This window comes from Sceloporus occidentalis, unplaced genomic scaffold (assembly GCF_023333645.1).
Source record: "Sceloporus occidentalis isolate IW3139 unplaced genomic scaffold, rSceOcc1.0.p SCAF_5, whole genome shotgun sequence".
Lineage (NCBI taxonomy): Eukaryota > Metazoa > Chordata > Lepidosauria > Squamata > Phrynosomatidae > Sceloporus > Sceloporus occidentalis.
The window spans coordinates 60826637-60898725 of NW_028316985.1; the positions used below are offsets into that span (position 1 = coordinate 60826637).

Consider the following 72089-nt stretch of genomic DNA (forward strand, 5'->3'; position numbering starts at 1 on the left):
ACCCGGAAATAATTAATTAATGATTTTTTTTCGTAACCCGAAAAATTCGTAACGCGGCGCGTTCGTATCCCGGGGGACGAGTGTAGTCAACTTCTGTCAGAGTTGTGCAGGACGATCTAGAGATTCCAAGGAAGAACATATTAATCAAAACCACAAATAATCAAATTCACAAAAGTCAAAACTGCAAATGTGGAGGGCCAACTGGATTAATGACCTTTCCTGTTTGTTGACATTCTTTCTTCCTGCGGTTCATCTGCAGTGAGTCTGTGTTTGTTATCCTCCATCTTGTAGTCTGCAATTTGTTCTCTCTCTTTTGCATGTTTGGAGAAGATGTTACAGAGCCTCTCATCATGAGCTGTTAGTCTTTAGAAAGAAGACTAATGTTAGGACAATATCACACTACATGGTTATAGTGCGATTATTTCACCTTAACTGCTATAATTGCCTCCCGTAGGATTCTGGGATTTGTAGTTTAGTGAGGTTTGAGAATGCAAAATGCCCCTCTGTAAACTGCAAATCCCAAGATTCCACAGGAGACAGCCACAGCAGTAAAAGTGATTAATTAGGCTATAACAATGTAGTGTGTTAAAGATTGCTTTATTTTCTGCTTTTTTCCTGCTACACTCTGTGAACTGGAGTTTATCACACGAGGGACGCCATTGTCCCATCCCTGTCCCATCCTTCCTGCCCAATGACAGGAAAGACTTTCACACTTGACCCACACTTGACCCAGCAGGGAAGTGCGAGTGAAAATGATTGTGCAAATCACTTTCACACTGCAGTGGGCTGAAAAATGCTTTCACTCGTCAGCTGAAACCACTTTCAGGTGTCATTTCCAGTCTTTTGTATTAAAACATAATACTTAACCCATTAATACCATGAGAGCTGAAAGTGCTTTCAGCTTTTGGCTGAAAGCGATTTTCAGCCGGCTCCAGTGTGGGGGCGATTTGTGCAATCACTTTCACCGGGTCATGGACAGCATAAGGACAGGGGAACATCCTGTCCCTATCTCACCCCCCTTCTGATAATCTCCTGGAGAGACTGGTAGTTACTCAGCTTATGTTTGCAAATAGTAATTACTGCGCTTGTAGGATACACTTCTGTGTCTCACATTCCTCAACACCTTCAAAAGAGTCAGCCCCATTCAATTCATTGAATTTGCTTAGGGTCACTTTGTATGTCCTGTTGATTTAAATGAACCGGTTAGATAAGTATTTGTAAGTATCTGTCAATATTTATTTTAGAGACAGCCAGTGGTGTTGTGGTTTGAATGTTGGACTAACTAGACTCTGGAGACCCCAGTTCAAATTCTCACTTAGCCATGGAAACCACCTCAGTGACTTTGGGCAAATGACACTCTCTCATCCTCAGAAGAAGGCAACAACCCCCTCTAAACAATTTTCTTCCAAGAAAACCCCATGTGTGTGTGATTTTAGTGTCTCCATAATCCAGAAATGATTTGAAAGCACACAACAACACATTTATTTTTTGGAAAGATTATGCTTACATTCTTCAATATGACTGACCTCAAAGCAATTTCAGAAGGTAGACCACTGCAATGGCCATTTGACTGATGGGAAACAGGAACTCAGAGAGACCAGCAGTCACCTTGGTTCTTATGTTATGTGGATCACCTGGCTCTAATACAATGGAAAACTTAATACTGTGTCCACTGTTCTCTAACAGCATGTACAAAATACTTGATGCCAACGTCTTTAGCCTGCACATCTCTCTCTGGTGGAGCATCTCAACTTCCTAATCAACACATCCTCATTGCAAATGCAGCAGCAGCAATTGCTAGCCAAATATATTCCACTTGCATTCTCTAGATCATTATTATGAGGAAGTAAATATTTCATTTTTGAACTCTCTAGGAGCTGAACAATGCAGTGGAAGTGTGCTTAATTTCTAATCTATTTTAACATTAGAGTTATGTAAATTTGATTAAAATGCAGATTTAAATAAAAATGGAAATGCATGCTGAAGTCACTTCAGACTTGGGTGTTTTCTCCCCCCTCATCCGCCTCATGACAAAGTCCTTTTCGATGATACACCAGCTCCCTCTGCTGTACAGTTGACTTTCTGGAGGATGCAAAGGCAGGAGTCAAATTTCTTCCTGAAACCATGAGGTAAGCCATGAGGAAAAGTGGTAGTTTAATGTTATATATAAAGCAATGAAATAGCAACTTGAGACATTAAACATTAATACACTGCTTTTCACTGTCCTTTTCTTTTGGCAGTTTAAGGGGGTGAATGCATTCTTCATTATGAGTGAAATACATTTTTATAGAGAGATATAAATAGCTGTTAGTGTATGACTTTAAGTCATTTCTGACTTATGGAGACCATAAGGTGAATCTCTCATTGAGGGTTTTTGTGTCGTTTTTTGGTGACATGTTTATTTGGAGGGGGTTACTGAGAAATTATGATGGTCAAGGTCACCCAGTGGCTGAGCAGGGATGAAAATCTGATTCCCCCCGAGTTCTAGTCCAACATTCAAATCTCAACACCACACTGACTCTAATATATACAAACCAGAATACTTTTCCAAACCATTGTTCAAGTGCTTTAAGCCATGCTTTCCCCTCTTTCCCCAGTGTTGTAGTAGTCCCAAAGTTCACAGGATTAAGAAGTCAGAATTCTTGGATTAACAGGGTTGATGACAACATTTGCAACCACTTTCAGGCTTCTTTGTTCTCTCTGGAACAAGATTTCGGAATAGCTTTCCTCAGCATCAATATATTGCTGCCAGATATCTTGCTGTAATAAAAACACTTCTTTGAGGCATCTTGATCTGAAATGTGTAATTAAGCCCATTTACAGTTATATATACAAAAGACATGTAAAAGGCATGTGGACACATACACACAGATCAACACAAATAGCTGCATTTTTCAACTTTCAGTGGGGCTGTTGTGGATCCTGGCACTCAGTGGATTGGGGCAGTGAATCTGCACTGGATTTTAGTTAAATTAATATTAAATGAAATACCCAAGGTGTTGGATATATTCTGGATATAGGATTTGGTACCTTGGATAGCAACTTCATACTATAACCTAGAGCTGATTCACTGACACATAAGCAACAAATTGCCATGGGTTTGGTTGTAATACGCTCCTGAATATCCAAATTTTTACTAGTCTCTCCATAATACAGGCAGAAGGCAGGCCATGAGCTGTGGAATCTATATAGCCAACTTCCAATCCAATCATGTTCTAAGAGACCAACATGGGATTCATCCTATTCCCACTGAGCACAGAAATGACAACAGTTGGCCCTCCACATCCACAGATTCTTTATCCACAGATTCAACTATCCAAGGTTAAATATGTTCCAAATATATATACATTAGAAATAGCAAACGTTGATTTTGCTATTTGATATAAGGGACACCATTTTACTATGGCATTGTATTTAATGAGATTTGGCCATCCACAGATTTTGATATCTACAGGAGGCCTCAGAACCAAACCTCAATGGGTGCCAAGGTCCTACTGTATTTGTAAAAGAAGGGTGACAAGAATATCTTATATATAACTGTAATTATTTAGATACAAATGCTTTTTTGTTGTCATGGTTAAGTCCTATGTAACTAAAGAAATGAGAAAGCAAAATTCTATACAAACCTACTACTGAATTATGCTCTAATGTCTAACCCACTGCCCAATTTTCCCCATTGGGATCTTTGTTTCTGGGTGGTTTTAGAATCATAGAGTTGGAAGAGACCACAAGGGCCATCCAGTCCAACCCCCCTGCCATGCAGGAAATCTCAATCAAAGCATCCCTGACAGATGGCCACCCAGCCTCATTCATTCTACTAGTATTTCCAGAGTCTCAGATTGTTTTTTAAGAGTTGTCCTCCTTTCTCATATCCCTTACATACAATTCTTTTTTTGTTCTTTCATAACTAGAATAAGGGGAATCTAATGTCTACTTTAAGTTTTGAATTGGTCCAATATTTCCAAGACTCAACCATTTTTAATATTCACTCAGTCTTCAGAATGAATTAATGTACTATTCTTTGACTTAATCTCATTTCTACTTTTCACCATATAATCTCTGACAGTGCATTTTAATTTTATCCTCTTTGACATTCTTCTTCATACATTTCTGTTCACTACTTTCATCTACCTTCTGTATCAGGTAGAATTTAGAGTTCTCCTGCTCATTTTCTGAGGATGTATCTATACTGTAGAAATAATTCAATTTGATACCACTTTAACTCCCATGGCTTCATCCTATAGAACCTTGGGAATTGTAGTTTTGTGGGGCACCAGCACTCTTTGACAGAGAAGGCTAAAGACCTTGTCAAACTACAAATCTCAGGATTCCATGTTATGGAGCTATAGCACTTAAAACAGTGTCAAACTGCATTATTTCTAAATTGTAGATTCTCCCTCAGTCTTCACTGTGTTTTCTCTGTGCTTTTTTAATGTTGCTCTTCTCTCTGCAGAGAGTATTGATGCAATCCTATGTACACCTGTAGCAGAATTCTGTACACATTAAGCCAAGGTTAAGTTTCACTGTATTCATGGGCACTTAACTCTCTTGTGTAGATAAGACAGTACCTTTTCTTGAAAGTAAGCCTTCCTTGACTACCAAGGAACTGACTTCCAAACAAAACTGAGTAAGATCAGGTTACAGTTTTCTTTTTAAACCTCATTTGTCATGCACAATTTCTTCACTTCATTTTTATTTCATAGTTATGGGAACACTTATAAATATTTCAGAGAAATATATAGAACAAATTACTGGTACCATTTAAAAGAACAGCTGTGCCAACAATTCTGTTTTCATTCTTATGTTCCTATTTTATATGCTTTGAATCTTGCTCCCATCTTCATACTGTTTTTCTTCCTTTATTTATTGGATCAATATCCACCATCACCCCACCCTTTCTCTCAGAAACGGGTCTTTGGTTGGCACACATTAATGTTTAATAAAGAGAATATAATTAAAACCCAAAGCCAGTGCAACAACTGATAAAGCAGAATTAAAGCAAAAGCAGAATTTTAAAACACAACCTAAAAACACTTCATTAAGAAAAGTATAGCTTCCAGCTGGTTATAAGCTTCATCTTCATCAGCCAGCCAATTACCAAAAATCAGCTTATTAATAGTTCTTTTGGATGTTATTCCCATCATCATCATCATCATCATCATCATCATCATCATCATCATCATCATCTATTAACAGTAGTAGTAGTAGTAGTAGTATCTTGGAATGATATTTGGCATGATATCCAACTTCCTACACTCTTAACCCTGATTCCTTTCTCTTGTGTGTTATGTTTATCATGTTGTACATATGCTGGTGCTGATAAGATGGCGTGGTTTAACTTTGGTGTAGCAATCAGCATAACATTAGGTGATTATAAGTGAATAATAATATATGTTTGTATCTTCATCCCATTCAAAACGTTTTGCCAAATTTCTACAGAATTTTATACATCAAGTTTTCACTCTTTTCTCTCATGAGATAGGACTAACGTGAACTACAGACTCACTGCATTTTAGCATTAGTCTCTTGAAATTGCACAATGATTCAAGAATGGCTCTTAAATGAACCATCATACAAAGAAATAGAAAGGGAAGTAATCATATATTACCATATAGACTCCTCTGGAATTTTGCGACATTGTGCTAAAATAAGACCCTATGATTTCAGTAGAAAATAATGCCATATCATGGCTGTGAACCAGACTTCCGCATTCACTTGCTGAACAAAGGCAATTCAAAGCTGCATGTATACCAGGGGTGTAACTACTGGGGCGGCGGGGTGGTGGTGGTTAAAGAAATAATAATAATAAATATCTGCTATCTACACAGACAGGCATACAGGCTGGATTCAGAGCCCTTACTATAAACCTATGCATCAGGATTGTGAACAGGCCACAGTGTGGGCATTTCCCCAATAGGAATTCTTCCACTGTCATGAAGTTTTCCCTCAGTCTCCAAATATCTCGCTTTACAGTAACTTAAAAGTTCAGATGAGCATTTAGAAATACATTTTAGGCATCCAAGGAAAGGGGGAAACAAAGTCGCCAATGAACAGCAAATTTAAGAGTTATAGGTTTGAACAATTTTCAGTCTTTCACTCTCTGTAATGTGAAAAAAATTGAGACTGAAGGAAAAATTTTCTTTGTGCTTTATTCACGGCTGCATTGCCACCCAGAAACCTTTCTCAGATTGAGATGTTGTCCTTGCATTCGAAAAAGTACCCCACATTTAATAACTATTCCTCCTTGGCACTGTCTTGTACAGCACCAGCTGAGTTTTCATTCCAAGCTATAGCAGCTTGCGTGTTGTGTCTGGGTGAAACTATGGTCGCTTGCATATCTAGTTGAATAAGAAAATCAGGGTGAAATTCCTTGACATAAATATAATAGCACTAGTAGCAGCGATTATGTTATACAGAGTGTCAGATGAAGGACAGATATTATATGCATGACTTTTATGTGCCTCCTGAAAATGCAGTCTCATGCAAAACATCATCAGAAATGGAGACCTAGAAAAAAAGCAAAGGTTAAAGGAATATTAACGAGCAAGATTATGCCATTGCAGGGCTAAGCTTATCTCCAGGGAATTTAGAAAATCAGAAGGTCAGCTAGATTATATCAAAGGAGGGAAATTTTAGAATTTAGTGTGCAATTTTCTCCATAGGTGTGGAAAGTATTTTTCTAACAGCTTTTGTTCTGATATCCAGTCACTTTACAGCCAACAGCTATGCAACAGTGGGTTGCTGATAAAATTACCTCTTGAAAACAAGATTAGAAATTTCTCCACATGAGATATTGGTGGAGGGAGAAGTGAAGCAATATATGGCAAAATAACTAAGATGAGGTAACTAACTCTATGCACCAGTGAATGACAAGATAAATGACCCTATGCACATTTACCTGGAGTAAGATCCATCGAATACAATAAGAGCTTTTTCAAACAGTCATACCTAGGATTGAGTTGCAAGATACTTCAACCCCTCAAAGTTTATGTCAACCTTAGATCTAGGCCCTAATTCACAACAAATTTTTAAAAAGAGTGCATTAACATGAGTTTACAAATTTCAGTTCAATCCACTTTCAAAAGGATCCCCTATCTAAACTAAGGCAGCAGCATTCTTACTTGCATATAGTCTTCAGAACAGAGTTCAAGGAAGGGTTTTTGTTTGTTTGTTTGTTTTTACTGAATCACACAGTCAGCATGGGCTGGGAAATTTGACAAGGAATGTTTCCAAATTCTGGTTCAAGATATGACCCTTCTTTATTCTTGAATTCTTTTTTATTTTACATAAGAATTACACTACAGTAAAGAAATTGCAGTAGGGAAGCAACATCAAGCAATTGCATTCCACCTAACTAACTTCTGCAGTGAGAATCAACCGATATTCTACCAGTCTGTTTTCAGGTGGAATTCAAAGTGCTAGTTATGACTTTTAGAAGCCCTACACAGCTTAGTCCGGACTATTTAATAGATACAAGCCAAGTTGAGTTTTAAGATCTCCAGGGGAAGTCTTTGTCTTAGTCCCACCACCATCATAGGCAAGGCTATTGAAAGCCACAGAGAGAGACTTCTCTGTGGCTACTCCCAAGCTGTGGAGGTTTGGCTGGCCGCTCTCTGCTCTTTCAACAAGCAGGCAAAGATCATTTTATTTAGGCAGTCCTTTGGTATTTAATTTATGAGGCAGTCAGGTGTTCTGAATGTGGTGAGCTGTAGTTTAATCTTTATCTTTTAATTATTGTATTTTATACTTTTAACTATTTGCTTTTAACTGTAATTCTTTGTTTAATAGATTTCAAAAATATTGTAAATATGATTTTGGGTTGACTATGTTTCGATTTTTATATTTCATTTTATTTTATTTTGGTAAGTTGCTTTGAGTCCATTGCTGGGGGAAAGATAGGGTATGATATATATAAACATATTTTCCATACTGCAGCACTACAAGTAAAGAATTCTGGCCTTTCTTTTGTATGATGGAGAATGCACATGTGCAGCAACTAGCAATTGTGGTTAAAGAGCAAAAATGTTGTTGAGGTTGTTCTGTACCTTCAAGTCATTTCCGATTTATGGTGAACTGTGCTCTTTTTGAAGACTTTCATGCAGCAAGAAAGAAAACTACTAAAATTACTTCCTTCAAAAATGAAACCAGAGAAGAATTACATACCTAGATCTTACAGGGCCTGTGATGCAGGCCCAAAGGATATATGATTGGTTGAGTAGTTCCATCTGAAATCTACTAATGTTGTAACATTGATATCAGAAGAAGTGAAAGGGAGATGCATTTGTGGGTGTGAAAGGGGGGTGCATTTGTGGATGGTTTGGGAACCAGGATGTCCAAAGCCCTTCCAGTCACTGACCACAGTGGTCAGGGATGGAATTTACACAAGGCCACTTCACAATGGGAGTGAAATTGTTTTCAAAATTAAAAAAAATCACAAAAAATGAATGGGAGTACTCCAAGGTGCAATGGGACTTTGGATATGGTAGATGCTCCAGCTTTGAACCACTTGAGACACTACTGGTAAGTCCACCCCCTCTTGACTTTTGTGTATGTGTGTGTGCTGCTACAGGCTTACTTCAATTATCAAATCCTCTGGCAAAAAAGCTCCTTTTTACGGTCTTTTAAAGCTTTTGATTCTCTCATGCTGATTCCCTTTCCTCTTCATCCTGTATCTAGTTGGAAGGATTTTTTTTAAATGCTACAGTCTATGTTATATCCTTCCCCCAACCCATCCCTGAATGCTCAAGAAACACAGATTTATAAATCTGGCCAGAAAATGGGAATCACAGTAAAAGAAGAGGCTGGTGAAAGAAAGAAAAAATCATCCCTCAATGCATTTTGGAAGAAGCCTTTAAGCGGTTTCTAGAAAGCTCGATGCGTTTTTTGTTTATTTATGCAAGGCCGACTTGACCTGATTTTTCATTTTACATGGGCATGTTGTTAATTTGTGATTAAAAACTGTTGAAACAAGTTGAATTGCTCTTCTGTTTTATGGTACAGGCACTTAGCCCTATTCTTTCTGTTATTTTTGCCTCTTGTACCATATTTTACATTAAAGAGTTATGCTCAAGAACAGCTCTACAGTACTTTGTTAACTGAGGTATACCTGTATTTGTTTTAGATTTCTGTGCTAGATTTTATTTCCAGCTGCTTTTTTTTATTGTTTTAATCTTGCTTTACATTTGATCCTGTGTGTCATTTAAAGAAATGTGTTTTATAAAGCAACTAACCAAAACCATGAATAAATTACTGAGCTGATTTGCACTGTAAACTTAAATATCAATGGACAGTGAAGGCATCTTATTTTCCCCAAAATGTTTCAATATATTTGTAATCAGTTTGCACTATGCCTTCAGTACAGGGCATGCTTAGTAATGGGAATGAATCTCTTCTTCCCACCGAGCCCCACAACAATTTAAGTTGTAATTTTCTTTAAATTGGGATTCTTTTTTTTGCACATGTGTTGTTCTGTAAAAGAACTATCTATACTGATAATACTTAACAGTCATACCAATTTGGGTGGCAACCCTATTCACACTTATGTGGGAATAAGTCCCACTGAATTCAGTGGGACTTACTTCTGGGTAGACATGCAAAGAACTGCATTGTTAGTTTTCCATGTATTTAATATGGAATGGTCATTGGAGACTGCAGATGTTTACAATGCAGGAGGAAAACTTTTCCAGTATTAGTTTCCCTAACCAGCAAGGTATCTGCACAAACATTACTCCATCAAGTTTTCTAGTACCGGTGTTTTTGATACAAGTGACTTTTTCAACCCATCAGATAGCTATGTGTACTAAATTTTTCACTAATTCTGCTGAATCCATGACTCCAGTTTGGATGTGTTTGTTGTGTGGTTTTGGTGTTAGCTGCCCTCAAGTTGACTTCAACTCATGGTGACCCTGGGTATGAGTCCATCCATCTAATATGCGGTCTTCCTCTCTTCTACCACCTTCCACCTTTCCTAGCATTGCTGGCTTTTCTAATGAGTCCTGTCTTCTCATAGAATCATAGAGTTGGAAGGGACCACAAGGGCCATCCAGTCCAACCCCATCATGATGTGGCTCAATTACAACAGCCTCAGTTTAGTTGTCTTAGGCATGGTACATACCTGGTTGAAGGTCCGGAGCGGCGGTGGCATTTTTTCCTCTGCAGAGAAAGCACAGCCGCCAAACCGCGCAGCTTCCCTGTGGAGGAAAAAGAACCCACAAAAAGCAGGTTCTTTTTCTGCCACGCCAGTTAAGTCAGAGTGCGCCAATGGTGCACTCATGACATAACTGGCAGAATATGACATGCGGATGCTATGCGTCCGTTATGTCATAATGGCGCCGCCAGTACGTGCTAGGGTTAGAGACCATGCAGTTGCTGCACGGTCCCATAACCCCAGCACGGCGTGAGCAGAGTGTTTTTGCATCATCTGTACCGCGCCTTAGTCTCTGAGGAAAGTTCAGGCTTTATCTGTACAAGGACCCAGTTATTATTGTGTGCCTCCAAGTAATTTCTTACTTGTGGAGACCCTAAGGCCATAACATGGGGTTTTCTTGGAAATATTTGTTCTGAGGAAGTTTGCCTTTTTGCCTTCCTCTGAGGCTGATTGTGACTTGCCCAAGAACATCCAGTGAGTTTCCATGGCTGAATGGGGGATTCAAACTCTGGTCTCCAGAGTCATAGTCCAACACTTAAACCATTACACCACATTGGTCTTCTTGTGTGTAATATGGCACAATAATTGTGAAGATCCTGAAATAAGCAGATTTTTTCCCAGAGAAAATGATCATCCGAATTCACATAGACACTCAACATTACTGGAATGTATCCATTATAACAGGGGTAGAAATCATATGTTGCTCTAAATGTTGGACTGCAACTTGCAGCATTCCTAAGCACTTACCATACTGGCTGTGGTTGGTGGGTGTTGCAGCCCAACAATGGTTGGAGTGTAACATGATTTCTCACCCTGTGCTATAGTTTGTTCCACTAGGGACATTAAAACAATTGAGGTTAAATAATCTCCTAGGTACTCTGCAATCTGGGCATCCCTCCCTGCCTGCCTTGCCCAATTAAAAGGTGGTCACCAGGATATCCAAGTACTGGCCCAATGTGTGACTCTCTTCAATGACTCAGGGTGCTAGCTGAAGTAAATGGCACAGGTTGGATGAGAAATTCAATGAGAAGAAGAAAAAAATCTGTTCTAGTTTCCATGTGGGAAGAAAACAATTCTGCATATTCCCCTCTATAGAACTGAAACAGGACTACAATGCCAATGGGATTCTGAGAAACTCGGCAAAAATGACTGACAGATTTTCACAGCCCTGTTTAGAAATAGACTTTCTCTGCTTTTCTTGCTTTCCTGGATGAAAAACACGAAACACATGGTTTCAGCCTTTTGCAATTTAAAAGTATGAGAGCGTACCATACCTAGTGTGGTACAGTAGGGCTCTCATGACATTATCCTTCTGTGGAATGCCCTTTTTCTACCATTTCCTGTTACTGTCATGGTGGTGTGATGAAAGGGATTATTTTAAACTTCCTTTTTTTTTTTAAAGCAACACCAGGAGCTCAGAGTTGTCATAGTATTTATCAGCATGGAAAAGACCAGTACTGATAATTCCTAGGATCAGACAGACAGGACAGGTGGCCACCTTTTAAAACCAGCAGCCTGTAGCTAATTGGGAAGGAAACGGAGCAAGTTACAATGCAGCTTTCTGCAGCCAGAGGGGACAAAAATGAAGTGTAGTTGACAGTGAATTATGCCAGAGGCTGCAGCTGAATACTGGCTGCTTGCAAACACTGCTGTGCTGATAGACAGCTGGCAGAACTGGTTGTAGGAGAGCATAGAGTGGCTACTATTTGTGTTCCTACTGTGAGCCCAGAATCTGAATCCCCATGAGCTTGAAATACAAGAAGTCAGCAATCCTGTCACTGCCCTGGCTTCACAGGGAGACACAACTTCATCGTACCTAAGCCCAGAGCAGATGAAAAGCCCTCCCTCCATCTCAACTGCCACTGCCCTAGCTGTGGAGGGAAAGAAAACAGGCAGTATCTACTGGATTTAATCCCCTTCCCCACTGCCATTCCCTTTTCTTTGTGGGTCTTTAAATTGTAAGCCTGTGGATAAAGAACTGTCAGTGTAACAATTTGTAAGCTACTCTGGAGAGTCTTTTTGGCTGAAGAGCAGGTAATACTCTAAATAAATTCTAAAGCACCTATTTTCAATTGATATATTGTGAACTTATTAGACATGTATGATACGCTCACACTTAAGCCTATAGAGTTGTATATACAGAGAGCTGATGTTTGCAGCTACAACTTTATACATCTCAGGGGCACAAGAATGCTATGGGCTTGTCAAAGAATATAATGCATATTTATCTAGAAAGATTCCTTTATGATCTTACCCATCAAGAGAAATAGGTAGAGAACAAAGCAGGACCCTCACTGAAGAAATTACAGTTCTAAAGTGAACCATGAATCGCCAATGCTATGCATGTTTACAGAGAAATCAGTCCTATTACATTCAAAACCTGTGCCTTAATAAATGGATGCAGAGTTACACCATAAAGCCTTACAATCCAAGACAGGTTTATCTCAAAATAAGGCCTATTATTGAGACTTCTGATTAAACATGCACAGGATTTAGATCTTCCAAACCTTACACTTATGTGTTACCTTTACATATGTCTCACCTTTAAAATATGTGTGTGCAGCTTGCAGTCTACAGAAGTGGAAACACGCAGCCTTCTAGATGTTGTTGAAGTGCATCTCCTAGGATTTCTCACCATTGACTGTGTTGGCTAGCATTGATTGGAGCTGCAGTTTAACAACAGCTGGAAAGCTGCAGGGTTCCATACTTGACCAAGAAATGAAATCCTCTTAGAACTAGCTCAGGTATCCACTGTTCAACTCCTAAACCTATTCATTTGCTCCTGTAGATATAACAGGTAGTCTCATATATCATGAGTTGTACAGGGAGCCTCAACACACTCCTGCGGCAATGCAGCCTGTCTGAAGGGCTCCCAGTACAAACATGATATAGATATGGTTTGAAACAAAAGGAACAGAAGATAATTTGTTTTCTTGAAGATTCTGACTCACTTTGTTCCACCACACAATTCTGTTACATAAAAAATATGTTGTCCAAATAGCCAACCAAGTATGCATTCATAGCTGTATCTTCCACATGCTCTGGGTCACTGCTCAAAACTACTTTGAACAACTCTGGTTTTAGCCTATTTTAAGTGTTTGTGTTTTTCATGTTTTAAATGCTTTTATCCATTATCCATGGTGTTCAGGGAACCTACTTGAAAGGCAATAAATAAATCTAATAATATGGGTCATATTGGCCAAGGCTGATATCAGCTTTAGTCCAAAACCACTGGAGAGCCCCAGACTAGGAAAGATTGGTATATATGTGTATGTTCATCTCTCTCTCTCTTTTTCTTTCATACATACACACTTAACAAAATGGTGTTTATTGAAACAAGGATGAAAACCAAATATTTGCAAAACTAATTTCCAGTAACAGATACATATACCTCTATGTGCTCATTGAAAAAAACAAAACACTGTTAGATCCATTCTTGTGCTGCATGAAAAATGAGCAGGGATTCAACAATGTGACTATTTCTTCTCCCTGGGCTCCAGTTATTTTCACGATTAATTTTTTGCAAAATTGTCCTCAAATGACAGTTCACAGGTGGGGACAAATATGCTCATCTATAAATTTCGGTAGTATCTGTCACGGTTCTGAAAATCTCTGTATGCATGTTTTGCATCAGATTTGCTGTGAGGCACTCTGCCAAAAGGTTCATGGTCATTGAAACAGGATTCAAAGACTTCATCCACAGCCTTCTCTGCCATTTCTTTGCTGAGTTTTCTAACAGCCAGGATGGAGCGAACAGCTCTGTCTCTAACGCAGGTCTGAGAAATGTAATAAAAACAAGATCATTAGACTATGAAGTCTAATCAACTAATGCATGTAAATTAGTGTGGGGGGGGGGGACTGTTTATATGAGAAACATTTTTAGCATTTGTAGGTGCACACGTTCTTACTAATTATATCCCTGTTGCAAGGAATTTAACCCATGGTCAACAGGACTGCTTCTATTGTGAAGATCTGTACACTTATACATGGAAAGAAAAACATTCACCATCTATCATTCAACAGTCAGAAGATGATAATGTGTATTTTACAGATATCCACTTAAACAAAAGGTATTTTAGGAGTGCAATCAGCTTCTATTACTGTTTATGCTTAGCCCATACTGATATATTTTGTACTTGCCCCCTTCCTTCTTTGTCTTTATAATCATATTTTAAAATTCATAAAAAGGAGCCTTGACTAATGTAGACACTAAATTGAATAAATTGACCTAAATGCAATACAATGCTTGAAGTAGAACTGAGAATTTGGTCTCTCCTCCTTGCACTCCTCTCTAGTGCTGATAATGGGTTCTGAAAAGTTTCTTAGAGGTTTAAGATACATGAGAGGGAAGGGAGGCACGTCAGAAGGGTGAAGTAAAGATGTGAAGGTATTGAGGAGGGGGACAAAAATTGGAAGGGGAAAATTGTTATGGAACATTTTCTTTTTTAATTATGAATAAAATATTTAAGATACAATGTTCCTATATTTATTATCACAGCATTATTTCTAAAAACTATGTAGGATGTAGACATTCATGTAAAACTAAGTACAATATCACAGGGTATCCTTGTCTGAGAGAATGTGACTTCTCAAACATCACCCAGCGGGTTTCCATGCTAAACTGGGATTTGAATCCTGGTCTCCACATTCATAGTCCAATGTTCAAACCACTACACTAAGTTGACTTTCTATCCAATACCTTACATCTGTAATTCCTGGGCTTGATTTCCTATTACTGTATCTGTTTTTTGTTTTGTTTTGCTTTGCTTTAATGGGAATGAGTACTTTATGACTGTTTGACACTACTGAGAAATAGAGGGGGTAAAGTTTCTTTATTTTACTAACATTGATGGCTTCTTCTGCAGTCCTACTCTTCATTAATTGTAAAAAGGAAAGTGGTTTGGAATATTTCAGTATCTTGTACCTCCATTTGTAACAACAGTATTTTAAAAAGTAAATTCAATGTGTAATTATTTCCTGAATAAACCGTAACTTTAATGTATCACACATGCTACTTTTATCCCAAGTCAAACCATAGAATCATAGAATTGGAAGAGGCCAAAAGGGCCATCCAGTCCAACCCCCTACCATGCAGGAACACAGAATCAAAACACCCCGAACAGATCGCCATCGAGCCTCTGTTTAAAGACCTCCAAAGGAGGAGACTCCACCACTCTCCAAGGGAGTGTGTTCCACTGTTGAACAGCTCATAATGTCAAGAAGTTCCTCTTAATGTTTAGGTGGAATCTCTTTTCCTGTAGCTTCCACCCATTGTTCCGTGTCCTATTCTCTGAAGCAGAAGAAATCAAGCCTGCTCTTTCCTCCATATTACACCCTTTCAAATACTTAAACAGGGCTATCATATCAGTTCTTAACCATCACTTCTCCAGGCTAAACATACCCAGCTCCCCAAGTCTCCTCTCATAAGGCATGGTTTCCAGACCCTTCACTATTTTGGTCACCCTCATCTGAACATGCTCCAGCTTGTCAACATCCTTTTTGAATTGTGGCGCCCAGAACTGGGCACAGTATTCCAGGTGAGGCCTGACTAAAGCAGAAAAGAGTGGCACTATTACATCCCTTGATCTAGACTATACTTCTATTGATGCAGCCTAGAATAGCATTGGCCTTTTTTGCTGCCGCATCATACTGTTGACTCATGTTCAACTTGTGGTCTTCTAGGACTACTAGATCCCTTTCACATGTAGTCTTGTTAAGCCTATAAATATACACAGTGCATTTTATATTCTTAAAGTAACAAAGTGATATTCAAAAAGGATGCTAATACTGCATTTCCCCCTCCCTCACCCCCAATAAAAAACCCAACCTTTTCCCATGGTTTTAAAGTTTCCAGAAATTTTACATCTCTAGGGAAGGGGAAGTGTCCCATTTCTCCTTCTACTAATGGAAACTCCTTCTGTGAGGGCAATGACTCTCCTGAATACTAGCCATAGTTTGTAAACCTCCCCCTTTTTATAGGTTACCATTAATTTACCTGATGATGCTGCTTCAATCCAAACTTAAATCGGGTCATTTCACTGAGAAGTGAGCAGTCTCCACTCAAATTGGCAGCTCTAATCTATGAGGTAAACACAAAACCACCCAAACTGAACAGAGTGCTCAGAGAAAGACAACATTCCTAACATAAAGTCAAGATTCCCAAGAGTTCTCTGGTTAAGATGCCAGTAGATAGACATTAGCAAACACTCCCTCAGTACTCCCTTTGTAATCTTTCATAAGTAATTTAAGAAAGATTTCTTAGCCAAGCAAACGAAGGGAAAATGTATGATTGAGTCCAACTGCTTTCTAAAGGTACAATTTCACCTATCACACCAAGAATTGTCTTCTTGATATCATCTATTAAAAACAGGTATTATTTTAACAAATGATCAGTCTGATGAATGTAGCATTCACGATTGTTCCCTCCTCTCTGCAGGAGAGAAGATCAACTAGCTGCATTTTCTCTTTTTACATAAAACCAATTTCTGTAAAATCAGAAGTTGTGGAATTTCAGAACTGTTAAAATGACCTTGCTTTACACTGTGTATATGGAACTTGCAGATGGTACCTGGGAGAACCAGATGCCTGTGGCTCTTGGTAGCAAAACTGAAGACTGAAGAAAAGCCAAAGAAGACATTCAAGTTCCCCAGTAGTATTATTAATTCACATGTGTATGAATTAATCATTTTAACTTACCTCTGAACAAGCTAAGTGTTTGACATTATTAAACCAGTCCACATGTGCTCGGCAATGATCAAAAGCATGGATAAGTTCATGAGTCACCACTCTGTTCATATGAGATTGATAATGAATATTGTTTTGGCACAGAACAATCTACCAAGGAAATAAAGGGGAAATAAAGAAAAACCTCATGAGAAAATTCAGATGTTATGTTTAGTTACACATTGTGTACATTTTTTTATAATTCCCCCCAAAAGCTTTGCTTTCAAGCTTTTCCTGTTCTCTACATAGTATTGCTCAACCATCCATAGGAAGAGGTGGGATATAAATAATAATAGTAATAGTAATAATCCAACTGAACTGACAAGTGAGTAATCTTGGAGACAGTCAGTATCTGGCTTCTACAACTCTAGGCCCTGTCTCTCCCAAATACAATCAGGCTCCTCATAAGAGGGAAGAGATTCAGTATGCTCCCCAAATATATTGGTTGCTGTATAGTGCAGGTGGGGAATATGGTCATGCAGATGAAGCTACACACCTAGTTCTGAAGTGTGACTGACACAATGCAAAAAGAAAATAGTTTGCCTCCTCCCTTCCTCCCCCCCCCCCCCCCGGCTTTTGTTGTCTCCTTTCCGGTGGTTGAAAGCCTTAGGTCTGCTAGGTAACTTGGCTGCCTTTCTTTCCCCACTGGACATTAAACAAGCCATCCTTTCTCCACTAATCTGCTTTAAGGGAGTCTGCATAATTAAGTACAGAATGTCTCTGATGGGCTGCCCTCTAGTATGATGAGAGGTCAACGTGTAAGACCATTAGAACTCCATTGGCAGGTCTCCTGATTATACTGAATACATCAAAGTCATTGTGACTAACATATGGGATTTACACCTTGTCTTTTGTAAGGGAGCAGAGTGGACTTCATAAGGACAATTATAAGCTGGAGTGTGTCCAGGGGAAGATGACCAAAATGGTGAAAGGTGTGGAAACCATGCCCTGTGAGGAGCTGCTTCGAGAACTGGATATGTTTAGCCTGAAGAAGAGACGGTTAAGGGATGATATGATAGCCAATCTGATATTTGAAGGGATGTTATATTGAGGATGGAACAAGCTTGTTTGCTGCAGCTCCAGAGACTGGGACATGGAATAATACTTCCAAGCTACAGGAAAAAAGATTCCACCTAAACATTAGGAAAAACATCCTGACATTAAGAGCTATTCGACAGAGGGTCATGCTGCCTCAGAGACTGGAGACGTCTCCTTCTGAGGTTTCTAAACAGAGGCTGAACGGCCATCTGTCAGGAGTGATTTAAGTTTATGATTATTATTAACCTTTATTTATAAAGCGCTGTAAATTTACACAGCACTGTACATACAATCTTTTTAATTGGTGTGTATTTCTGCATGGCAGGAGGTTGAACTTGATGGCCCTTAGGGTCTCTTCCAATGCTATGATTCTATGGTAAGCTGCTGGTCTGAATGTATAAGTACTGTTCCACTTGAACCAAACTCTTCTGATTTTGAATCTGATTACAGCAGATTCCAAGTAACTTCTGAATGGCGCATAAACTTCACCTTTAGGAGGCAATAGTACGATCTGTGACAGGGCACATCAGGGACCCTAGGGAAATATGAACCTTCCCCTTCTAAAGGGAGATAAGGCAATCTGTATGCAAAAGGTTCCACCTGTAGAGATATCTGTAGATAGTCGTAGAGCTTTCTGTCACTGTGGCTATCTTGCCAGGGTCTTATTGGGGCCAAGTGAAGGGCGAGCATGGGGCAGCCCTCTCCCTCTCTTGACATGAGCCTGAAAAATAAGGAAAACTACACCAGCACTGAGCTGATGGTGCTATTTTACTTCTTCTTGAAGTGAATTAGAGGGGATAAAAGAGGATAAAAGCTACCCTCACTCTGCCCTGAGAGATGCAAGTCCAGTAAGACTTACAAAGTGGTGGACATCCATCACAGATGTTCTCTTATCTTAAAGACTGGTCTCTAATTATGTTTTTAACCACTATAACAAAACAAAGAAATAGCTTAAAGAAATCATGAATACAACCAAATGCTGGACATTAAGTATATTTTCAGTTTAAGCAATAATTTTATTTTGCTATCACAGAAAAACATATGACCAGGGCAGACTGCTCAGTGACCTACCTGTGATGTTGAAGAATCAAATCCTCCACTAACACATCCATCACAATCTTCACAGGAGAAGTGTCGGTCTCTGAAAACAGTGCTAAAAAGTACAGGAATGATAGAGGTAAAATGCAAACATAATGGCCGCCTTCAACCACAATGTAACTACAGTCGCCCCTCCGTATTCGTGGGGATTAGGGTGAACGACCCTTGTGAATGCACAAATTTTGCAAGTACCCTCTCCAGTCAGAGCAGCAGGGTGGGGTTGGAGAGAAGCACATGCGCTTGCCTCTCTTCGCTCTCCCTGCCACCCTGTAACTAGCTCAGCTGGGCAGAGAGGGGAGCTCTCTCCTCTCCCCTCCGATGCCAGGATCAGCTGTTCCAGGCATCGGAGGGGAGGGAGATTGGCCCACATGGGTCTCTCCTGATCCCTCCTGTTCCAGGCATTGGAGGGGAGGGAGAAAGTCCTGCGCGGGTCTCTCCTGACCGCTCCAATGCCTGGATCAGCTGTGGCAGACATGGGAGTGGTCAGGAGAAACCTTGCGAATAACCAAATTTGTGAATGTCAAGTTCGCAAATGAGGAGGGACGACTGTATAGTAAAAATACAATTGTATGGAGTAAAAAATTATCTTACCAGCCAGAATTCTTCATAGCATCAAGTAATAGTTTAGCATATGGATCTAGAAAAAAATATCAATAAAAGCATTAACTCCTCCTAAGCAAGTTTCTTCTGTAGAGCAAATGAGACTACAGTCTACATGTTTTAGATTATCAGAAAAAACAGTTATTGCCATAGTGCATTGTTGCTCATTTGGAGTATCAGTATAGCATAAACCTGACACTATCTACATGATAAGTGACTCGGTCAATTTACTGAGTGGCTATCGCCTACTTATTTGCCAGTGCAATTCTATTTCTGGTTAGGCAGAAGAAAGTCTCACCGTATTAAAAGTGGCTTATTTGCAAGCACACATGAATAGGACTGCAGCATGACTGTTTAAGAGTATATAGAAGAATGCTGTTACATGTCAATGTTATACCATATCAAACTACAGAACATCACTTCCTATGCCAGTGCTTCCTTAACCTTTCAGATTCCCAAATGCTGCCGGGAACTTCTGAGAGTTGGAAGTGCAAAACATCTGAAAGATCAGTGACTTAGGCCCCACACAGAAAGGCCAAAATAAAGCTGCTTCGGGTCACTTTGGAGATGTGCTGTTTAAATGATGCATGGGTCCTAAGAGTCTGCCAAAGCATGGCTTTGGCAGACTCTTAGGACCCATGCATCATTTAATCAGCACATCTCCAAAGTGACCCGAAGCAGCTTTATTTTGGTCTGTCTGAATGGGACCATAGTGAAGTCACTGCAATGCAGACCTTTATGGGATAACAGAAGGCATGCCCTTTATCAGATTACTTTAAACAAAGGGTCAAACCACAAAGAGATAACTAGCACCATTTCACCTTTTGATGGCGAAAGTCTTCGGTTATGTCACCATTTTGGCCAGACTTTTTTTTTTGCACAGCAGTCAAGTGAAACATAAGTTGAATATTAACTTTGCAAGATAATAATTAAAACCGGGTGCAAGTAGTTAAAAGTCCACATAAAAGGCTACAGGATTTGTTGTTGTTAAAGTTACTTTAAAAATAGTTCCCTAGATTTCTGGGAAACAAGGACACAAAGAAACCTGGCCCTTCCATGAGTAAGGCGTTAGTTTTAGAGCAGTGGTCCCCAAACTGTGCCTTTTAAGAGATTTGTTTGGACTACATCTCCCAGAAGCCTCAGCCATGTTGGCCAACAGACTGGGATTGTGGGAGATGAAGTCCAAAATCACTTTAAAAGAGCAGTTTGGGGGACACTGTTGTGAAACTACAAATCCCAGCATTCCACAGGATGGAGCCAGAGCACGTGACGCTGTGTCAAACTGCACAGGCTTACTGTTATCCAGCGCTATCTTCAGCATCAGTCGGCACTTGTGGTTGAAGGTGAAGAGGCTGTTGTAGAACAAGAAGGGCTGCGGAGGCTTCCACTCCCCTTCGCTCTTGCCATCGCCGCCGCCTCCTCCTCCGCCGCCGCCGCGGCGTCGCTCCGGGAAAAGGCCGTACCCGAAGTCCTCCTCCTCTTCCTCAGCGCCGGACCCGCGACTGCGGCCGCCCTCTTGCTCCGAAGCCATCAGCAAAGCCCCTCTGGTGCAGCGTTCATTCGAGAGCAGAGATCAAGAGCTTCGCGTTCCGTTCCCTCTTGACCTCGCCGGCCACCGTAGCAAAGCCGGGCAAAGGAGAGCAGCCTCGCGCAGGAACCATAGAGAGGGGGGAAGAAGGGCGCTCGAGATGATGCGCCGGACGCTTTAGGAAACCATTTCGCGCACGCGAAGAAGACCACTTCCGGTCTACTCCTGTCATAAGCAGCACTTTTAAAACTCTGTTTGAATAAAGAGGTTTTAAATACACAGATACACACACCTCTCCAGCTTTTTAATATATATATATGTGTGTGTGTGTATATACAGTATATATACACACATAACTATATATCACGCTCTCTATATGTGTATTATATACATATTTCTGTATGTGTGTGTGTGTGTATATATATATACACATTGTAATTTCTATGTGTATATATGTATTTATATATATATGTATACATACACATATATAGCTGTATATGTGTGTACATATATAAATAATTATATATATGTGTGTGTATATATATATATATATATATGTCTCTGTATATATGCATATATATAATAGTATATCTCTTAGTGTGCATATATATATATATATGTATATATAATTATATACCTGTCCGTCTGTACACACACATTTATAGACAGATACAATTATGTGTGCGTGTGTGTGAAAATGTGTGTATATACACATTCTCTCTCTCTCTCTCTCTCTATATATATATATATATATACACATACACACATATATGGTATATATAGTGTGTGTATGTTTATATATACATACACACACACACATATATATAAATATATTGTGTATGCTTTTATATATATATATATATACACACACACACACACACACACACTATATGTATATTTATATATAGCCACACACACCCCTCTCTCTCTCTCCAGATCCCCCTCTTCCTCCTCCACTCGCTCATTCCTATCCAATGCCCATCAAGGGCGACTGTGGTGGGCGGGGCGGGAGACCGGAAGTAGGGACAGACACCGAATCGGCTCCATGACAGAACAGGAGGCAGAACAGGAAGCCAGTGCGCATGTGCAACAGTGGTTCTATATTCCTCGCAAGGCCTTCTGGGAAAGGAGAGCGGGAGGCGGACGGAGCTGCTTCTCCTGTTGCGGAAAGCCCAGAAGGCAGGACCTGGGTTGCGCAGGTGGGAGGAACGAGCGTGTGCTGCTTTCGCTTAAAGCTGCATCCACACTGGAGAAATGACCCTGTGTGGCACCGCTTTAACTCTTATCTGTCTCAAGGCCATGGAATTCTGGGAGTTGGAGTTTGTTCTGGAGCCCACAACAAACTCCAGCTCCCAGAATTCCATAGCAAAGAGCCAGACAAAGAGTTAAAGCGGTGCCAAACAGGGTCATTTCTTTACCAGATCTAATACAATACGCAGTGCAGGAATAATCCAGTTTGAGACCGCTTTAACTGCCCTGGCTCAATGCTAGGGAATTCTGGGAACTGTAGTTTTGTGAGGCATTTAGCTTTCCCTGTCAAAAAGCTCTGGTGTCACAACAAACTACAGTTCCCAGGATTCCCTAGCACTGAGCTAAGTCTCAAACGGGATTCTTTCTGCAGTGTGTTTTGGACTGTAGCCTTCTTTTTCTCGGTTATGTTTGAAGCCTTATTATCTTCATCATTATTATTTCTTAGCAGCCTCTCCTCATGGACCGAGGTGAGGGACAATAACAACAAACAGATAAACAACAGTTACATGTATATGATATATGTAATTGTATTGATTCCTGTTCCTTTGTAGGGATGTTTTTAACTCTGTACTGTGATGTTTTTAATCTTTTGTAAGCCGCCTTGATCGTTCATATTTATGGAAAGGCGGGGTATAAACAAAAATTATTATTATTATTATTATTATTACAACACATAAATTTAAAATGACAGATAGCACATGCATGCATTAAAGCGATCCACATTTAAAAGTCATCATTTAAAATTAACGATTTAAAAACCATCTGGATAACGTTTATGCCGAACCTGTGCTTTTCACTGGGGACTTTCCCACTTACAGCAACCCTAAGGCAAAAGCTATCACAGGGTTTCTTGGCAAGCTTCTTCAGAGGAGGGTTTGCCATTGCCACCCTCCATGACAGAAGGCTAAATACCTCACAAAATTACAAATCTGAGCCATGGCAGTCAAAGTGGTGTCAAACTGTGTTAGTTCTGATGACTGCATGGATCTCTGCTCCTTAGAAGCCTAAGAAAAACTACTCCGGATCGGACCATCTGGTCCAGTAGTCCACACAGTTCCTGATTGCTGTAGAAAGCCCACAAGAAGGAACTGAGCTCAGTGGCATTCCTTATCTGGTGTTTCCCAGCAACTGATAAAACAAACAAAACTCAGGAAACTATCAGTAAAGGCTTGCATATTCTTTTTTCTATATATGTGGGTGTACCTTAAAGTCACATATTGATTTAAGGCAACCCTATGGACTTTCCTAGGCAAGGAATGAGAGCCAGTGTGGTTTGAGTGTCAGACTATGACACTGGAGGCCAGGGTTCGATTCTGGAAAACCTCCCCTGAATAAATCTTGCCAAGAAAACCCTGTGAAAGGTTTGCCTTAGTGTTGCGATAAGTCAGGAATGACCTGAAGGCACACAACAACAAACAACAAAAGCAGGGAATACTAAGAGTTCCTTCCTTCTGTTCAGCACTGTAAACAATATAAATCAACAAATCCTGATAAGCATTTGTGTATACTGTGAAGAAAGAAAAAAAATAGGTTTTGATATTTTGCTTCCATAATTACTATGATTTATGGATGCCCTGTTGTCCTTGACGAATAAATGTCTATGCTTTATCGAACACAGATTTATGTTTTTGCAGCAAATCATATAAAGTTCCATTTGTGTATTGGATTTCTTGTATTAATAAATATGCAAGCCTTTATTGATATTTTCCTGACATTTTTGTTTTCCTAGTTGTAATCTAAGTCAAGTTTTGTTTTGTTATCCCACCATCTACTAAATAGTAAAATAATGCTTCTGAATGCTAAAAGAGAGACTTAGGGCCCGTACAGACAGGCCAAAATAAAGCTGCTTTGGGTCACTTTGGAGGAATGCTATTTAAATAATGCATGTGTCCTAAGAGGCCAGAAGCTACGCCAAAGCCATGCTTTGTAACTACAGTCGTCCCTCCGTATTCGTGGGGATTAGGGTGAAGGACCCTTGTGAATGCAAAAATTTGACGCAGCTTCTGGCCTCTTGCGATATGTGTATCATTTAAACAGCATACCTCCAAAGAGACTCGAAGCAGCTTTATTTTGGCCTGTCTGTTCAGCCCCATTGTCTCTGATACATTGTAAGGGGTCTATTTGGCTTTTACATTGATGACCCCAAATTCCATGAATTTAGCTAGTTCAACAATAATGTTATTTATTATGGAAGAGTTTAAAACTATTTTAACATAATATTTCAGTGATATGACCAGTTTAATTTGTACTTTGATATATATAATTTATGTAGTTTCACAGATTTAAAATTATGACAAAAGCTGACATGTATTCCAGCCCTGGGAGAAAGGTGGAACATATATCTGATAAATAAATAGACAAAAATCACAATTTTAAGCTGTCAAAGTTGTCATCCATTTGTACTTCTTGTGATATTCACATATAAAGTAGGAAATGAGCTAGCAGTCTTGCATTAAAAGTAGAAAGATTGTATGGGAGAGAAACACGGAGTCTTTTTTTCTTTCTCACTTTACCTGGGTGAAGTGCAATGCTCTGGATAGTTTTCCCCATTTGTTGCTCAGTGGGGAAAATGGCTAGGAGCAGTGCGGAGTAGAGAAACCAAAGGAGGAACGTTTACTGTTTGTCTACTCACAGTTCTTCTGCAGTAAGAATGTAGTACACTATATGAGAGTGGTCTAACCTGATAACTGTATATATTTGACTATAGGTTGACCTCATGTAAAAGTTGAGGGCCAGTTCTGGGGCCAAAATTTTGGATTTTAATATGACCCATGGATAAATCAACGGTAAGCTATAGAGGAATATAACAGGATGTAACAGATAAAACAAGCAAAAATGATGCAAAAGAACTTACAAAATTCCAGCAGCATCACTGTTTGCGCTCACCTGAAAGGCTGGATGGATGAGAGAGTAAATGGGGTCAATGCTTCCTCTAGGTGCTCCAAGATAGGATTAAGCTCTCACCTTTCCCCAGGGAATGGTCCCCCCCTTTTTTTTAAATAAGAATTAAAGTACAGTACACCTGTGGGGAGGTCAACCCAGCCTTTCAGGGTCAAATATTTGACTAAAATTTCTAGACTTATACATGAGTATATACAGTACTGGTCCCATTGGATTTGGCCTGTTATTTCTCCTTAAGTTGTAGTTTTGTTGAAATGTTTTCCAAGTAATATCCTATTTTTTCCAATAATTGTATTACAGCAGCAGATAATTTGACACATTATGTTAATTGAAAACATCAATATTGATAATCTTTTCTTAACTCTTAATATTTTTAAATGCTTGTTATCAGGCCTTTATACAAAAATCACCAGATGACTTCACCAAATAAAGCAGTAGAGTTACACCTACAAATACGACAAAATGCTGAAGAGCTGCAAGATTTTGTGAAAGACTTAGAAAATTGGGAAAAGGATATTAAAGAAAAGGATTGTGATTTGAGACGGCAGAGTGGAGCCCCAGAAGAGGTAAATACATTTAGTAGTATTGAGACACATGCTTGACACAGATATTGGCTCTATTTGATAGTTCTTTTGATTGCAGGTAGGGCTATAGATTAATATTCTTTTGATAGCATTTTGTACTTGAAGGTGAAATTGTACTGAGGTTTCCTCTTCTTTTTAGAAAGGGAGGTTACTTTCCAGCTTATTTGGGGGGGGGGGGGTGTTCAGTTCAGGTGCAGAAGCTTTCTAAATCAATGCCTCTATACTGTATATATTGGCAATAATTAATCAGAGCAGAGACTGAAGTAAAGAAATCACAAGAAGACTAGGACCTGGAAGGGCAGTTGTGAAGGAACTAGACAAGATCATGAAGGGCAAAAGCTTATCACTGAACACTAAGGTCAGGATTGTCCATGCTATAGTATTTTCAATTTCTGTGTATGTTTGTGAAAGCTGGACAATGAAGAAAACTGATATGAAGAAAATCTTCTATGGTGCTGAAGAAGAGTTCTGTGGATTGCTAAAAAGACAAATAAACAGGTTCTAGAGCAGATCAAACCTGAACTGTCCCTAGAACCCAAGAACCTAAATTGAGACTGTCATAATTTGAATACATCATGCGGCAGGACTCATTAGAAAACACAATAATTCTTGGGAGGGTAGAAGGCAGTAGGAAAAGAGAAAGACTACATTACAGATGTTTAGATTCAATCAGGGAAGTCATGGCCCTGAGCCTGCAAGACCTGAGCAGAGCTGTTGAAGATAGGGTGACTTGGAGGCCTCTCATTCGTGGTGTCACCGTAAGTCGAAATTGATTTGGTAGCACTCAACAACGAATATTGTCAGCTGGTGATGTGTAGCACTAAGTATTTTTAAAGTTCATGAGAGTAGAGTTCTCCATCCAGATGAAAGCTGCCCCAGCTATTTTATCGGAGAAGAAAAACTTTGCGAAAAAAGAGACATAGAACTACTTACAGTATGCTAGTCTAATTAGCTTGGCCTTGTCAAGGATTATCAGTGTCTAATAATGCAGATGGAAAAGCATGTCTGTGGGAAGGTTTGTAAATGTTGCATATGTTGAGTTGCAAGCACTGTCAGAGTTCACATCTCAGTAAGCTGGAATTTGGTAGAATTCTGACTTGTTCTAGCTCCTTATAGTTGATTGTTTCTGTTTGTAGTGAGAATGCTAAGCGCATCATTAATGTCTGGCCTCTTCTGTCATGTGCAAACCAAGGTTTAAACCAGAGACATAGTCCAAGATTTGTTCTGTCATTTGTTCTCTGGCTTGTTGGGGGATGGTTAAACTAAAGGGTTGCCCCTGTACTCGGTTTAAACATCAGGTTATGTTTTTTGAATTCTTCTCACTGCATCATTGTTGTACATTCTAAACTAGCTGGATATTGTTATATTGTTGGTTGTATTGATTGTATTTGGTGATTGCTATTTTAATGTATATTTGCTGTGTTTTTATCTTATAATGGCACTTTCTGTAACCCGCCTTGATCTGAAGAAAGGCGGGCTAAAAATAAATATATTATTATTATTATTATTATTATTATTATTATTATTTTATCAAGCAACGTGCCTGAGCACACAGTTCACCCACTGTAAGCCACTTAACATGTTGTGTGAACACTCCCAATGAAGGGATATTTCCAGTCTGAGTCTATACTGATTTCATACTGATTTGTCCAAGTTCTATAAATGTGCATTACTTGTTAATTTTTTGAAGTTCTTTGTAGGTAAGTTGCAATCTTTTTTACTGTTTAGGATTTGCCACCAATCCGAAATGAAGCTTATAGAAAAAAGAAGAAAACTAAAGTTAAGACAGTATCCAAAAAAACAACGGAAGAAAATAAAAAGAACAAAATAAAATCTTATGATTATGAAGCATGGGGAAAGCTTGATGTGGTGAGTTAAAATGTTATGCAAAACTACTGACTGGCTTTATGAAATGTGGATACTTTTTAAGCTTTCCACATTTGTTAAAAAATGCTAATATGAGTTGCAGCAATTGTAAATAAATAGCTTCTTCCATCAAAACTGGTTGCAGTCCTTCTAATAATAGCAGCCATTCTGATTGAAAATATCATAATTCATTGCTGAAACAGATTGCCAAGATAGAAAAAAGGGCCTATTCTAGGAAAATTTTATGTGGCAGTTGCACATAGCATAATCTTTCAATTGCCTGTTTTTAAAATGCCACATTTTTTTTTCTTTTGACTTGGGTAGATTTATTGATCTAATGCAGCCAATCTTAGTTTTAAGATTTTTACATTTTTTATTTAAGGAATTAACTCTTTATTTTTAAAGAACTGATTATGATTTTTTTAAATTTAATTTTAATTTCTGAAGAGCACAGATTGCATGGCTGAAATGGCATCCTATAAATTGTGGCCTAATTCATGAACTACTTAAGATGAAGTTCTTGTGTTAATCAGCATATCTGTTCCTTATGTGTGTAGAGAATGTTGTGTTAGATATATAATAAAATGGGTGGTGATATATTATTTTTTCTGTAAACTATATTGTGAATGAATATTGTATTCATTGTCTGAAGTCAATAGATTACTGTATATACTCATGTATAAGTCTAGCAATTTTAGTCAAAAAAGTAACCCCAAAAACCTGAGTCAACTTATCCACGGGTCAATGTAACTACAGTTGCCCCTTCTAACTTGCGGATCTGAGATCCATGCCTTCGACTATCCGCGGAGGGGCAACCTCTGCTATTTCTAATGGGATGTGTGCCTGGTGCGTGCATACGGGCCGCGTGCACAGAAATGCACCCCATTCAAGCCTATGAGATTTGAATATGCACAAGCCTCTGTTTTCGCGGGGGGCGGGGTGTGTGTGGAATGGATGCTCTGCAAAAACAGAGGGCCAACTGTACTGTACTTTAGCTCTTGGGAAAAAAGAAATTATCCTCTGGTTAAAGGCAAGAGTGTAATCTCTCCTGGTAGAGTCTAGCACTGTCAAAGATGTATTCATGCATTCACATCTTTTTCATGTATTAATGCATTTTTGTGGGATGCTCTTTGGTACAGCATATATTCACTTACATTTAGTGTTTCTCCATCTATTTATTTAAAATTATTTTCTTGAACTCATAAGTACAGTATTCCTAACTGTATTTCAGGATAAGATACTTGAAGAACTTGATAAAGAAGATAGCACACATGATTCGGTGTCTCTAGAATCAGATTCTGAAGAAGATGGAATTCATATAGATACAGAAAAGGCTCTTGCTGAAAAAGAACAGGTGATTTCAGGGCATTGTTTTTTCTCCTAATTATTCCTTTACAAAAACTTACATCATAGTAAAGAATGTGTGACTATTTATATATTATTTACTTTATTTATTAGCCCTGGCTACCATAGCCACTGGTAAAGAATGGTGAGAGTTGCAGTTCAACAACATTTTAAGGGCCATAGAGTCTACATATTTGTAGACTTAGTTATTATAATTTAGAATGACTGAGTGTTTTCGTAAGATGAATCATGACACTAAGTCCCATTAGTCTACCAAGAGATTTCTGAAGACATTTTTCATATTTTACAATTTTTCTTGTTATTTTGCTGTGTTAGAAATGAAGTTGTGATTAATATTGCTATGTGTCTGTGACACTATGTGGTACAGTGGGCCCTTCCCTTATGTGGGTTATCCTTTCCGGGAAGGAACATAAGGGGGAAAACATGTATGCTTGAGCCCCATTGAAAACAATGGGGCATGTGCATGCGGCACAGTCTGGTGTGCATGCCTCAGGCACACACACCATTGTTTTCACTGCAGCACAGCTTCAGCATATGCTGAAAGCCGTGTATGGCATGCCCGCGTATGGTGCAGGCACACTGTACTTTATTGACTTTTTCAAACACTGGCTAGTATACAGGGTATTGATGTGCGAAACTAGCTGTACTTTCAGTACTGTCCAAGAGAAGTCTCACACAGAGCATATTATAAACCAGATGTCATCAGAACACTAATGACAATTGACATGACAAGAGCTGTACTAGTGGTAATAAACAAGTTTTACTGTTTATGGAATCCAGAAGCAAAACTGAATACCTAAAACTACAAACCTGCTCCTGAAGATACAGTGTAACTCCCATGTAAGACAAATATTTCTCCATTATGCAAGCCACTGAATCGCCCACCATAATGAATTCTGTCTTGTTAAGTTTGAACTCAAATTTATTCTCAACCCTATTGTTTTCCCATACTTTCATTTGGGAATAGCACTGGAACACTGGGGATCTCAGGAATTAAAACCTCAGTTGTCATCACTGATGTGCTGTATCCAGGATCTTAGATGACTTCACCAATAGCTTCTGGCTTTAATCAATCCAAGAGGAGAAGTCAGTGTCATCTGTATACTGATCACATGCAGCTCTGTTTATTTCCACTGAGGAGCTTGTGTAGCTCATAAATAAGACTCTGTATTGGCTTTTGGGATGCGCAAGAGTAAAGCAGCTAAAACATAGTTCTGGAACAATAGATTCTGGGGGCTGATCTGTATAGTGATATACAATCAGCTTGCGGGCGAGGGGTTGCATTCACCGAAAGGACAAAACGTGAGGTGGGAGAGCTGGATTTCTTTGCATCTGGGTGGACTAGTGGTGACACTTGTTCAGTCTTGTGCACAAACTGCAACCAAGATGGAACAATCAGACCTAGCAGTAGTTACTCGTGGTTTGGAATGTCTCCCATCCTCTCCAGATTGTATTATTTGTATTCCATTTTTCTCTATTTTTAATCACTTTTCTCTCTATTTTATTATCAGTGAACCCAAGAGTTAGGTGGGGGGGGGGGGGGGACTGGCCAAAGGAGGAAGTGGTGAAGCAATTTTCTTCGTGATTATTCCAAAATAAATCCCACTGGGTTCAGTGAGATTACTCCTTAAGTGTTGCAGCCTTAGTGAACATGGGGTGGGTGGTGGGATTAGTGCTTTTTTATCATTCATTCATCACTTGCTGTTCAGTAATGAGATCATAAACTGGATTTACAATCTCATAACTTCTGGGGATTTGTGTTTATGGTTGTTAATGACCAAACATGACCTCAGAATACCACTTTTCAGCATGATAGTGCCCTAATTGAAGAGCTTCTGTGAATTAGGACTGCAGATTAGGACATTGTGAAGTGATATCTGAAGTGGGGTGCATTGAGACAAGCAGTTGCCAAGACCCTGAAGAGTCTCTCCAGCTGCCTGTTCTTGACATTTCCCATAACCACAGCACTACAAACATTCCCTGCCAGCTGGATCTGAAACACATTGGAAACCCTTTCATTGGAGCACTGGAAAGGTGGGATGTTGTGGGGCTGACATTATCAGCTGTAACTACAATGATAAAGCTTTGCTGTAGTTATATCTGAGGCAGGATCTCAGCCAACATTTTTATGCCATTTGTCAACCATGAGGTTTCTCAAAGGCATTCAGATTTATAAAATCATATTTCAAGACAAACGTGCTCACTTTTAATATTTATCCAGATAATGAACACTGTAGCAAGATTTTGTATGTTGTACATATCACATGTCTCATTTTTTAGGATGCCAGATATTGTGGCTGAATTCTAAATGACATTTTTTTGCGAAAGGAAAAATATTAAAGAAATGGATAGGTAGAGAGCTTTCTAAATGTCTGTGTGAGGAGCTGTTCCATTAAAAAAAAAAATCAGGTTCATGGTTTGCATATGGATACATCTAATGGGGCCCAATCGTCCTAAGAGATAGGCAAGTACAATTCCAAAAAAGATGGAATAGTACAAGGAAAAAGAGAGAGAGAGAGATTTAGTTGACAGTGCTTTCATGTTGTCAACCTCTATATTTTATTTTAACAGGGTAATAATTATTTTAAACAAGGAAATTATGATGCTGCGATAGAATGTTACACAAGAGGAATGAATGCAGATCCATATAATCCAACTTTGCCAACAAACAGATCATCTGCTTTTTTCCGACTGAAAAAGTAAGGCTTATATTGCATAACTTTGTTATTTAATTCATACAGAACTTTAAGCTAAGATTGGGCGAAACAGGCCACCCCTTCTGACGGTAGATTGGGGCCGTGGCAACTGCACACCGTGGCCCCAAGCTGCCTTCAAGCTGCCCAAAAAAAGAGTGGCAAAAAGCCTCTTCTTTTCCAGATGGCTACTGCAACAGGAAGCTGGCTTTAAGGCGCTCTGGCGGCATGTAGTGTCTAAACATCAAGTCACTGGAGCACCTGGAAGCCGGCCTAGCTTGTAGCAAGCTTCTGGGCATCTTGGGGACATGTGTTGTCTGCATGCCACGCCCCCAAGATGCCCGAAAGCCAGCTTTTTATGCCAGTCTTTTAAATGCATTTATTCATTTATATTCTGCCTTTTTCTCAAGTCAGTTCACAGCAAATTAAATCAAAGCACATACAAAGTGATTAATATAAAATTCTAAAAAATGAAACTGTTTAGTTAAAAATGCAAATTAAAATATAATGAAAAAGATAAAACTACAGCCCTTTAAAGGCCTTCTGCCATGTGAATTAAGAGCTGAAGGCCTGCCTAAATAAAATTGTCTTTGCCAGCTGGCAGAAAGAAAACATAGAGAGAGCCATTCAAACCTCCTATGGGAGGTAGTTTCATAATCTGAGAGTAGCCATTGAGTTTATGATGGTGATGGGGCCCTCCAAAATATTAAAACTTAGGCTAGCTCATACAGCTGGAGAGACTCTTCAGGGTCTTGGCAATTGCTTGTCTCAGTGCACCCCACATCCAGTGGTCCCCAAACTGTGCCCTTTAAGAGATTTTGGACTTCAGCTCCCAGAAGCCTCTGCCATGTTGGCCAGTAGTTTGGGATTCTGGCAGCTGAAGTCCAAAATCCCTTCAACAGAACAGTTTAGGGACCACAGGTCTAGACTCATGCCATACATGGCTTTGAAAGTCATAACCAGCATTTTGAATTCTGCCCTGAAAAGAAAAGTAAAGCTGATTCAGCAATGGAGTTATATGATACCTAACACAAGACCTAGTCAGTAGCCTAGCCTAGAGATGAAAAGAATATTACCTTGAAAGCCCTCACGCTTTGGATCCAAGTTATGTACAGGATCATCTCTTCCTGTTTAAACCACCCCGTACAGTCAGGTCCTCTGGGGCCATTTATTTCAATCAGTCAGAGGTAGACTGGCAACTCTTGCCCAGATGATAATTTCACCATCACTCCTAGACTGTAGAATTACCTGCTGGGAGAGATTCAACAGATTAATATGTTTTATGAATTTAAAATGGTATTAAAGACCTGTATCTCCCGGCAGGACCACCCATTTGATTTTAAACTTTGAATTTTAAACTGGGGTATTTTAATTTTATGATGGGTGATTTTAATGAGCCCTATGTTCATATGTTTCAACTTGAGATGTTCAAATTGTTTTATGCATTTTAATCTATGTTATACCCTGCCTTGAGCCTTGGGGAGAAGCAGGTAAGAAATGATAATGATAATAATTGAAGCATCATTATCATCATTTCTTACATGCCCCTCAGGGCAGGGTACAGTTGTTGAAGAAACTGTTTGTCAAGTGTCAAGAAAACGTGACAAGAATTCTGGATTGACTAGAATCTTCACAAATGTATGTGGTTATTTTATGCAGAAAGTAATTACATTTCTGCATGGAAAATAATATTTCAATATAAATATTAATCCCTGTGCAGAATTTTTTTTTCTGTGAAGAAAAAAAGCTGAAATTCGGGATTTGTTATGCATAAAATTTGCACATTGTTGACTTGCATAGAAGCCATAATATTATTTCCCACACAGAAAGTGCTATTTTCTATGCAGAAAAGATTGTTTTTTCAGACAAATAACTATATCCTAATTTTGCACAGAATGACTTTTGAATTGCAAATAGTCTTCAAAAACTGCAGGGTTATAGAAGACTTTCTCACAATAAGGAGGAAGTTGCTGAAATTACTTGTTTCTCCCTTGAAGAAGAAACCTAGAGCCTGAACAGAGGGGCAGGATACCACAGCAAGGCCTGTGGTATTCTGCCCTTTATTCTTACCCAGGTCAGTCCCTGGGTCAGCACAGTGACAGGTGGGTGTTCACATGCCTGCTGGCTACTGCGCCACCTCCCCACTGCTGCCACATATTCTGAGAAGACCTTGGGCACAGCCTGTAACGATTACGGGCTAGGACAGGGCCTTTGCAACAAACAACAGGGCGTATGCAACAAACAACCTACTGTAAGGAACCTTCAGGCCAGTATCAGACCAGGACCACAAGGTCTATGTACAGACCAGCTGATCCTGGCCTGGAGCTGTTGTCCTCCATTGGTTGTTTGAGATGACATAAGGCTGGGGGAAGAACAAGCCTTTTGGTTGTGTGTATGGGCCCTCTGTGAAGAATTACATCCTAGCCTCTCCACAGCATTTTGGATCTACTGATGTTTTTAAACAGTTTGCAAAGGCAGCCCCACAAAGACTGTGTTACAGTAATTCAGCTGTAATCCAGTCATCTGTCACTGTAGCCATCCAACCAGTGTGAAAGTCAATGCATCTATCACAAAGGAATGGACACAGCTGGCACAATACTTTCAGCTGTACAAACACACTATTTGACTACCGCAGAGACCTGGACATCCAGACTTAAATCTGAATCTAAGATTTGCAAGCCTGAGATTTCAGAGAGAGTGTAGCCACATACAGCACAGCTTGAATTCATATTCACTTGATTGCCTTTCAATTCACCAAGAACACCTTTGTCTTACCTGGATTAAGTTTTATTTTGTTTGCACTCATCCAGTACATTAGAAACAGCAAACACAATGGTTTAGCACATCTTCCTTGGATTTAGATGGAAAGACGAGATAGAGTCTCTCCTAGAAGCATACATATCATTTAATGCAGTTTTAAAGTGTTTTTAACTTGTGTGTTTTTAAACAAATTTAGTTTGTGTTTTAACTTTTGTATTATTTTTTTAATTGTAGGAGTGCAAGGGGTGCAAGGGGAGGCACATCCCATTAAGAATAATGGGGTGTGCCGCATGCGCTCATGGCGCATGTGTGCCACCGTGCTGCTCGCCATGCATGAGCCCCATTATTTTCAATGGGGCTCGAGCATACACTTTTTTTACACGGGGAGTCTGGAACGGATCTCCCGCATAAAAAAAGGGCACGCTGTATTGTATTTTTTAAATGCTTGCCACCTCAGATCCCATGTCAGGAGAAAGGACGGATATAAATAAATTTTAAAAATTAATTAATTAATGAGTGTTAGTAATGAAGCTATTGGCAAAAATTATAATGAAGTTGTTGGGTTTTCTTAGAATAGTAACTAGTGTTAGGTGTATTACATTATCTCTGTTTTTCTTGAAAGATCCTGTCACTTCTCTTCTACTTTCTAGCTTCAAACCTGAAGATCAAGTCGAGCCATCTACTCCTCCAAGCAGGGAATTCTACATTATCTCCCCATCTGGTTTTTGTTTTTGAACTGTTATATTGCTATTGAGCATGCTCAGTCCTTGTGCTTTTCTTGTGAATTGTAATTTATGCTCACATTTCTGTAAATTGCTTGTCTTTGTGTTTGTATGTATATAATAAATATGTGAGCACAGTAACAAATATACATTGTTGTTACAGGTATTCTGTGGCTGAATCTGATTGTAACTTAGCGCTTGCTCTAAATAAAAATCATACAAAAGCTTATGCCAGAAGAGGAGCAGCACGCTTTGCTTTGAAAAAATTTGAAGGTGCCAAAGAAGGTACATATATTTTGGTGGTGTCTGTTCAATAGTATTAAGCAGATTTCTTTGGGTTTCTATATATTTCTTGATTGCTGTGCCTCTGTATCAAAAACTGTTGTGTTGATTAAGAGACACATTCATATGGTGATTTCCACAAAAATCCCTATTTTTCTCTCAGTTACCTTTGTGTTTCCCTTGTCTCTGAAGCATGCATAGAAGAATATAACTAGTGGAGTAATGCCTGTGGTGAGGAATGTCTTGAACTGAATTTTGAGATACTCCCCCCCTCCAGTAAAATATATGGCATTACAACACATTTTGTTGATGTTAATTGAGTTGTAGAATCCTATAAATGCTTTGTTATTCTATTATTATTATTATTATTATTATTATCGTTATTATTAAGCTTTATTTATAAAGTGCTGTAAATTTACACAGCGCTGTACATACAATCTTTTTAATTGGACGGTTCCCTGCCCTCAGGCTTACAATCTAAAAAGACACGACACAAAGGGAGTGGTGGTGGGGAAGGGGCCTCTCTAGTAGGATAATACATATAAAATACATAGCAATATAGGAAATGATTCAATAAAACAGGCAACAAAATAACATCAAATAGCAAGTGACAATTATGCAATGCCTGGGAACGCTGCCCTGAACAGGATGGTCTTCAACTCCGTTTTGAAGCTGGTTAAAGAAGTGATGGCTCTTGTTCGCGGGGGAAGAAGGTTCCAGGAGTGAGGGGCAGCGAGTGAAAAGGGGCGAATCTAAGATGGGGCAGAGGAAATCCTGGGCTGGGACAGCAGACCTTGACTACCAGAACGGAGGGCCCTAGTGGGAAGGTGAGGAGAAATAAGGTCTGATAAGTAAGGAGGGGATAAAAGATATTTGTACATTTAATGAGTTAAGACATTTTAAAAAATCAGTGGGGGCTTTTTAAAAAAAGGATGCAAAAATTACTTTTAATAACCACCTTACTGATTTGCTTTGAACCAAGCTACTTCCTCTCACACCAGATATGTTTGGTTTTTAAAAATCCTCTCCCTAATGGTGGTGGTGGGGAATCTTTGGTGAGATTTTGAAAAAAAATCATGAAATATATTCTTTTATGTTATGGTGTAGCAGTGTTCTGAAATACAGGGTGAGATGTTTGGCACTCATCCTTAAAAACTGAAAAATTTGCAGTTATTGTTTTTCTTATTTTATGGATAAACTCTACATATGTCTGGTGTACTGAGGTATGTGTAGTCATATATGTTTTTGAAATTATGTATTAAGTTTCATTTCTCCTATATCTCTATTGGAATAATTAGCAAAGTTTATTTTGTTCTTACATACCCTTATGTCAATTCTAACTTACAGCAACATTTTCATAGGACTTTTTTTTTTTTTGCAAGATATATTCAGAGGTGTGCTGTTGCCTTGCTCTCAGAGTGTGACTTGCCAAAATTCACCAGTGAGTTTCCATGATTAAGTGGGGATTTGAGCCATCATCTCCTAGAATCCTAGTCCAACATGCAAAGCACTATCACATTCACACTATTTTAACTTGTTCATCTTCCTTTTTCTTATAACAGTGTGTCATATGAACTTTTTGAAAAACACTGTTTTTTCTTATCTTGTCTTACCGTTTAGATTATGAAAAGGTTTTGGAATTGGATCCAAACAACTTTGAAGCAAAAAGTGAACTTAGGAAAATTGAACAGGTAAAAAAAACATCAGTTTGCCCAACCTGCCCAGGTAACTTAATTTTCATATTAAATTGAATTTTTTGTATATTTTATATCAGGTTCTTGCACTGAAAGAAAATTCCCAGCCTGAAGGAGAAGATGCCAATAAGACTCTGGAAGTTTCAAAAGAGGAAGTGAAACAGATAGAAGAAGAGCAACTTAAGCAAAAGGCTATATCAGAAAAAGATTTGGTAAATAGAATTCCAAGATATGTTTACAATTCCCTTGGAATTACCTAAAATAGTTTACATTACACAAACCTCTTCTCATAGCAAAGCCTGCCATTCTCAGTATTCATCATCCATAATCAAACTACACCTGGTCCCGCACATTCATAAGTTTGATGTCCAAGGATTGGATTATTTGCAGATTTGCCATCACCCCTCTCCTGAGGGGTGCTGTTTGCCCTTTTCAGCAGACTCTACTCTGTTAGCTTCCTTCTTTCCCCAGCCAGGCAGTCTGGCCTCTGCATGCCTGAGGCCAGGATAAAATTGATGGATTGCTTTTTGATGATTCATTTCCACACTCCCCTGCCCCTAGTCAACAGCTCAGGCTCCCTGGAATACTTTTGAAAGCAACTGCCCCACATTGGGGGGGGAGGGGGACTGTGAAAGTGGATCTCAAAAGGCAGTCCAGCAACCCCTGTCCCAGCTTCAGGCATACAGAGGCAAGCCTGCTCAGCTGCAAAGAGGAAAAGGGTGAAAGACCAGATTTCTGAAAAGGGCATACAGCCCACAGAGTTACCAGCTCTTGTAGATAGTTGGCAATGCTGCTTCACCCTCCCCAAGCCTGATCCAGTTGTGTGAATATACACACAGCAGTATCAGGCTTGGGGGAGCAGAACACCAGCGATCATGGCTGTCAACCCTTTCCCGAAGCTGGCTTGTGTATGCACAAGGGCAATTACAGTCCCTTTCTTCTGAAGTGCAGGGCTGCTGTTTGAATGATGCATAGAAGCATTGAGCTTTGGGAGGAGAGGAGGAGCAGCAGTCACGACAGTGACTTTCTTTGAGAGGCGGTTGGCATTAGTGGTAATCGCTTATCCCATCCTCCTAAAGCATGAGGCTGGTTTGTGAATGTGTTTACGGCAGCCCCAGGTTTCAGCAACAAAACAGCAGCTGCAGTGCCTAGCAGCCAGTTGCATATTCTTTATATTCTGCTCCTTTCAGGGAGCTCCCCAGTTTACAAGCTTGAGGAGCCCTCCAGTGAGCCTTGTCTTCACCTCTACTGTATTCATGTTTGTTTTTTTCACTTTCGTGGGGGTTCTGTACCACTAATCCTTGCAGATGTGAAGGTCTAACTAAATGTTAGATGAATTGGATATTTTTTTTGTTCTTGCTAGTTTGGCAAGTTAGCACAACAGTATTCTTGGCTCAGCTGCTATATGATGCATCATGTTGCTTTAATCCAAGCCTAAAGAACTCTGTAAAACTGCCTGAAAAACAGCTTCTAAAATCACCACTTCCTTTTCTCCTTTTATTTGCTGGTGGAATTGTCGAATAACATCTAAAAATTTTATTTATTTGTGTGAACATGTGGAGACTTCCCACATGATTGTTTATATCTCTTTTTCTTCTTCCCAAATATCACAGGGTAATGGATATTTCAAAGAGGGCAAATATGAAGCAGCAATTGAATGCTACACACGTGGAATAGCAGCAGATGGCACCAATGCCCTTCTTCCAGCAAACAGAGCTATGGCCTATCTGAAAATACAAAAGTGAGTGGTGTTGTATATAGCATTCAAAATCTTCCTGAAAGCACTTTAATGTCATGACTGCAAAAGGAGCAGCATTAAGTCCTCTGTCTCATTGTCATATATAATCAATGGTCTATCTATATTGTTAAAGTAACGTGTAAAAATATTCTCTTGATAATAAGATACAAAGAGGCGGAAGAAGATTGCACTAAAGCTATATTACTAGATTCTTCATACTCTAAAGCTTATGCCAGAAGAGGGACTGCTAGAACTGCACTGGGAAAGCTGAAAGAAGCAATGCAAGGTAGGATTTCAAATGAAAGACAGCATTTGTCTTTTCTGAATTGTGAAACAGTCTTGATCCAGCTATAATAATAGTAGAAAAGCACGTGACTTTTTCACACCTTCTTCCTGTTCTGTGTTGAAGACAGTTGGGTCCCTGTGTAAGAGCAGATGTGTGGGGTTCCTTTCTACTTTATATCTTAGCACTGAAGCTTTCATTTGATTTATATAAGGAAAAAAGTTACTTCCCCATGAAAGATGGTGTGGCAAAATCTGGACCTGGTGATAATTGCAGTTTGAGAGAGTAGCCAATTTAGATTGCATTCCTATACATATTTACCTGGGAGGAAGCAGCACTAAACTGAATAGTTCAGAGTAGGCATGTATAGTGTTAAGAATTGGAGGTAGCTATAGAGCCTGGAATCATGGCTAGTACAGCTGAGTCAAAAAGCAGTAAACTGTTTTTACATGAAATAAAAGTTTGCAAATATGTATGCCCAAACATTCATAAGATTTTGTATTTTAGCCCACAGTAGTTTACAAGATGGTTGTTTATGAGTCTTGCCTTTCAGTAGAAACATAATTAGAGACATAATCCACTTTGAAGGAAGTTCCATCATTCTAGTGGAGGAAATCTACCTTGAAAGTCCTGCTGAATTTAATGGGACTTGAGCACGCACAGCCTTTGTTGACTGCATCTGATTAATTGTCTATAAATATGTGTAGTTGAAGACCTTCATTTTAGAGGACTCATATCTTCCATACATTATTCATTAAAAGTGGCCACTGTTCTATTGCTTTGAATATATGTTTTGGGTTTTTTTTCCCCTCCAGATTTTGAGACAGTATTGAACCTGGAACCTGGTAATAAGCAAGCAATAAATGAAATAATGAAACTGAAGAATGTAAGTGTTTCAGTATGTGTATATTCCTTTGTACCTTTTGTGATTTCAGTTCAGGGAACTGAAGGGTTTTTTACCTAAGCATTTTGTGAGTTTTAAATAATTCATATTTTTCAATAGTTATTTCACTAAATGTCTTTAAGGAATTAATTGGAAAAGGACTATGGACCGACATGGAGCATCCTAGACTATCAGAGAATGAAGCAGAAATACAAAATCAAGTAAAACCTATTGACAAGCCCCTACATCTTAGATCAGCAGTGAGTACAAATAATGATTTAAAAAAACCAAGCAAAAAAGCTCTCTGTATAAACAACAGTTTTGTTATGTAAATGTTTGTGAAAGAAACTGCATGTGTATACCTCTTGGCTAGTGGTCAGAGGGTGATCATGCCTGCTCCTCTTGATCCATCAGCAGCTAGCTCTTTTTCCTCCTCCTCCTCTGTCAAAAGCCAAGCTTCTCATGCATGCTGAGTATAAAATTGGTATGAAAAGGGCAGACTTCTGTTTTCTTGAATTTGTGTAGAGATGGGAACCAAATGGTCTGGGAAACAAAGGGAGCAGATAGTGAACTCTAAGCAGAATTTTTGATGTTAAACAATAAGATAAAATTCCACAAATGAAACATGTCTGGGAGGAAATATGTTAAGATACCTAAGCAAACAAATGCTAGTTATAATGTGTATATATGTAGTAAGTTATGTAGTAAGATCAATAGACTTGTGACAAAGTTTTCCTTGTAATACTGTATTTTCTGGCACATAAGACTACTTTTTAACCCAGGAAAATCTTCTCAAAAGTTGGGGGTCATCTTATAGGGCAGGTGCTGAAACTTCCAAGCCAGACTGGAGCATCTGTGGTTGCCGCATATGGTGGGGGGAGCTCAAAAACGGCAGCGGACGCATCCCCACCGTATGCGGCAATCGTATGAAAGCAGCTACCACTCTGATAATCTTGGAGGCAGGGAGGGCTGGGCAGGCAGGGAGAGCTGACCAGTTCAAGCAGGCTTTGTATACAACAAGGTTTTCTGCTAAGTACCTGCATGTCATAAGCATTTGAATTAAAATTACCATATTGAAATCAAATCTGATTTTTAAAATTTTTTATTTGGTGTGCATTGGAAGAGGGGTAGTCTTATACAGTCTTATATTTTAACTGGAAAAGTTGGGGGTCATCTTATATGCCCAGTTGTCTTATATGCCAGAAAATACGGTACTTATATTGATGAGGCAATAAAATCTACAGAAGAAAGCCAAATGATCTGCCTTCCTGCAGAGTTTCATGCCACAATGAACTTGTTAATCTTTAATATGCCATAGAGCTCTTCATTTTTGTTACAACAGATGTAGCTACGCTTCAGGAATGTGTTTTGCTGAGCAGTATGCTAAAACTGTGCTTCTGTTGTAATTAACTTGCTTCATGGCTTTGTTCTGTTTAGAAACCCTTGAGAAGAATAATCATTGAAGAAGTTGGTAATGAGATGCTGAGCACAAATTTAGGGGTTACTGTTGGTCTAGAGCCTACTCAGCCTGATTTTTCAAGTACAACAGAAGCACAGGCTTTTGTGTCTGCAAAGAATCTAAGTAAGAATGACTTCTCTTCTCCAACTGATACTCCTAAAGCAAAGCTGTTGAAAATAGAAGAAATAGGTGATTCTATATCCATGGAGTAAGTATACTGATTTGAATAGATATGAATAGGAGACTCATTGGTACTTGCATTTAAATCAATATTGTATGTAGTAAAAATGTAATATGAATGGAAATTTAACCAAAAAGGTTGCAAAAAGAGGGAACCACCCAAGCCTTCCTATGAGGGGCATTTCAGAGCATGGGAAAAGCCACTGTGAGAAAGCGTTCCCATCAAATGTTCTGGTGAAGTTGATGCTGGGGGTGAAATTATTTGGGGGGTTTTGCTTGGGAAACTTTTGACCCCACCTCCCATTATAGTCTTGGGTGGGCCTTATTTCCAAAAAAAGCCTTAAAAATATGAATCCCACCCCTAGTAACTCAAAACAAAAATGGGCACTAGCACATGCATGCATTCACACACAAGCATTGAGGATAATGGCCATTTTTGGCAAACCAAAAAAATGTTTTGACCCACAATGGGGAATCAAGGATGCAACCACTACCCAGGAGAAACAAAAATGACCTGGGCAGTGTTTGTATCTTTGGGCCCCACTTGCCAACTCTGGTTTTAAATTAACCTTAAAAGCTTCTATTTCAGGTGTCACATGTTACATAAATATACAGATGGAGAGAACAGGATCACCGTTGTTTATTAAAGTCATGTTACGCTATAGAAAATACATTCTGTACTTTTGATTTAAAAAATCATTCTTGTGACAAATTTTCAACCCTTGAAAATAAGCCAAATGGATTGACAGATAAATTGCAGGAGAGCAAATGGCTACACTATAATCAGTGTTGAGTTCTTGTGTATTTGGATGCATTTCCTTTTGTGTTATGAAACTGTAGAGAGCTTTTACTTGTGTATTTATGAAAATTTTCTTCTCATTTCTAAGCTCCATAGACCTAAAAAAGTGGACTGTAAGAATTTGTTATTTCTTACTTTCTCCTACTTCTTGTTTGCTCCTAGAATCTAATGCATCTTGGAAATAGAGTACATAGCATTTTGTCTTTAGCCTTGTTTGAAAAACCTGTTGTCATTTTAACTTTTACATTCATCAGAAAGCTTTGTCATATGTTTCCCAGAAGCAATATAACCCTTTAGAACTACACTTTGAAGGAACTACTCTTCAAGGAAGCATGGGAGATTACATTCATTTTAAAGATAATAGTGGTTTCCTGGATTATTGAGAGATGTGTATTATACAGTGTGTTCAATAGTTTGTCAGACAACATGATGCTGAAATCTGTGTTATGAAAGATTGTATTTTTAATGTGTGATGGTGTAAAATCATTTCTAAAGTGTGTATCTTACTTTGAAGAGGCATTTTACATGATGTGCACTAAATAAATCCTGCAGTGTTGTGCCTCATCCTGGGCATTGCTCAAGCTCTTTTCTTCCCCTATCTGTTTTTCAGCTAAACACTCTTTCTTTAGCCAGGCTGTTTCTCTTAGCTAGGAAAGTATTTTCCTCCTGTTACATTTTTCTTCTCTCCTCCTCTCCTTTCCTGTAACACTGTATAAGGGTGCACTGGTGCAAACACACCATGCAGCTCTTACTGTGGAAAGTGTGTGCATGTACAACCCATAAGCAGGCAGGAAACACAGATTTTGGGACCAGTGACACACTAGATAATGAACTTCGGCAAGAGTTACAGTGTGTGGCCATCTACTATGTAGTTCAAGAGCTTTTTTGAGGAATAGTGCATCTTTCTTCAAACATGTATCCAAAAGGAAGCTAAAATAATTGTCTATGTCATGTTTCTTTTATTGTTTCCAGACCTCTTACTAAAAGTATAATGAAACAAAAATCAAGCCCACAGCCTTATTCTATGAAAAAACAGACAGAGATAGAAAACCAAACGCTCCCTCCTGTATTTGCATGCCCTGTGCCTTCAGTTCCTGTGAATTCTTTCCAACTTGAATCAGATTTCAGAAAATTAAAAGAATACCCAGATCAATTATACTCATATTTAAAGGTAAAGTAACTGATGTGTTATGGCTGAACTTGGGTTTTTTATCAAGTTTGTCAAGTTTCTGCCAAGTTTACCAGTTATTTAATTTCATTGTGCAGTCTTATAATACCTTACTGTAGGATAATGTTTTAATTTATGTTCCACTTTCATACATTTTAGCATTGTACAATAGACCTTTTAAGAGTGGAATTGTGCTATTAAGGTTCTCATATAATGCAGCCTTACTGCTTTAATCAGAATGTGCCCAGTTCAGGCAAATAGGTTGGGGAGATTGCAGCTATTGACAAAGTCAGTTCCATGGAGTCTAGCCATGAAATTTCATGCTGTATTTCTGTTTTAGCTGTTGGTATGACAAGAGCTGCAGTAGTGGCTATACAATTCTGTAATGGCTTAGGAAATTGAGAGGGCAATAAGCTATCTCCAATCATCCCCAGTCCTGCAGTCATTATACTCTATCTCTTTCCTTGGACATAGATTTCTTAAATTATTTGAACAAAGTCTCCCCACCTGTAGACATCCACATATGCCTGCTCTTTCTGTTATGATGACCAGTCTGTGTCCATTTTCAGGTCAATGGGAATTATTATTATTTGATTATAAGTTGACCTCATGTATAAGTCAAAGGAAGGTTTTGGGGCCAACATTATGGCTTTTTCCATGACTAGTGACTAAGTTGAGGGTAAAACTTGGAGGCTCCTTCAGTGTGTGTATGTGTGCGTATGGCAAGAGGGTCTCTGACTGAGACTTTTTGCTTCAGCATTTCAGCCTTCATTTCAGCCTTCACTCCCCAGACTGCAGTAGCGTGCATACGGAAGACGGACTCTGTTTGTTTATTTGTTTAACAGCAACCAGTCACTCAGGACTCTTTCTGCTTAGCTCGAGAGAGAAAGAAACAGCTCTCCCCACTGCATGGGAAAATATGAAAGAGCTGCTATCACATTACCATACTGACCCATATATGAGTCAACTTGGGATTTTGGGGTCAATTTTTGGACATAGATTTTTCAGTTTATAGATGAATATATACAATAAGCTGGAACTGCTTTTAGAGCTATCAGTGGTATAAGAAGAGTTCTTTTCCAACTTTCTAGTTTTAGTGAACCCACTTTACGTCCTATTGTCTGTAGAAGAAGCTCTGAATATTATTGATGCATTATATTGGTGTCATCGCCTTCCTCCATGGAACTCAATGCAACATATCCCCTTGTGAGATATGATAGGCTGAGAGAGAGTATGTGATTGCCTTAGGAATGTCCAGTGTGAGCAGGAATTTGAACCCAGAGATGTTATCACAGAACCTGGTGGTATGTTCTCTACATAGGACAATGGATGGTCTTTGGAGCTTCACTGTGAGTGTGCATGGAAGTTTGTTTTTTTTTATGCTAACCATTACAAGAGATAACAGTACCAAAGGACACAAGGGTCCCATACAGACAGGCCAAAATAAAGCTGCTTCGGGTCACTTTGGGGGTATGCTGTTTAAATGTTGCATGCATCCTAAGAGTCCGGAAGCTGCGCCAAAGCCACGATCCAGTCCTAAGGACTAGAGCACAGCTTTGGTGCAGCTTCCGGACTGTTAGGATGCATGCATCGTTTAAACAGCATACCTCCAAAGTGACCCGAAGCAGCTTTATTTCAGTTTCTCTCGAATTGTACTTATATTTGTATGAAGTTCTGTGTTTCTGTGTAGCTCGTCTGCCATTACTGAACTAACTGAGAAACCATGATAAGCTTCCAGAGCAATTTAGGGTTCTACAGAATAGTGTGAGAACTACAAATAACATAGTTATGGGGCTGGGATATCTACAACTATGAAAGGAGAGAGATTTCCACAATATTTAAAATCTGTTCTGATATATGAATATATTTTTTCTTCATAGCAAATTGATCCTTCACAGTATCCTAATCTATTCCAAAAGTCATTGGAACCAGATGTATTCAGCCAAATTCTGAAAATTCTAGAAGATTTCTATATTGGGTAAGTTTAAATCTATGACTTTTTAGACTTGCTTACTGTTAAACATTTTTGTTCTTTACATACAAGACTGCACTCAGAATGCAAATCCTTATCCTTTTCCTAAATGTTTTTAATACTTCTGATAACCTGGGGGTTTCCCCATCTGCTGAAAATTTTCTTCTGCATAGGTGAAAGTGTTTTGACTACATAAGGATCAACACGCATTCCTGAACATTTGCAAATAGGGGGGATGATTTACCTGTTTCTATACCATTTATGTACTAGTTAGTACATTACATCCTCATCATGGGCACCACACTGAAGTAGAAAGTTAACTGGGTTTGGACTAGTAAATCAAGCTCATATGCTTTCAAGGATTCTGGTTAGCCTCCCCCCCCCCCCCCCCAAATTTCATCTTAAATCAAATAGAATTATTGGCAGTCTTTATTTGCTAGCAAACTATATTGCACTTTAAGTAGTTTGTGTCTGTGGAGGCTTTTACTTATTATCAGATGGAAGTGCAAGATTCTTGCTAATGTTAACAATTCCCTGTAGTTTTACTGCACACATAAAAGAAGTGAGTTGAACAAGTTTCAACAAGATAACTTTTGTCAGGAACAAATAAATGAAGACCTAATTATTTAGCATTATTTGGCAAGAAACAAACAGATTACATTCATTATAATGATAATAGTTTTGCATTCAAAACATACAACAGCAACGCTACCTCAAACAAAGTAAAACAACATCAGTATACCTAAAAGTGACTATGGGCCAAAACAGACTGGCAAAAAATGCCGGCTTTGTGGGGGCGTGACATACTCATGCACACACCCTGACGCTGCCTCCAAGCTAGCGTCATGCTGACCACACAGTGGTGTCACAATGTTTCTATGGTGTAGCATTTACAAATGCTGTGCTGCTGAAAAACCACTGCTTCCGCCACAGCAAAAAAGATGCCTTTTTTCCCCTCAAAAAGGAGTGGCATATTGCCACTTCTTTTGGGGCCAAAAAAATGCTAGACCAGGGCCACAGCGTGTGGTTGCCGCAGCCCCAATCTGGCACTCAAAGGGTTGGCGTTGAGCCACCCTTTTACAGCCTTCCATTTTGGCCCTATGTTTTTGTAATAGAACGGTTCTTATGTTAGAATTAAATTAATCCATCAAATGCTTCATTTTTCTCTCTTCTTTTTTTAATTACCATTACATTTGCAGGAGACTTGCAGAATAATTGCTGCTGTATATATTTTACATGTTTACACTCGAGCATTATTTTTATTCCCATATTCTGCTTTTTCACCTTTCACTAAAGATTGATAAGGAACCTTGGTGGCACAGTGGTTAAATGCCAGTACTGCAGCCACACAGTTGTGAGTTCGATCCCAGGTAGGGCTCCAAGGTCCACTCAGTCTTCCTTCCTTTCATAGGTCAGTAAAATGTCTAGCCAGCTTGTTCGAAGTAATTAGCTTACAGACTGTAAACTGCTTCAAGAGTGCTGAGTTTACTGATAAGGGGTATAGAAATGTACATGTTACTGCTATTGCTATGATAATGCTATATATTCATGTCATGATTTTTTCCATTCAGAAGAATTATTTATAGGTACTGTATATGTTAATATCTGTCTCTCGTATAGGAAAGAGGACCCTTCACTTATCTTAAATATTCTGCAAAAACTGTCAGAATCAAAAAGATTTGATATGGCAGTAATGTTTATGTCAGATTCAGAGAAAAAAAGTAAGTAAATACATTTTTGCATCATTGTTGGAATCTAGTAGTCAGTAGGTTTAAAAATTAGCTTAAATAAGCTTAGAATGGATGAGAGCATAGAACCTAACTGTTGCTGTTTCACAATCTTGAAAGTGTTGTTTCCTCTCTTTTAAAAATTAGGTTTTTATCTAGCATAATTGGGGATGAAAATGAGAACATTTCTCATTGCCCATGTATAGAGCATTTTAGAAACCCCCGTTTTCTCTTTTCTTGTACAAGCAGAGAAGTAAAACAGATATATGTGTACATATTCTTCTTTCTTCCTCACTACTCTCTGCTTGCCTTGTCTTCACCCTTAACCTCTCCTTCCAACTGATCAGTGGCAATTTGAAGCTTTCCAGAATCATACCTTCATTTTTGCAGGCCACTGCCAGCCAGCCTGTTCCATTTCTCAAGCCTTCTGATTTTTTTCTGATTCAGTGTTCCACTTGTTTAATACTGGCATTTATTTATTCTGTTCAGTTTAAAATATTATGATATTTCTGATATTTGTATATTAAGTTCTGAATGTTTAAGACATGTAATTAAAAGTTGTATTTTCAGCAGATCTTGCCTATATTAAGTGTATAATGATGATAAAAAATTCTCTCTCCTTATAGCTGTACATTCATTATTTGGTCATTTGGAACAATCAGGACTGGAAGGTTCTTCCATTGAACAACTCAATAAAAGATACAGAGTTTGAGACAAATTGCTTTGTGTATTTCTACATACAAACGCAGCTAACTGTGCACCTTTCTGGAAAAGCACTGGTTCCTTAAAATGAGAGTCATGACCAGAAGGATCCAAACTGCCTTCCACTTGTGCAGATGGGAGAGTTCACTTATCCACCTCCTTCCCCCTTCTTCCAAATACTTCACTGTGTGCCATTTTAGAAAGTCCCTACATTTACAATAGTGGCTCCTTGGCACAAAAGAAGAGGAAAGGAACATGCTGTTTTGTGCATGTTGTTCCATGCACGGTTCTTTGGATCAAAGCCCATGAAGACATGTAAATAATTTAAGTGGGACATATGATGATCTTTCCATTTAGCAAGATGCTTTATGAGATTTAGCAAGGCAGAACTTGGTTTAAACAGTTTTCACCCCTTCGGTCATGTAGCACTAAGGCTGACAATGATGTTTTAAAATATTTTTTGAACTTTACTTGTGTTTATTAATTGCCTGTTACAAATTATTCTACATTTTTGTTCTTATAAATAAATTCACAATTGTATAATTTTAGTGTTCTCAGCTTTGTTTTGTTTAATTATTAATTGGAAGTATAAAGCCATATATAGAGAGAGATGTTTTAATTTTAAAATTAAAATTAATTTTTTTTAGCTCAACCATGTTCTTTTGTGAGCTATTTTTCTTTGCTGCCAAGTTGCTGTTTTGGATTAAAGAACGGTTTCTGTTAGTAAAAAAGAGTAGCCCTGTAGTAACAAAATTCTAATTAATTTGTGTCATGTGTCATAGAAATTATTCCATTTTTTTCAGAGTTAATTCTGGGGCAATAAAATATAATACAGTGTTACATGCTTAAAAAGTAAACCTTACTTGGTTCAGTGGATCTGAGATAATAATGAATAAGATAGTTGCCTAAGAAACTTAAGTTGCTTGCCTCAAACATCTGGGCACTACCTGTGAAAATAAGCATTCACCTTTTTGGTTACAGATTTTATGAGCCCACAAGCAAATTAATAAACCTTTTTAAAAATTCTTCAGCCTAAGGGCAACTTGCATTTTGGAATGGAGTGAAAGTGGAGTGATTCATTTTCATTGCCATTTTGTTGGTACTGTAGAATCTATCTTATTCCACAATAGTAATTTTCAGAGTTAATGTCCTCAGAGTTAATGTCCTATTCAACATCGGTATAAATAAGCATCAACTATACTTGGGTGGGAAAGTGAGCAATTTAAATCAAATCATCATTAATTTATGAATAAAACAATATATATCTTGAGTCAACCAAATGTTTCACATTCAAAACCACAAATGTTCATTTCATGTTGGCTGGGTTATAAATGAATGTATATTTGCAAATGCCAGCTAGATATTTCTATAAATACTTAAATAGACAAGCTGCGTTTTGAATAAGAAACAGTATATTGTTCCCTTAGATTAAAAAAACTGTCTATTTGAACATTTCTTAGTAATACTGTGAAATACCCAGATTCCAAGTATGAGGGCAACTTGAGTGGCCTCTGGCCTATATAAATATATATTTACAAGAGAGCAATAAGATTATGGTAAAAACATTAGAAATCTAATTGCATTTTGACTTCTGAATTACTTATGTCAGATGTGGGTAAGTACAATAGTTTCAGGGGCCAGTTTTCTTCCCCTGAAACCCAAAAAATGACACAGAGACCTTTGCAAAGTCCACTTCTGGTTTTGAAAATTGGGCATTTTTTGATGTTAAACTCATGGTGGCAGGGGGTCTGCAAACCATTTAAAAGAGTAAACTGCAATTCCTGGATGCTTTGAAAAGTACCAATTCACTGTTTTGAGGGAGTCAGAAAAAGGAGGGTCCATGGAGCCTGGAGAGATCAAAGATTGTGAAAACAGCCTTGGGGACTGTACATAACCTCCGGATCATATTCTTCCTAGCTCTGGTTTTCGTGGAGTTGTATGGTTTCTGCAGCTAGCTATTAAAGAATGTGTATATAAAATATAGGAAGCTGTTGTTGCGGAAAAACCAATACATGAGGGATCTCAAAAGGGTATGAAGATTTATGAGACTGAAGTCAGGACCTGAATCCTTTTACGTTCTTTACCTCAGTGCAGAATGCCCATTCAAGTTGTTGACCAATTCCACCCAATATCAAGTAACTCCTGAAAAGAGAAATTAGATTTACCCATCAATCCTGCAAGGCAGACTGCCACTATCCCCTCTGTCCAGCTCATTGAAAAACAATTGACCCCTCACAGGATATCTTTGGAGCGTACAACTAAGGAAGTTACTTGCTGCTTTTCTCCAAAGCTTCATGGCAGAGTATAGTTTTTGTAGCAACAAGCAAGCAACAGGATGGTGGGTTTAGAACTGACCGTATTTTACTGATGCACATGGAAAATACAAATTAAATTGTGAAGATGTATTTACAAAGGAGTCAGACAGCAACAAATAACTTAGGTAACACAGGGCAACATAACAGGAATATTATACAATCAGGCTAAAAGAAGAAATTAACTTCTTGACCTAAAATATATGCTCAGAGCAAAAGTATACATCTCTTAGCAGACAAATTTGATACCCTCCAACAGTGCCAATTAATCTGTTCCACCTTTTCAACTGCTTTTAAAATGTTCCAATTTCTTTCTCCTCTCTCTTTTGTCCTTTGTCTTTGTCTTACTTCAGTTGTTGCAAACTGAGTTCAAAGTACAAATGTAGTTTGTAGTCAGCTCAGCAAGGGAGAGAGGAGAGGAGGGGACTGAATTTTGCCCTTTCTTGTAGACAGGCAAAAGCAAACTGCTGCAGTCTCTCCTAGCTGGTGTGTTCTTCCTCATTAATAAAGTTTGGTGCCTTGACCAACATTGCTGCTGGGCCACACATGCCCTGGATTTCCTCTGTGAAATGTTGGTGGCCATAAGATTTCCATATGTGCAGAGCACTGAAGAACTCCAGAGCATGAAATCAACCAAACAGGCAATGAACCTGTACCAATTCTTACAGGAAAACTTTGCCATAGCTCTGAATTATGGTTTCTTTCAATCAAAACCATTAACAGTGTGAACATCATAAGTCTTGGCATTCTTATGGAGTCCTCCAACCCAGTACATCTTGTATGAATCTTTGCTATTCCCAGGATCCTAACAAGTTTGAGATTACACAGATGCTTAAAGAAAGACATTTTAAATAACTTTGAAGATCTAATGCTGGCATGCAGCCCAAATGGCACTTCATAGACAGGCCTTCTAACTTAAAGTACATTTTTTATTATCGAAAACTAGTAGATGTTCTTTTGATTCCCCCCACCCCCAACAGAAAAAAAAAATGCTATAATCTACAGTTTTATTTTTCATTGCTCTGATTCTATTGATTATCATTATTACCACCAAGTAAAATTTCTAAAATTAGGACTCAAAAAACAAGTTACAAATTGAAACCAATACAACATAGCTAAAGTACAAAAGATCAACTTTAAAATATTTTTTAAATAATTTTATTTAATTTTTTCAGAATACATAAAGCTGCCACTATATAAGAAAATGAAAAAGGAAGTGGGGGAAAGGGAAGAAAAAGAGAAAGGAAAAACAAAACAAAACCCAAAAATGACTTCACGTCTCCTTTTTAACAATTATTTAGACATCTGTAGCATGGTGTAGCAGTTTGACTACAACTCTGGAGACCAGGATTCAGTTCCCACCTGGCCATGAAACCTCGGGCAACTCAAATGATCTCAGTCTCCAGGGAAGGCAATGGCAAACCTCTGAACAAATCTTGCCAAGAAACCCCCATGAAAGTGTTGCCTTAGGTTGCCATAAGTTGTAAATGACTTGAAGGCACACAATAAAACAGTCAATCTAGGCTCTCTAGTTAACCACAATTTCCATTCTTTCTACAATATATCCTTATTAATTGTCTAGAAGATCAAATGCTACTATATCTTGTTCACAAGGATTGAAAAAAAGTGATTGCAAACATTTATAATTTTTCAAAAAATATCTGTTATCCTCACTTATCTAATTATCCATTACAAATAAAACATTGCAAACAAGCCTGCAATGTTCTTTACCTAGAAGTCAACACTAAAAGAGAACTAAACTGTTCATAAGACTGTGATTCCCAAATAAGTATCTGGCTGTCCACTGTGTAACCCAAATGCTGTACATATTTGTATTTTAACCTACTCAACAGAACGATTCTTACATTCTTAAACAGATAAATATAATTTTGAATTATAAGGTTTTAGATCCTGTAACTTTTGTTGTTGTTGTTGTTGTGTGCCTTCAAATTGTTTCTGACTAATGGTGACACTAAGGGCCTAAATCAAAGGGATTTCAATTTGTGTTTTCTCAACTTTCAACAGTTTATTGAATAGGTTTACTCTAGCTACTCTACCTGCACTACTCTACACTGAAGCTGCACCCAGGAGGAAACAATGGTGTTCACACCTGTGGGATGCATTCTGTGCTACACCATATGCATGAGCCCCATTATTTTTAGTGGGGCTCAAGCATACATGTTTTTTTCCCTTATGCGGAAGGGGGGTCCAGAACAGATCTCCCCATGTAAGGGAAGGGCCCACTGTATTTGTACTATAGTTTGTTATGAATTTATTCTTTTTTCTTTTTAAAAAAAATTAGTGTAGATATTAAACTCTACTTATATCCAGTTCACAAATAGATGCACATACAAAAATCCATCTCATGCAATGATTTTTCCGGATGGAAATGGCATGCAGAAATATTAAGTAGTCCTCAGATAATTAACTTCAGACTACTCAGGCATACCACTGATTTTGTAAAAAAAAATAGTGTTTCCCCAGTATGTGCATGTGCATGATATAATTGCACTGCTAAAGATTCTCACAGCCTTCCCTAAATCAGTTATTTTAGGCAACGAAATTGCTGGGTTTTATTTCTCTCCAATATCTGACATCACTTTCTGTTATTTTTCATAATTAGACTGCTGCAGCCTGAAATGTAAGGGGGAAGAAAACTTCATGAAATTGACATTTTTCACAGAGCTAAGTAATTATTCCAGGCTCATGAAAGAACAAGTTAGTACCAAGTTCTTCTACAATAATTAGGAAGATTACTGTCAGTTTGGAACACTACATTAAAATGGATGACAATGGTATTTGGGACACAAAATGCCTAATTTGGATTCTGAAATAGAAAATTATCAAATTAGAAATAAGACCTATAAATCAGACAGAAATTGTTAGTACATTGAGTCCTCCTGCTGTTCCTAACCCTTACTAAATGCCTGCATGGGGGGAAGGGAGGTAATTGCCTCTGAAGTGATTTCCAGACCAGTGTGACTGCAACAGCTTCCTGCAAAGTGCAGCTGTTTTCCATGAAGCACCAGAATATGGAGGGATTCAATCTGTTTAGGGGGGAAATTGTCTGCAGACACCAGTGGGCACGAGTGCAACAAGCTCATACTCTTATGGACATATCCTTGGGCCCCTTCACACCATACAATTACAGTTGTATTCCCATATCCATAACTTGAAAATATTAAAAATATATATAAATTCCAAAAAGCAACTCTTAATTTTGCCATTTTATATAAGAGACACCATTTTATTATACCATTTTGTGTAGCGGGACTTGAGCGTCCACTGATTTTGGTATCCATCAGTCGTCCTGGAATCAAACCTAGCAGATACCAAGGGCCCATGGTATAGCACTATGAGTCCACCATAACTGCCATGGCAACATCAATCATTTTGAATCCTGAGATTTGTCATTCATTGAAGGGCATTTAGAATTCTCAGCAAGAGAGCTCTACAGCCTCACACCACAGTATTCCCCAGAAATTCATAGGATGTTGTCATGACAGTTAAAGTGGAATCGTAGTACTATAATTGTGTAGTATTAAAGGTCTCCAGGTTTACTAGGACTCAGAATTTCAAAAAAAGGTTTATAGATTGTGTTATCCTACTAAGAATCAGGAGTGGTTACCAGAAACCCTTCTTTAAATCGTTGCAGCTGGCATTTAGTAAGTGTATGGTAGGCCACTGGTCTTCAATTATTGGAGAGGAGTTGAGAATGGCAAGAACTGCTTGTCTGCTGGAAAGAGTAACATGGCTCTCCTCTGAACCTCACCTACTCTCACTACTTCAGAGGCCTTTTGCCAAGATCATCTTCAGAGGCCTTTTGCCACTTGGTGACCACCAGAAAGATAACTTTTTCAGTACCTCTCCCATTCACTACCATGTGTATATAAACCATGTTTTTTATTCTTCTGGATGCAAGATGATAACCCTACTCATAGTGGTTTTACAGAAGTATCTCTTGTTGTTAACTGCCCTCAAGTCGACTTCAACCTCTAACAACTGCTTAATGCACACATGCTGTATCATTGAATCTATCCCCGCCCTGATTTTTAACACCGCCCTGATTTTTAGAAGGGCGGTATAGAAATAAAGCTTTTATTATTATTTTATTATTATCCCTCTGGCATGTGCTCTTCCTTTGCCTTTTGTCTATACAAGCATGATTGTTTTTTCTGATAAGTCATGTCTTCTCATGACATGCCCAAAATATGAAAGCCTCAGTTTAGTCATCCTGTCTTCTAGGGTGAATTCAGATCTGATTTGTTTTAGGACCCATTTGTTTGTCTGTTTAGCCATCCATGGTATCAGCAGAACTTTTCTCCAGCACTACATCTCAAATGTGCATTATATTTTATGTTATGTTTTCCATATGATGAATACAGTTTTAATAAATGTGTTATTTATTGCATTTTCACTGTGTTGTGTAAGCTAACAACCTTGCTAACAGAATGTCCTAAAACTACTACAAATAAATTGTTGCAGAAGACCACCCTTTCCCGAGCCAGTGAGATATTATGTTGGCCTACAACTGAAATCCCTCCCATGCAGTCCCACTTAGCCTGTGGGACTTGTTATCCAGCACATTTGGAGGGAACCAATCTGGGTGATGCAACAGTAGACTGATACAGCCATCCTTAGCAAGTAAGGGCAATTTCTCTAAACAACAAAAGCCCATACTCCAGGATAGCAATGTGCTTTCTATGGCCACTTATTTAAACAATGTAAGTATCTGGTCAGAATGCAAAATTTGAAGATAGTAGTTGGAGCTATTATTAAAATAGAACTGGCTAATTTTTTTCCCCAATAGTCGAAAATGCCACACTTTTGAAATAAAAGAGGTAATTAGAGAAGGCAGCATTTTTTAACATTAACAATACCACTATTAGCTTGAGATTGGCAGTCCTTCTTTTTATTATCCTGAAAAAAGAAAAGTGTATGGTAGGCCACTGGTCTCCAATTATTGGAGAGGAGCTGAGAATGGCAAGAACTGCTTGTCTGCTGGAAAGAGTGACATGGCTCTCCTCTGAACCTCACCTATTCTCACTACTTTAGTTCATTTCAGTCAAAGACAGTTAAATTCAGAAACTGAATGGAGGTGATTAGAAAATTAGCATTGACTCATCTGACGCGTCAAAAACCTCAGACTATATTTGTAACTTTGTCACATGTCAGCAAACCCTGTATTTTTCTTAGATTTGCAGGAGAGACATAATGTTTTGCTCATGAGAAACAAGTATTTTTAGATGGTACCAGGAGTTACTGTGATACTTGCTGAGAGAGAACAAAAATCTCAGAAAGCATGTATTCACAGAATGAAGACTGAAAGAAGACAAAGTCCTTTCATTCAAGACTGAAATGCTTTAGGCTTTTTAAGAAATAAAAGTTTTTGACCATCTTAAAACATGTGGGACTTGTCACTTTTCATTATTCTACTGAGAGGGAGTGGGGACGTGTTTCATTTGGTAACAGAGGGAGTGATTCTCACTAGGAAATGGAAATCACCATCCTAAATCTACCATGAGGCTGTCATTTCTGAACCTCCATTCTTTCCTGTTGGGAGATAGAACTGTCCTACTGTTGATCTCTGGTGGGTGGAAGATGCTATCCCACCACTACAGAAACTTCATGTGGAAATTGTACCCTTTATACATATTCAGTTTGGGGCTAGTAATTGAAATGGAAAAACATTGAAAAGTGTAGAGATGCACTTAAACAAAAAAAATTAAATAAAAATAAGGGGGGGGGGGAGATCAAGAAAAATAACTCCCTAGCATCAAAGCGGAATTCCACTAACAGCCTCTACGTATATGTGTCATCTTGTCCTTTGTCTGAGACAACAAAGTACTGTGATCCAGTTCCACTTTCTTCCACACCCATGCTGCCCAATGTTGAAATGAGGATGGTGGTGGTGAATTCTTTGTTAATTGCCCCAATAGCATTGAGGTGTGGAGGAGAAATTAACCACATGAGCTCCAGGTTGTTGTTGCTGAAAAGCTCAGAATGCCTCCACCCTCAGAATCCCTCATTTTAGTGTCTAGAAATATACCTCTGCTATATTCTACCTTCTCCAGCAAATGGATCTGGGCATGATGTTTCCTCTCTTAGTCACTGAATATTTTGAACATTATTTTAAGACAGAATTCAAAAACATAGCCATGTTAGTCTGGAAACTCACTATGCAAAGGGATCTTGTAGCACCTTTGAGACTAATTGAAAGAAAGAAGTTGGTAGCATGAGTTTTCATAGACTTGAGTCTACTTCCTCAGATGCATGTTTGGAGAGGAGAATGGCAAGACAGACCTATATAAGCTCTTTGTCTGTGGGAATGTCAATTGAAATTCAAAACCTTGTGGGTGTGGAGATGAGGTGACTCCATAAAAGTGAACATAAGGATGGTCACTGGGAGACAAAGACAGAAGGAAGGTTGTTGCACAAAGCCAATGAGAACAGATAACCATATGAATGACACTTGGAATGTAGTGTGATAAACAGAGTGGGGGATGTGATGAATTGGTCAAGGGCCCCCTTGTGAGGATAGGCTTAGCTAGAGTTGAAATGTGTGTAATGTGCCAGGAAGCCATTATCTCTATTCAGCCCATTGCTGATGGACCGAAGTCTGTGGATACATTCCAGTTCTACTATTTCTCTTTCCAATCTTCCTTTGTGGTTTTTGTTTTTTGGTTGTTTGTTTGTTTTTGTTCAAGAACCTTGTGATGTAACTTGAATTGACTGTTATTTGTTTTTATTCCCACTTATACAGCTAGTCTCATCACTCTAATAAATAAAGAAAGAAAGTGTACAACAGTCTGGAAGGAAACCAGAAGACAGAAGAAAAACAGGGGGGGGGGGTGTATGTCTTTTTCTTTTCCTCTTGTCAAACCATTGCATATGGCTATGTAGAAATGCTGGCATGATGTCAGAAAGAGACCCTTCATCTTTCATTAAATTATGTCTGCTAAGTAAACAAGCCCTTCACCCTTCATTTATCCCACTGTTTGCCTCCAAGGTTACTTTATTCACCCTGCCATGAGAAATATTGCTAGATGCCTGCAAGTTTTGTTTGGTTTTTCTTCCAGCTTAATTCCAAAATCAAGGTACTTGATCTCTCTCTCTCTTTGTTTTAGGCTGATAACAGGCACAGCAATGGCAATGAGTTGGGGAAATTGATAAGTTTATCACTAAAACTTCCTTTCTGACTGAAGTTCAAGTTTAAGGCTGATTTTACATTATGTCTATTTCATGCACTAAAAAGGATGTATTTTTAATAGCAAACTCAGATGGTGAGTGTGAACAAGGTAGCAACTAAAATAATGTAAGTGAGAAAGAACAGGTGGAGAATCAGCCCACTTGTAGAAACTCAACTTTGCAATAATGATAATTTTATAATTATTTAAATTTAATCAGTATCTGCCCACCCACATTTAATGCCAACCTAAAGACTGTTGGCTAGAAAAGAAAATGGTGGCTAGAGAAGGAGGAAGAGGCCCAGCATGGTGTAATGGTTTAGCTGCTGGACTATGACTCTAGAGACCAGTGCTTAAATCCCAACTCGGCCATGGAAACCCACTAGGTGACCTTGAGCAAGTCACACTCTCTCAGCTTCAGAGACATGGCAATGGCAAACCACCTCTGAAGAAGCTTGCCAAGAAAACCCTATAATCGGTTTGCCTTAGTGTCACCGTAGGTCAGAAACAACTTGAAGGCGTCAACAACAGCAACAGTAACAACAACAACAATGACAACAGGGAAAGGAGAGTGGAATGACATGCATGAGCTTCTCACACCTTTTAGAATCCTTGAAAAAATGTGCTTGGCTGGAACCATGAGAGGAAAATGGGCTACAACATTTTGTTGCAGGTCCCAGTTACATTTATCTTGTTTCTGAGACAGGTCTGTCCACATAGCAGGATAGCTGGGAAGCCTTAGACATCACAGTAAAATTAAACAAGTAGATGTGACCTTTAAAAATATATTTGTGGGGAGATGCATCTTTATCAAAAACCTACTAAAACAGTATTGCCAAAGTAGAATAAACAAAAAGAGGGAAAGAAAACCTCTGCAATTCTTATGGCAGCCTGATCTCTCTTGAAAGCTATTTTTCCCTCTAAAAGATGAATGAGGACATCATATTTTAAATTTTATTTTTAACCTTTCCTTGTTGTCTTCCACAGAGTTCTAAGTGTCAAAGTAAATATACTGCAAATCCAGGTCTCCTGGCATGAGTTGGGCATGAGATCCATTGTGACACTTCCTGAGCTTTTGTTACACAGTTTGTTCTAAATGTTCTAAAACTGGGTCATAGAAATGTTATACACAACACATGTTCATAACACTTTTTTAAAAAAAAAAACTTTAAGTGGAAACAAAGGAGCAATGATGAAAAAAATCTTGTTGTGAGAGAATAACTGCTGCAGAAGTAAGGGAACTATTTGTACATGTTTAATGGGGGAAAGGAAGAGTTAAATATGAAAGGAAAGGAAGAATTAAATATGGTTGCTCCTCATATAGTTGCATCTCTTTTTATTCGGTTTCTGTCAACTTATGAATTATGGTATAATGTTAAAAATTGAACTGTAGGCTCTTATTGTCATGCCTCTCCCCCAAGAGTTCGGCTTGTGAGGACGAAGCAGAGCTATTTATCAGGCCCCCTCTTGAGAGTTCAGCTTCAGAAGATGAAGCAGACTTATCACAGCTGTGCCCTCCTGCAGTTCAGTCTGACAGCTCCCTGAGTACGCCACAAGAAGAGGAGGTATAGGAGACTACACCAATTCTTTGAGAAAGGCGCAAACCAAGTCCCTTCCCTGCAGGCAAAGTGGGAGCGGCATGCACACAGAAGGAAAATGTCCTCCTGAAATATAGGTGCTTTACAGAGTGCCCCAAAAGGGTGCTCTGCCGGCGCCTGTCTTTGCTGCGCCAGGAAACCGCAGCGGACAAACTGCGCGGTTCACCGGCACAGCAAAAAGCCGCAAAAAGCGGCTTCTTTTGTGGCACGGTAATGACGCTGCAAGGCACCAATGGTGCACTTGCGGTGTCATTTCCATGCCACGGCGTTCAGACACTAAGTGTCCTCGATGTCAAAATGGCGGTGTCCATGTAGAATGGGCGCCGCCATTTTGTACGTGTTTGGCATCCGGAAAGGACACCCCTTCCTAACCCTAGTACGTGCCAAGCACGTACTTTTGGGCAGTGTGGAACCCGCCATAGTATGCAAGTTGGTGGGGCTGAGTCAGTGTGCTTTATAAGTCAAGGGCCTTTTAGTTGCTGGAAACAAACTTGATTTCTTTCTCAGCCTGTTTCTGCTGAAAGATCTGACTGTGTGATTTATGATCCTGGACTGGACCTCCTTGCCTGCTACTCCTGGACTTTGCTCAGATTTACAGCTTTTACTCTGGACTGTTCATGATCAGATACTGCTTGCTCCTTCCGCTTCTGAAAACTGCTGTGACAGTGTAAGAAGAAGACACTCATCCTTGATATAATAAAAAATTCACAAGTATGCTCTGATTCACTCTAATAACAGACACCAGTTCTTAGGAAATAATTTTACTATGTATGAAGTTTAAAGCTCTAGCTACAACTATACTTTTTGACAATAAGAACTCAAAGTGAAAGAGAACTTCTACAAGTCTAAACTCTTAATTCCATGCAGTAATGTTGCTTCAGGACAGGCTCCTTAGCTCTGTTTTCAAGAAAAGCCCAAAATGTTGACAGCAACCAAGAATGTCTTGAAAATTCAATGTGCTGTTAAAAATAGAGTGCATGATATCTGCATGTGAAAGAACAGAGCAAAGGTTTCTGCAGTTTGCAGTTTGCAAGGAAGCTAAAGGAGCCTTTTAAGTAAACTTTGCTGTAATCTGAAAGTTGTCACATGTAAATGTGTTTATGGAAGATTTTTGGCTCAGACTCTCTTTCACAACTTTTACAACAAGACTTTTACAACCCCAACAACAACCACCCATGTGCAGTACAAGGATAATATACTGTCAGGTATGATTCTACAGTGGGACAAAAAAATTCTGAAATTTAAAATATTCTGAAGTCCAAAATTGTTCACGTGGGTGGCTGTGATAATGACACCTTTACTTTCTGATGGTTCTATGTATACAAAGTTTGTTTCACACACAAAATTATTTAAAATATCGTGTATAAAATTACCTTCAGGTTAGGTATAGAAGTGATTCCCCAATGTTAAGAGATGCAGCAAAAATACTTCGTGGTTTGCATTGAGTAGCAGGAAAATGAAGTAATCCCCACCCCCCCCCACCCCCCATAGAAGTGCTTTCTTATGGGGAGACTTTATCATTTCTGTGCAGCAAACAAGCAGTACATAATTATGCAATGATTTACTTAATTTATGCTGTTAACCAATAGTGTGGAATGGCCCTAGAAGCTATAAGAGTATAACAGTGACTGAGGATGGAGTACGAACAGTATTCTCCAGTTCATTCAACATGTTTTTTTTAATAAATAAATAATAAAATAAAATCAGTGTTTGCCATTGTGGGCCTTCACTTTTCTTGTTAATGGTTTGTACTTGCAGCTGCTTTAATTCTCCCTTCAGTATATACACAAGCACTTTAAAATGTACTGTATTCACTGATGTTCATTAATTAGATTTGGGAACAGTAATAAATATTTATATGAGTCGATTTTGCAGAAAGCTCACCTTCATAAAGATATGGGAAGAACTGCTCTGTCCTTTGTTCAGCCTAGAATGTTTTTATAGACAAGCTTCTCTTTTCCTACAGAACAGGGCTAAACCATGGGTTCCCCTGAAACCACAAGGGACCCAGACAGGCTCTCATGCCAAATGACTGCAATAACATTTATTTTATTTTATTTTATTTTATTTTATTATTTTATTTTATTTATTTATTTCACTTATTTGCCTCTCAGCTCACCAGAACCCTGAGGTGATGTACAACATATAAATATTATGTAAAATATTGTGTATCAATAGATAAAAACAGGAAAACAGGTCTTTCTTTCTTAAGTCAATTGCCTTTTGTGGAAATTCTTCAAATTGATATTTTCTACAATGATTAGCTGATATAGTTTTTAGGCAGCAGTGAAGAATTCTGCATGTGCTGACTCACTGTTTAGGGCTACCCCAATGTATCTTGAGGGGTTCCTGGGATTTGCAGTTTTGGGAAGGCAGTAGAGTACTCCAGCTGAGAATTCTAAATAACCCTGCCTAAACTGAGAATCCCAGATACCCATAGGATGTGGCCATGGCAGTTAAAGAAGAATAATAACATTGTGATAGTGCAGTATAAAAGGGCCCCAGCTAGAATGGTTTCTATATCACTTTTACATTATTTAAACAGTGATAAAAAGGACCAGACCTCCCATTAGGCAGAGTAAGATGGCCACCTCTGGCATCAGATTTAGTATACAGTGGGCCCTCTCCTTACACGGGGGATCCGTTCCGGATCCTCCCCTGAAAGGGGAAATCCGCCTATGCTCAAGCCCCATAGGAAATAATGGGATGCATGCATGTGGCAGTGCATGCTCGCCACAAGCGCACACTCCATTTTTATTCTCCCCATGTGGCTTCTGCGTAAGGTGGAAGCCGCATAAAATGCATCCCCACATGGCATGGGCGGACTGTATTATCAAATGGCTAGCTCTTTAATTTTTTTTTTAAAGAAAATGTTTACTGCCAAGGAGCAAGAAGGTATGGCCATGGAGTTTTTCAAATCTCTTTATTTGTTTGTTTTTTTGTTTGGGTCTTATGTGTCAACATGGCTGGCATACATGTATCTTGATTTGAATGGAGGAGGGGCTTGCCTTTGGCCAGCTCTGGTGCTAAACTTATAGTGCAGGTATGCACTGCCTTAAAATTATTGCCATAAAAAGAAGCACAACTACTGACCATATTGCATTTATGCTCAGTTGATTTTTCAGCAGCTCCCTAAGGGAAAAGAAATATCTGAACAATTAAAAAAGCAAGTGAGGCAAAAGGAAAATGAGCAATTAACAATGCAACTTGGGAATAATGTTTGGGTTCTTCACCTTATCTTCTAGCTCTGCATATTAATATTTGGCCTCTCTCTCTCTCTCTCTCTCTCTCTGTGTGTGTGTGTGTGTGTGTGTGTGTGTGTTTACACAACTGACAGTTTTACATTCCATCCAGTTCTCATATATTCTCTTTCTCTGCATGTTTGTTCAACCAAACCATATATCCCCAGGCTCCAGGCTCAATGGCTTTTTTTTTTTTTTTACTCTTGTTGCCATATTCTCATGAGTATTTATATATTTTTCTGGCTTAATTATCACAGCAGTGATCATTCATAGCCAGAACACAAGATAGCATTAAAGAGAGTTGGAACAGATACATTACAAGTAACATTGATACATGCAACGTCTTCTTGTAATAACAGTGTAAGCATATTATATTTCAGAAATAATGCAACATTCAGGAATTCCATTACATTATTGTACATAATGAGTAATAGTTTGATATTACTTTTCATTGCATTTTCATTACAATTTATGCCATTCTCTGTTCAGTCCTTAGGGCAGTATTTTTAGTAATAGAAAAGTAATTGAAAAATAAGTAGAACTATAAGGAGTCACTAAAATGTATCACATACTTAAGACATTTTTGGGCCTTTGTTAAAAATTACATTAATTAGTTCCAAATGTCAGTTTCCAAGGTCTGAACACTGCAATGATTTACAGTGGCTAAGTATTTACAGAGTAAAAATATTAAGAGAAGGATGCTATGCATAGTGCTCTATAAAAGGAGGAAAGATCTTTCTATGCCATTTATGTGTCTCTTCTAGAGGTCAGATTCTCCTCAGAACAGACCTTCACAAACCCAGATCTTTCTCTTTCCTGTGGGTAAGGATGTCAGAGACCTGTGGGATCATTATGACACTATCTGAAAGTCATTCTGACAACCTGTTTGTCGTAAACCAACATTTCACAGATGAAAAAAACCCAGTATATTTCACTTTAATTGCCATGGCTCTGTCCTATGGAATCCTGAGATTTCCAGTTTAGGGAAGAGCATACAGTAGGTCCTTTGTATCCGTGGATTTGGCATCCGAAGATTTCAGCATTCATGGACAGCAAGCCTACGGGGGGAGGCAGCAGAGCAGGAGGGGGGAGGCAGTGAGGAAGAGGAGGGAGAAGGAGAAAGGAAGAAGCGGCAGCCATAGGGTGGCAGTGGTGGTGAAAGAGGAGGGAGGAAGAAGAGGAAGGAAGAGGAGGGGAGGAGAAGGAGGAAGAAGAGGCAGAGAAGAGCAGTATCAGGGCAGTGTGCCTGGAGCATCCCTCCTAATACTCCTCCTCGGTTCTTTGGGGCCCTTCCTCCAGGTCCCCTTCCTTCCCACTTTCCCATCTGGGGTATAGGGTCTGGGCTGGTGGTGGTCACAGAGGATGTCTCTGAGGGGGCACATTCAGGTCCAAGCAGGGGACAGACAGGGCCTGGGGCACCCTGCAGGTCCTCAAATGGCTTCTGCTGAGGGGACAGACCGACCAGAAGGAACCCTGGAGGAGGAGGAGAAGGAATCATGCCACTCCATCCCTGTTCTTCCTTCTTCCCTCCTTCCCTTCTTCTTTCCTTCCTTTGCTCCCTGGAGAGGAGGGGAGGGGGCAGACCCCTTCTGTCTGAAAAATATTCTCTTTGAATCCAGCCACAGTCCTAACTACCCTCCCTCTGTGAGGTTTCATTCACTCTCTTCTTCTCTCTCCAAAAACCACAGGTCCCAGCGGCCCAGGGGTCTTGGCCTCCCCGTCCCTCCAGGAGGTTTGCTTGGGGGAATTCTAATTCAGGCCTTCGGAACCAGCCCTGGTCCAGCAGCTGGATGTATCCCAGATGCCCAGTGGTGGGGGGGGGCACAGGCTGTGGGGGGTAGAGGAAGAGGAAGGCAGTCATAAGGTGGACTTTGAGGGGGGGCAGAGCAGCAAAGTTCCATTATCCCAATGGTGGTGAGGCCCTGTGGCTGGGCCACCATTAAGGAGAATGGGACTTGAGCATCCGTGAATTCTGGTAGCTGCAGGGGGATCTGTAATGGATCCCCAATGGATACCGAGGGCCCACTGTATAGAATTCTTGTCAGGGATGATGGGAGTTGTAGCTCTTCACCTCTGGCTCGAACTCACCACCTTGTTACGCACCGGCGCTGACCAGTTTTGGCCAGTGGTTAAAGCTTTGCTCTAAAGCAGCAGAGTTACAGAGAATAGGCTGAAGACCCTGACAAACTCTCCAAGCCTTCTCACTCTTGCTTCCACAGAAGTCTTCCCACTTCTTCAGGATCCAGCTGGCTCTTGTATCTTCAGTCAAGACACCAGACAACTCAGTAGTCTTATATAAAAGATCTACTTTATTCTACTATATACAGCTCCAAAACTATCCAACACAACTCCAATACTCCTCACTACTATCCACTACTACCCACAAAATACATTGGGAATCATAGCCATTATTATAGTCCTTGGATAATACCACCCACTCTTGTCAGTATCCACCCAGTGGGCGTGTACATCCATTCTGATTGGTTCTCTTGTTTCTACCCAGAATTAATGATTTCATCTTCTCAGCCTTGACCACTTAACAATTTTCAGGTGTGTTCAATTATCCACTTTACATTTTTGACCTTGGCATTCAGGACTTGTTAATTACATTACCTTCTACACCTGTGTGGCTCTTAATTTGCTTCTGCTGAGTCATCCTGACTCTCACATACATGTTTTATTTCATTCACTGTATGTCCCATGTTGCATTTTCCTTAACATTCTGAACTACAGATTTCTAATGCTCACTAGACTACAAATCCCAGGATCCTACAGCATGTTGCCAAGCCAATAAAAATGGAATGATAGTATTAGAATTGTGTAGCATGAAATACTTCTGGGACACATGCAACTGAGCGACACCAGAGTGTGGTCAAAAGAGTGTGTCAAAACAACAAGAAGACAACAATTATTAATGAGGAAGAAAACACAACTCTTCTATTTTAAGCAGAGAAATTCTGCAATTTCTCTGTTTATCTACTGAACTGAGTTTAGGAAAACCTTTAAAAAAGAAAAGACAAAAAATGCACCCCTAATCAACAAATACAATCCTCTGTGTGAGGATGCTCTCTGTATCACATGATAATCAATAGAAGGACACAATGCTCATTTAATCACCTTGAGCCAATCATGGCTTCTCAACCTAACCTACTTAACAGGTTTGTTCTCAGAATAAAAATAAGTGTGCATAGTTAATGAGACAAATGGAATGTAATTAATTAAGACATAGTTGGGGGGGGGGGCATGGTTGACTAACTGAGAGAAACAGTCACCCTTTTTTTTTTTAACCATGTTGATGCTGAATTATGGTTTGCACTCAAGACTTGAAGAATTAAGCATTCAGTACCATGGGCTTGAATGGTTAAATTGTCAAGTTTGGTTATCCACCATTTTAATTTTCATAATCTCAGTTTGTTCCCAACTTGAATATGAAGAAATTTCTGAACTTTGGTAAATCCTATTAAAAAGGAATAGATAAGGAATGATCCCACATTCCTACCTGACTAAAAAGGAAGTCATATAGGGTTTTTTTGTTTTTTGTTTTTTGTCTGGTATAGCACTGTAGGTGGTCCCATGTCTGGGGGAAAAGGCAACATTGGGGAGGGAAAGACTCTTCAAAGTACCCTATGAAAAGCTTTCAACTGCACCCCATCAATTTCGGCTAAACATATTTTGAAGTCTTTTACGCAAAAGACAATTACATTATGTAGCAGAATGCCAACAGAATACTGAATCAGCAGCCTAATCTAATTGTTAGTCCCAACAAGCACTGACTTTTTATATCAGTTGTTGAATCAATCAACACTTGTGTGAATCTCACTGATACATTGGGTTTACTGTAGTCTGGGCTAGCAAATGGAATTAGGCCTACTATATGTAACAAATTCTTAAAGTAGGAGGAACATGAGGGGAAATGTGCAGTTCAGAAATAGAACAAGGTTCGAGAGTTGTTAGGATGTTGGCTTCTTTTGAGGAAAAAGAATGAGTTGTTATATGCCTTTAGGTAATTTTCAATTTAGGTTAACCCAGCCATGGGAGTTTCTTGGCAAGATTTGTTCAAAAGGGGCTTGTCATTGCCTTCATAGGAGGTTGAGAGAGAGTGACCAGTGGATTTGAACCCTGGTCTCCTAGAGCCCCAGTCCAACATTTAAGCCATTACACCACATTAAAGCTATACATATATATTGGGCCATTCTTTCAATAGTACTTGTCCTCCCTTTCCACAAAGGCTTGGCCATGGAAGTTCTGGAAACCTTCTAGTTCTGCAATTTTTGAAACAGATTTCTCTCTCAGGGTGTTTCTTGTAGAAGTCAATCCTAATTATAGAATGTGCATCATTGAATTCCCTCAAGGCAAGGCAAATCATAATCCAGTCTCTGAGATCTGTCTTACTTTTCTTCTCCCAGATTATAATGACACAAGGAATTATTTTCACACCCATTATTAAAAAATGGGGGTGGGAGGAACTCAAATAATATACTCTGTCACTGCAGGAGGAATGTCAACCAGTCTTTCTATTTTAATACAGTTGAATTCTATGAAATCAGAAATCTACTGTGGTCTCTTTTACAAATGTTGAGATGCTTCTTTATTTAATATATTCAGCACTTAAAAATGTCAATACAACAAGATGGGATAAGGCAATCCTAGTTTTCTTCATAATATGATCTCAGTACCTTAAAAATAACTTGGAATTTTGTATGCTGCATATTATGTTTTTAACAGTTGAAGTGGTCAGAGCACCTTAAAACTTTATCTCAAAAGGCATACATGACATGGCAGGTTTCACCCTTATTTATCATGAGAGAGCTCAGCTCATTATGCTTCTCTGACCTGTTAAATTTAGAGGTGTTGAAACTTTCCTTGAATTCATACTAATTCACATGTTTCTTGACTGAATGTTGAAGTCTGAGAGCTCTTTAGTGCAAAGGCCCTGTTATAGAATAACAAAAAATATATCTCACCCTTTTGTCATACTGAAAAGTCATGGACTTGTAAAGGGGATCCTTCCACCCACAATGACAGGTAGGAAGAATTTTTCTCAGCCCAACAAACTTTGTAGACATAACTATTTTTCCATTGAACAATCATAGTGGAACAAACAATGTTTTCTTATACCGGTTCTTATACCAAGCGAATTGTCTTACCAGATGGTTTCTCTAGTTCAACATCATCCCCAACATGTTGCTGTCCAGAGTTTTAAACTTCAACTCCCATTGGAGTTGGAAATAAAAATTGGAGTATAGGTCTCATGACATTCCTTTGGAAATAGGAAACATAGCTCGAAGTCAACATTAAGTGAACAACAAGGAGCATTGCTGGTGTTCACACTAACTGAAGATGTAGTTGTAAATTTGTTTCTAACTTGTATCTCAATGGACTTTATGTGGAAGATTATGTGGTTATATATTAATTGAATACCATACATATGGATAAGCACAATATATTAAATCCAAATTTAGTTACTAAAACCACTGCATAATATCATGGTAAACAAAATGCATTTCTGGGAAGGTGGTGAGGCTGTGCCTCATGTTCCATATGTGTTACTAATATTAGTATTTTACTATACCAATATTGGTATTTTTATTGATACAACACTTTTCTAGACACCCAGACAATACACAGTATAGTATATTGTACATCAATGTGCAATAAAATCCAGTAAAATCACAACATAACAAAACAGGCTAAAATCAATTTTTAAAGGCCAAATCTCTGGCATCTCTTTTAGCCTTAGAGCAGCGGTTCTCAACCTTTCACAGGCAATAGCAAAGAAAACCTTATAATCGGTTTGCATTAGGGTTGACAAAAGTAAAAAAGAACAACAAACAACAAAAAAATTTAAACTCAGACTTAACTATTGATTAGATAAGAACAAATATGTACTGGGAAAATATGTACGTATTTAGTTTGCTGCACATTATGATTTCTAAGACCATTACAAGGTGATTCACAAGAGGGCTTAGCAAGAAGTATTGTATATCCACAGCTGGGGTTGGCATCTTCTCCAGTTATGCAAATGATACCGCAATATAGGTAATTGCTTGCAAGTAAAATATATCCGTCTTGATGAAAATATATTTCCAATTTTGCCCTCACTGTTGAGCATCCTGTGCATCTGTACTTTGAATGTCTGGATCTAAATTGTTATCAAAGAAGAAAAATAGTGCTTTTGTTCACAAAAAGGTATTTTAAAATCAGAATCCTATTTCATAATCCCATTCTTATTATTTATTCCAAAAAAGGATAAATGTGCTTTTTAATTTTAATTTCTGTTTTCTGTGAATGCTAAGTTTATTTAACAGACTGAAACAATACTTTATTTTCTTACAGTGAACAGATATTGTGAAATGAAGTGAGAAGCCACCAGGAAATAAATCACTATCTAGAGAAACTTGTTGATTAAATATATCTCACTTCACACAGCAGATGTGAGAAGAAGAAAAGACTAATTATCAGCACAATAGATGTTAAGCAAATGTTTGACTTATTGATGATAAAGAAGCAGCACCATTAGTGGCAATTACTTCTTCCTGATGCATTATATTCTTTTTCCTGATGTATTGTTTTAATCACTCTTGCAGAATATTATTCCTTTTGTGCAGAAACAACCTCCTGATTTGCCCAAGAGAAAAGCTATAGGCATAAGGATGTGTTATTCAAAATGTAATTGATTACATCCATGCAACTTCCAGGGAGAACAAAATGGATTAGTCAAAGACAATCTGCTGTTTAATTTGAAGCAGCCAGGATGCTTTTTAATTTTGGTCTCTCCAGCTGACAGAAGCTCCATGAGTCAGTAACATGATGCATATGTTATTTGGACAAGGTAACATATGCATCATGATCAGTATGTAAAACAGGGGTAGGTAAGTGCATGAGAGATGGAGGAAAATTTTCAATCCATGACCTTACTGTGGGCCACATTGATGTCTCAGCAGAACACCAGAAGTGACATCACATCGCTTTCAGTCAAGATTGCTAGTCAGGATCATTCCAGGCTCTCAGATTTCTGGGCCCAAACCTGAGACCTTTGGGTGGCCTTTGCTGATGTCATGAAGCCAGGGACTGGTGATGCCATTAAGCATTATTGCTCAGTGCTTGTCTTTTAAACACACACACCCTACTCTCCTAGTTGGAAATTAAATGCCTTAGCAATTGCAACACTTGATTTAAATCAATTAACATTTGAAAATTTCAGCAAGCTGCACAGCCAGCTCAAGGATCCCTGACTGACCAGAGGTTCAGTGCAGTTTTGTCTCTTGGTTAAGGCTGACCCCACAAAAATGGTAGAATGTGAACATCTGCCTGTCATCTGGATATGCCCCATGAAAATGGGTAAATTTCTTGTTTGGAGAGCATTTTGTGGTGAAAACTCTCTTGAATATTGTCCCACCTCATTTATTTTTTTTAAAATGATGAATGGTAATAGATATTGTTAAAAAGAGTTTGTAACCACTTACATCTCAGAAAGCGCTGTGCAAAACCTACTGCACTATATAAATAAACACTGATGATGATGATGATGATGATGATGATGATGAATGTAATGTAATAAAAAATGCAAATAAAAACATGAGGAGAATTGGGGAGCCATTAAGGACTGCTGGAGCCCAACAAAAATAGAGTATGAAGGCCTGATTTGGTCCATATATGGCTCTTTCCTCATATAGTGGGTCAGGGCCAATTCCTCCTTCAGTCTTTTTCCTCCACAAAGAATATTTCTGCTGTTGCAGCATCTAGGGTTCGTGAAAAACCTTTCCTACATCACTCACTTCCTCTAATGTTTTAAGCATCTAGTGAAGGTCTTTCAATAATGAAAGTAACCATCTAGTCACTTCTTGTTTTGAAAATGAAAAGTGCCTATGGGCCTAAGTTAGGCTGACAGGATGTAGTAAAATTACCTATTGCATCCCATAAGGACAATATCGACCTTTTGTTGTTGTTTTTTCAGAATATAGAAGTGCGCAATGGTGTTGATGGGTCAGCTGTAGCTCTTCAAGGTCAAAGGGGGGGAGATGTAGTCCCTGGACCTTTGGAAGCTGTCCACCCCTCCATTAGGGAGATACGGGGGTCAGTGATAGCAGTTTATCAGGTGTTCCTCCTGGACTGTTTATTCATTTCCTTCTGCCACACAACCTGTCCTTGGTCCAATGAAACAGTGTTACTTAAGCTGTCTGATGTGTGTGACTAGTAAAGTCCTCCCCCCATGTGCCAAGGAATGTCACTGTATTTATGCCCATTGATTACTACTGCTTCTTTCTTTACTGGAACATCACCATGGACCAGTGCTGGTTGTGAAACTGCACCTTGAATAACACTCTCATCGCCAGTCCAGACCAAAAGTGAATAGCCAATATATGACATCTGTATATTATTCAATGGAGAAGAGTCTCTATCTTGTCAAGTTAAGGAACAAAATAAATTGGACCAATCTTGCATCTGGATACTAGACAATGAGACACACTGTAGGACTAGACTCTGAAAATTGTCCCTAGAGACCAAACAAAACCAACAGAAAGCAGACCTGCATATAATTTTGGTTACTGCAGAATTCATATCCTGTAAAATATGGAACGCCAACAGGCATAGTAGTTTGGATGCTTGACTATGACTCTGGAGACCAGGGTTCAATTCCCAGCTTGGCCATGAAATCCACTGGGCAACCTTGGGCAAGTCCCATGCTCTCAGCCTCCAGAGAAGGCAATGGCAAACCTCATCTGAACAGATCTTGCCTAGTAAACCCCATGATAGGTTTTCCTTAGGGTTGCCAACTTGAAGGCACACAACAAGAACAACTACAACACAGAACAGAGTCAGCATGGTGCAGTGGTTTCACTGTTAGACTATGACTCTGGAAACCAAGGCTCGATTTCCTGCTCAGCCATGGAAACCCACTGGGTGACCTTGGGCAAGTCACACACTCTCATCCCCAGGAAACTTTGTGATAGGTTTGCCTTATGGTCACCATACATCAGAAACAAATTGAAGGCACACAACAACAACAACAACAACAATAACAACAACAACATAAGGAATATGTGATGCTATGGGGCTTTCAAAAGGCAGTATAGAAGAGGAGGGGGGGGGGAAAGCTTCATATGCCTCTCCTTTTAGCTATGAAACATCTTTTCAGCTGGCTTTCCCCTCAAACCACACTTTAATTCCCCCCTGAAACCACCCATCAGTCTTCAAGCCCCCCCCCCCCACTCCACCATATTAAAAATCTGTGACATTTTCAGGCTCTTTACCCAAAAATCTGTACAAAGAGCTATCCAAATGCACATATATGTGCAAAACACTGTCAACCCCGAACCGTCCACCACCCCAAATGTTTTTATTGGAGTCTCTCTTACAAGTCAATAACCATGACTTTGGTTTACTTTTATAAGGGTCCTGCTAAATGGTGGGAAAACAATTTCGCATGTGCTGCACTGACTTTATTATCCTGTTAATTTTCATTATTAAAATTTATGTTTTGTTCACTTAATCCACATTTATTTCCATATTCATTTGTTTAAATAATACTTGTTTTCATTGCTCACATTGTGCTTTTCTTCACTTTTAAAAACTTCTGGCAATAG

The 72089-nt window shown here is 38.9% G+C and overlaps 2 protein-coding genes across 3 annotated transcripts; one reads left to right on the forward strand and one right to left on the reverse strand.

The window, feature by feature from the left end:
- Window positions 1-13459: 13459 nt before the first annotated feature.
- On the reverse strand, window positions 13460-21312 carry LOC149312230 (mitochondrial inner membrane protease ATP23 homolog). Of its 2 annotated transcripts, XM_089526823.1 has the most exons (6): window positions 20903-21310; window positions 19598-19643; window positions 18980-19061; window positions 16844-16981; window positions 16143-16226; window positions 13460-13923 (listed from the first exon to the last, which is right to left on the reverse strand). In XM_089526823.1, exons 1-6 carry the CDS (start codon window positions 21135-21137, stop codon window positions 13720-13722), a joined length of 789 nt encoding a protein of 262 aa, XP_089382949.1. In that variant the 5' UTR covers window positions 21138-21310; the 3' UTR covers window positions 13460-13719. The 2 variants fall into 2 exon arrangements, with proteins under 2 accessions (XP_089382949.1, XP_089382951.1); XM_089526825.1 differs by lacking the exon at window positions 16143-16226 and having other exon boundaries at window positions 20903-21312.
- Window positions 21313-22162: 850 nt separating this feature from the next.
- RPAP3 (RNA polymerase II associated protein 3) lies at window positions 22163-48706 on the forward strand. Its single transcript, XM_089524238.1, has 17 exons — window positions 22163-22333; window positions 25678-25852; window positions 27599-27739; window positions 28968-29090; window positions 31673-31800; window positions 35440-35561; window positions 37179-37249; window positions 37333-37464; window positions 38866-38993; window positions 39155-39276; window positions 40089-40159; window positions 40300-40416; window positions 41594-41823; window positions 43567-43765; window positions 45643-45740; window positions 47355-47455; window positions 48088-48706. Exons 2-17 carry the CDS (start codon window positions 25700-25702, stop codon window positions 48171-48173), a joined length of 2022 nt encoding a protein of 673 aa, XP_089380364.1. The 5' UTR covers window positions 22163-22333; window positions 25678-25699; the 3' UTR covers window positions 48174-48706.
- Window positions 48707-72089: the final 23383 nt, after the last annotated feature.

What these genes read in the sequence shown, in the direction of transcription:
- RPAP3 (XM_089524238.1), top strand. Translation starts at nt 25,700, where the DNA reads ATGACTTCACCAAATAAAGCAGTAGAGTTACACCTACAAATACGACAA. An exon ending in AACTTAGGAAAATTGAACAG is followed by an intron (nt 37,250 to 37,332) that starts GTAAAAAAAACA and finishes ATTTTATATCAG; the next exon opens with GTTCTTGCACTGAAAGAAAA. An exon ending in AAATAATGAAACTGAAGAAT is followed by an intron (nt 40,160 to 40,299) that starts GTAAGTGTTTCA and finishes AATGTCTTTAAG; the next exon opens with GAATTAATTGGAAAAGGACT.
- LOC149312230 (XM_089526823.1), bottom strand. Translation starts at nt 21,137, where the DNA reads ATGGCTTCGGAGCAAGAGGGCGGCCGCAGTCGCGGGTCCGGCGCTGAG. An exon ending in AACACTTAGCTTGTTCAGAG is followed by an intron (nt 16,227 to 16,843) that starts GTAAGTTAAAAT and finishes TTTACCTCATAG; the next exon opens with ATTAGAGCTGCCAATTTGAG. An exon ending in GATTGAAGCAGCATCATCAG is followed by an intron (nt 13,924 to 16,142) that starts GTAAATTAATGG and finishes TACATTTCTCAG; the next exon opens with ACCTGCGTTAGAGACAGAGC.